The sequence below is a fragment of the Parasteatoda tepidariorum genome, chromosome 9 (genome assembly GCF_043381705.1).
Source record: "Parasteatoda tepidariorum isolate YZ-2023 chromosome 9, CAS_Ptep_4.0, whole genome shotgun sequence".
Classification (NCBI taxonomy): Eukaryota; Metazoa; Arthropoda; class Arachnida; order Araneae; family Theridiidae; genus Parasteatoda; species Parasteatoda tepidariorum.
Window position 1 is genome coordinate 30049635 of NC_092212.1, and position 61184 is coordinate 30110818.

The 61184-nt window shown below is 28.1% G+C and overlaps 2 protein-coding genes across 7 annotated transcripts; one reads left to right on the plus strand and one right to left on the minus strand.

Moving 5' to 3' along the window:
- Positions 1-4214: 4214 nt before the first annotated feature.
- LOC107438250 (RNA-binding protein lark) lies at positions 4215-19746 on the minus strand. 6 transcript variants are annotated; one of them, XR_001583350.3, is made up of 8 exons: positions 19350-19527; positions 19080-19108; positions 17898-18020; positions 15875-15958; positions 13642-14027; positions 13054-13074; positions 6831-6943; positions 4215-4417 (listed from the first exon to the last, which is right to left on the minus strand). XR_001583350.3 is itself a non-coding variant. In XM_071184956.1 (7 exons), exons 2-7 carry the CDS (start codon positions 19086-19088, stop codon positions 4363-4365), a joined length of 672 nt encoding a protein of 223 aa, XP_071041057.1. In that variant the 5' UTR covers positions 19089-19108; positions 19350-19531; the 3' UTR covers positions 4215-4362. The 6 variants fall into 6 exon arrangements, 4 of the variants coding, with proteins under 4 accessions (XP_071041057.1, XP_015905977.1, XP_015905968.1 ...); XR_011637627.1 differs by having other exon boundaries at positions 19086-19108; positions 19350-19501; XM_071184956.1 differs by lacking the exon at positions 6831-6943 and having other exon boundaries at positions 19086-19108; positions 19350-19531.
- On the plus strand, positions 19733-52982 carry LOC107438239 (centrosomal protein of 170 kDa). The gene is made up of 17 exons (XM_071184958.1): positions 19733-19844; positions 24523-24738; positions 26803-26892; positions 29871-29949; positions 30585-30676; positions 31468-31675; positions 32774-33036; positions 35087-35156; positions 36662-36969; positions 37064-37127; positions 39961-40254; positions 42397-42893; positions 44659-44958; positions 49041-49100; positions 50102-50187; positions 51427-51578; positions 52667-52982. The coding sequence occupies exons 2-17, from the start codon at positions 24622-24624 to the stop codon at positions 52759-52761; spliced, it is 2775 nt and encodes a 924-aa protein (XP_071041059.1). The 5' UTR covers positions 19733-19844; positions 24523-24621; the 3' UTR covers positions 52762-52982.
- The last annotated feature ends 8202 nt before the right edge of the window (positions 52983-61184 follow it).

Here is a 61184-nt window from a genome sequence, read left to right on the forward strand (position 1 = left end):
TATTAGTATTAAAAATTTTAAAATCTGATGCAGTTACAAATTTGATCTCGAGACTGAAATTATATTGATAATCTAATGTTGATTTGGGGTAAACCTTTAGATATATGCCAATTTAGATAAAATTCCACTTAGAAATAATTTTTAATAGGTTCTTGCAATTCGAGAAGTGAAGTGATTATGCCTAACCCTGTGATTTAAATCAGATTTAATTGGATATCTGCAAGCAAAGACGTCACACATGTGTGTCGAACGTGATTGGCTTCTGAATCGACAAGTGCCACGATTTACCTACGATGACGTCACTTGCAGGAACCAATTGCAACTAATATATATTACTAATTTACATTTCCACTTTCTAAACGTACAATGATCTACATAATAATAAAACGACTGATATTGTGTTTAAAGAAAAATGAGTAGTGTTTTAAATAATAAAAGCAAATTGTTTGCCTTAAAGCTAATGAAGAGAATTTCTAGAAACTAGATGAAATTATATATTTCATACATAGCGGATGCTCACAGTAGATAGTGGTAGTAACATATGTTCACTTATGTTCGAATGAAAAAATATTATATTGATTTAATTCAATGAGAGATTGTGCAGGCTTGTTAAAATATAAATGCATTTCATTAAAATAAGGAAACTGATAAAAAATATTTTCGAAAACAAAATTGTAAAGATAAGTTTTTATAATTTTTGGAAAGTATGTAAATGAACACAAATACCTTATTTGTGCAACTATAATACTGAATGAATTTATAATTAAAAATTTGTTCTAAATCATTGCAGCAATTCCGAAATAATAAAAAAAATTAATATTTTAAAAATATTTTCTTTCAATAATTACTGAAGTTGCAACTTATCAATAACTTTTTCTTAAATAATCTTTAGTTATGCCCCTCCCCCCTTACAACGAAGTCCCTTTATTCCATAGACACTTGTTTTAACACTTAACATACCGTAACAGGTCAAATGACCGTTTAAGAACTTCGAAAATACGCTTAACATCTTATCGTTTTTGCACATTTGACTTCATGACTTTTTCTAACAATTATATATAGCTAATATTCTAATTTTATTTTATTTTTTTGTATTTTGTTTGTTTCGAATAATACTTGTCGTATACCCAGAGCCGGATTATACCTTTCGTAGGCCCTAGGCACAGAGCCGGATTATACCTTTCGTAGGCCCTAGGCATAGCCGTTTTTGGGCCCTCCCCTCCTTCCCCCACTCTTTTCAAAATATATGCTAAAATTTTCGTGCATATTTTTTTTTTACATTTTTATTAATATGGATTTTAATTTACAAATTTGTTTATCGAACTTTATCTGCAATACCGACATACTGCCGATATTACCATTATGATTAGTTCGATCGATAACTATGTTAAAGATAAACTTGTGAATACTTTTCCTAACGTTCACATTGCATTAAGAATATATTTGTCGATTCTTGGATCAAATGCAGAAGGAGAAAGATCTTTCTCCAGATTAAAATTAATAAAAAATTATTTGCTTTCAACAATGAATCAAGATAGTTTGGCATCGCTCGCACTTATGTCTATTGAATACGACATTTTGCGTAGTTTTGGAATTCGACAGCATAATACAAGATTTCGTTGAATCCAAAAATCGCGAAAAAGTAATATATTAGGTCATAAGATTCTGCAAAATAATTTATTATCGAAGAATATTATATTTTTATATGCATCTTCATAATTTTGTGTAAAATACACTTGTTGTTTTTAAAGCTAAATTATTTTTGTCAAAAAATTTTTTGTCCCAAGTTTTTCGTAGGCCCTAGGCACGTGCCTAGTTTGCCTATAGGTTAATCCGGCCCTGCGTATACCTATTTCTACCACAATCGGTCATTTGACCGCGAGAACAACTTATTGCTTTATAAGGTCGATAACCTTCAAGAAATTATTCATCAGAAATTACGATGTCATGTGCGTCGATTTCTGCAGACTGTTGCGTAGTTGGTTCAATCAGATTAACTGTGAATTCAAATAAGTAGGTACCTAAAATTTTAGATTGGCATTTTTGTGTAAGAAAAAGTGACAAAAACTAAATGTTTTGGTATGTAGCTTATATTTTACTTAGATAGCTCGAAGCAATCAAGACAGCACAAGTTCTTAGCAGAAATAATATTAATTATAATTCCTATAATTATAAAAATAATAAGAATTAGAAGAAATATGTTTGCGGAATCACCCTGAATATGTAAAAAAATGTTGAGCAATGAAAAATTCTTATTGTTTTGTGTTTGTAATACATAAAAATTGGCAATATACAACTTTGTTTCATTATAATAGTTTTTTTTAGCTTATTTCCTTCCTAACATCTATATTTCATACATTCAATAAAGCAGTGTTTCCCAAACTTATGGCTTTTGTGTACCCTTTCTAAATTTTTCGTTACGTTGTGTACCCCTAATAAAAAAATGAATGTATTTTTTACTATAAAAAAATTGCACATAAGTTAAAAATCACAACTGGCAGTTGACACTACTAATTACTAACTGTTAATCTCTGCAAAAAATAGCCAATAGAAAAATACGTAAATTTTCATGGCTAGCTTTATTTTTAAATAAAAAATTTTTTGAAATTTTCGTTTCTTGCAAGATATTTCGCATAAGAACACGTACCCCCCGCTAAACTGTTCCCGTACCCTTGGGGGTACGCGTACCACACTTTGGGAAACACTGCAATAAAGAAACAAAGTTCGGTCATTTGACCGGCTATGGTAGAAATAGGTATAGATTAAGTGTTAGCAGGGGTGATTGTGAGCCCAAGCCAAAATTCCGGAAAATTTCTCGAGTTTAAAAAAAAACAACAGTAGATTGAAAAAAATTTAAACAAGGGTTTTTCCTTTTTCTCAATATTTCTTAGTTAACTTAAAATATATTTAAAATTTTACATATACCTATACCATTTGCACATACCTATGGTGACCTAGAGAAGTAATTAAAATTTACAAATATGTCTTTCTTTCTCGAGTTTATGATTATAATAACTACTTACTGATAAAAAATGAATATTAATCATGCTTATAAGCTTATAAAGTATGTCTCTGGATCTCCCTTAGAAACAAATAAAATAAACTGTCATGATCAATGATTTTTTGAAATGTCTGGACCTTCGATCTCCGGAAACTTCCAGATCACTGTTAGCGAAAAATCCGGATTTTTTCCGGAGCACAATCAGCCCTGGTTTAGTGTTAATACCCATTAGAACGTAGTCCGAACTGAGACGTTCAATCAAACGTGGTGACCTACAGCATAAAAAGTTAGGAAACTTTTTTTTCCCCATTGATTGCGAATCAACGAGTAGCAAAAGTCTCCAGGAATGATTAATTTCTTTAAAAAAATATCAATATTAACAATGTATATTTTTTTCTCTGAGAACCATCATTTCATGATGCTGTAATAGATGGATTATTTTGGTGGTAAAACAAGCGTTTTAATTTTACTTTTACTTACCTTTTTGAGCATGTTATTAGCGAAAATGGATGTTAGTAACCAAACCAATACTTTAAATGGAAGTGGATTGATTGGGGTAGTAAGTTTCTGTCAAGTCCAGTATTTGAGTAAATATTAGATAAAATTTAGAGGACTCACATAACCTTAATTTTTTTTGAGCCACAAATGTTATATCTAGCGTCGATTATGTAAGCAAATGCGTAGAAAACTCTTGAGGGGGGGGGCATCAATTTCCAGGCAAATTCTTTTTCCCCCAATGAAAAAAAACCTTAGGCTTTTTGGGAGGGGGGAATTAAGACAAACCCTGTGTTACATTAACTTCTGAGAAAGAGAAAATGAATGTTTTTTCTTTCTTTTTTTAAAAATTAAATTAGCTTCGCCAATAGTATTGATGAAGAACTTTCAAATACAAACTTGGAAACTAATTTTAATATTTTTTTTTTAACTTTTTAAACTAATTTTTAATAAATTAAATATTTTACATCATATTTGGAATTTTCACAAGACATAATTTCAACAGATGATTGTTTTATTCAGTTTGAACCTTACGTTTCATTCATTACAGAAGAAACTCCAAATTTAAAATCTTCTTGTTTTAATCATGGAGATTTCAATAATTATAAAAAAAAAAGCATACAAGAAAAAATTTTGACTTCACACACAAAAGAAATAAAAACTTGTGGTTTATGAAAGAATTACGTGTTGGAGACGCATCTAAAGAAAAGAAAGACAGTTAAATGACTAATTTTATTTTTAAAAAAAAAATTTCAAATATACAAAATTTCTTCGTGAGGGCAGTTCAGATGTGTAAGAACATTAGCCATCTTTAACATAAAACCAGAATTCAAAGAGCTACAATCACACTTGAGCTTTTCTGACCTTCACACATATCCAGGTTCATTCAGGTATTCATTGTGGTATTCTGAGTCATACCTCCTACAATTAAAAAAAAAATTAAACTTAATGAGGCAAGAAAGTGTTTTTTTTAATAAAATATCCATAACAAAATAGGCAAGGTTGGCTTATTCTGACCAACTTTCTTGAAACAATTTTTGATTGTCCTTAAGAAATTTTAACAATTTGTGTTCACACGGTTACTCTCAGGCACAAATGTCTATCGAGTATCAGCAAATACCATTGCAAGAGTTAAAACTAGAGTGCCTATTTACAATAAATAAAATAAACTATAAACAATATTGCTATAAATGATTTCTGCTTTTTGCTATGAATAGTTTTTCAATTTTTCAGAGCCTCTAAATTTTTTCTTTTCTTTTCATTGAACATTTTTCCAAAACATTTAAACTAACAAAGAAATGCTTTTTTTTTTTGGTTTGTGTTTTGTAATTTAGCTACCACTGAACTGCACAACATTCAGGTTTTTAATGCATACATATTAAAATTTAAATGCTGTGGCGGTTAATATTTCCTCACAAGAAATTACACTAAGATTTAATTAATAATTAAATCTTTCAAAAAATAAAAAATTTAATTTAAATGACATAAGCTTAGGCCTCTGCTATTTAAATTTCATTCAAATTTTTTATGATTGTTTTGGATGAGATTATCACACTAGTTTATAGATCTAAATTTTCAGTTATTAATTTCAACGTTGTGCTTAGCAATTATTAGTGGAGCGGGTAAAAGAGAAAGAAATTAGCAGAATCAAAATTTATTCTGAAACTTTTAAAAATGCACACAATTATTAACATAATCAAGGAAACTGCATTTGCCTTTTTTTTTTAAATTCATTAAATTCAAGTTTATGCTAGAATGTTTGAAGTCTGAAAACTGATGCTAAAAGATCATTTTCAGACTTTTAACACATTTCAAGCAACCAAGAAAAAGGTAAGGCAATTCATTTTCTTTTCCGCAAAACGCTGAAGACAAGTGATATAGACTGCAAATACATTAGCCGCCTTTGACAATCCGATTGGCCACACTCACGCACTTGCTATTTTGTTGCTTCTCTTTGCATCGTCTGGCATTATGGTAATGACATTGCAATAATAAAAATGTGCTTAATTCAAGACAAATTAGAAATACACAACATCTTGTATATCAAATTAAACATTTATATTTAAATTAAACACAATAGCTATAGTTTCTTAGAAAATACTAATGTCAATTTTTCCATTTCATAATGAATGCTAATACAAATAATCTGCTAAGCCATTGATTTTCTCAGTATCATCTTTTACATTTTAAAATAAATAATCAGCTGTAACACTTTTGTAATTTTAAATAAAAGTATATGAGATAATTGGAGTCTTGAGTCTAAAATTTCAGCAGTCAAAGTTTTAATTTTCCTACAGGCTCCACAAGTCAGCAAAGCCAGTTAAAACATTACAAAAGTGTTGGCAATTTATTTTAAAGCTATTTTGGTGCCACGAATGACAAACAAACATTCTTATAATTAGTGATTAGCCCTATAGCACGTACGCAAATTACAGAGACCATCTAGATAAGAGGTCTGTTTTTATTTTCATATATATGTCAATCTAATAGTTACTTATTATGAAGTTAAAGCATAATCTCAAAACATCGAATTAGTGTGTCCTATTGTATAAAAAACAATATTATGCTTATTGGGTTACAAATACACGTGAATAGAATATTCTAGTGTCAATGACGTCCTTAATTTTATGCTACTTTTTATTTCTGTCACCATTTTTTAAAATACACAATAAATTTACATTCAGCTTATTATTTTTAGCATCTTTAAATTTTAAACGCATGTAACACACACGTTCATTTATATAAACATTTGTTTGTGTTTAAAAACAGGTTTGTTCCAATTGCATACAGTAAAAAACTTAGAGCAACCTAGATAGAATTATCCCCACTATTAGGATAATATGCAAAATTATAATTTCTGATAATGGGAAACTAAAACAATTAAAAGGCTATACAGCCTCTTTTAATTCGTAATCAAATTTATTTAAGTACCCAAAATCATAAGGAATATGCAAGCAAAAACACTTTGTCTTTGAATCATTCAACAGGGTTCCCACTCTATGATGAGATTAAAATTCAAGGACTTTCCAGGACTTTTCAAGGACCTCAACAAAAATTTTCAAGGACCTTAATCTAAGACCAATTTNAAGGACCGTGGGAACCCTGTTCAAACCTATTTCTTTTAAGAATAAAATCCTTTTAAATCCTATTGAAAAGCAAATTTATTTATTTATTTTTTTAAACTGACTTTTACCCCATCTCAAAATATTTCCCACACCAATTTTTCATTGAAATGAATCTATATTGACCAAAAAGTCAAATTATTTTAATAAGATAGGCAACTTCATGTTAAACAACTTTGCATTTTTAACACTTCTGTTCAACCTTTACTCACCTTCACTTCATGCAGTCACTGTGAAAAATTCTGCAGGTTACACATAACTCTCTTCATTGAATTAGTAATACAAGATTTAATTTTAACTTGAATATTGCAATCAAAATGGATACCTAGAAATACACACCATAAATTATGACTATTCAGAAATCTATGAAAACAAAGTACAGGTTAAGTAAGCATTTATGTTAAGATTGATAGTTGATTTTTTGTTTTTTAAACTGAATTGCAGTCTAAAAATTTATAGAAATGAATAAACTTTACTTAAAAGTAGTATTAAAGATCTTAAATTATAAAAAAGGAAGTCTAAGGATTTTTTTAATATATTATAAACAAGTTTCAACTTTTCTGCAAAAGAAAAAAAAAAGGGGGATAAAATCTATATTTCGTATCTCAAGTCTTAAATCTGGCATAAGAATATATTATTTCTCTGCAACAATAAGTTAAACATTTCTATTAAGTCACAGCTTCAAAAATCAGACTTAATTTCCCCCCTAAAAAGCAGCTTGAAAATAATGGTAACAAGGCAGTGTATAAACACAGTAGCATATTTGAAAACTTAATTCAAGACACACAAGACCGATGTTTTGAGTATGCAATAACAAAATACCACAAATATAGCTAAAGCTGTATTGTGAACAATGCTTAGCGAACTTGACTTTGTTATAATTGTTTTAAATAGTAAGGATAACAATATCACAATAAAACGTACACGATTTTATTTACATTGAAAAAATTATAATAGCTTAAAAAGAACCTAGCAAAACTTATTTATAGTTAATATTTTTTTCGAAAAAAAAAAAAAAGTTTAAAACTAAATATTCTCTTGAATTTATGTGAAACCGATACAGTTTGCTACTTACTCGGAAGCTTTTTTTCCTTCTTTTTTCGAATATTAGTCATGATAACTTGAAGCTCAATTGTTTAAGTACCCCGAAAATAGGAGTTTAAGAAAAATTAGTTAAGCATCAAAAAGACCTTAACATATAAAACATAACTATATATGCCTTGCATAGCCATTCATCTTAATTGGCATTAATAGCCTTGCATCTTAATCATCAACAACACAAGTTTGCAATTAAGAGAAGAGAATATGAATTCAGATTTAAAGGATGCAATGTTTTTAAAAACCAGCTCACAAGTTTACTTCAGCCAATCAATCAAAGCTACATGTTTAAAGTCATGTGCTACATGTTTAAAAAATCTTATAATATCTCTACTACAAGTTATCAATGGTGAAAAAAATTTTGTAGGTGCTTAGAAAGAATTAATGGTGAAGGTCAGGGATCTAAAAATCCCAGTCACAACACCTAAAATATAGATAAAACCAATATTTTAGAAAAAATTATCATAAAAGCAAACTTTAACACTACTTTCCATTCTATAACATGCAAATTCTCATATGTTGGTCAACTACACTGAAACAACTTAATGACTTCAATATTCCTGTTAAAACTATCAAGCCTCCAATTTATGCAAATTGGGTCTGTAATTTCTATAGAATAATATTTATATTAAGATTCTCCCAAATTACAATTTTCACTTGATTCATATTGTTACCTTCTTTAACGGTTACTTTTATAAGAATTTGAAGCAAATACTTAAGTATAATTTAAGCTGTTTTTACTAATGAATAAAATAAAAATTCAATTCTATACAGCAACAAACCATAATATACAAGGAAATAATCAAAAATTCAAGAAAGATTTTAATCTCCCTGAGACTGAAAGAATGAGGGAATCATGCCCTCAAAATCATTAGACTAAAAAAATTCAGTTTTACTAATTAGACCAAACTGCTAAAACTAAACACAGAATTTAAAGTAATTTTTGTTAATTATGAACTATATAACTCTTTATTTTTACTCTCTAGAATACTATTACTAAAACACAAGGCTATGCTAAACTTACAAGATACCACAATAGTTTGCATTTTCTCTTTCTTAATCAATTTCTAAATTCTAGAAATGCTTAGATAGAAACTAAAGTCTAAATTATGAATTTAATATTTCTTTGAGGTGTTATTAATAAAATAGCTTAAAATATTGGTGTAAAATTTGGAACCAGAAACATAATAGTTATACTTTCTAAATTATTGTAATTTTATCTACAAGACAGCAAAATAAAATTTTGCTGTGCACTTGACAAATGGAAATTACAGGACTGGAAGTTACAAAAAAAATTAAGAACTAATTAGTTTACAAATTTGAGAAGACCAACGGAAGCAAGATGAAAAGGGTGAGAAAAAAAAAACATTTGGGGAAAGGTTAAGATTTCTTTAAGTTCCTCAAAAAATTCTTTATTGAATTAACTGTTGATAAAAAAAAGGGGGTAGGAAATACTCTAGATCAAGAAAATTGTGAATAAGTAGCAAAATTTAAACTTGGGTGTTCATTTTTTATTATACACTGTCATAGAATATATTGAAATTTATAATTTTTCTAAATTTAAAATTTCTTTCAGCTTTTTTTTTTAGAAAAATATTTATTCTTCATTAAATTAAACAAAAATTTCGTAAATCACAACAATTTCAGGAGATTTTATGAAATTTTCAAAAATAAGGAATTTTAAAGAACAATGAACCATGCAATTACTTTATAACTAAGATTAAAATACCATCTACTTTCCATAAGCTTTAATTTTTAATAACTCAAGTTTAAAATAAGCCTTCCAATTTTGCATTTTTAAAAAGTTACCACTTGTACATTAACCCCGTGGCAGAATCGCAGCAACACGGCGACATTGTCGCAGAACGTTAGAGTTCTTGCAGAAATTTTGAAAAGTAAAAAATTTTTGTTTTCTTTTATACAGAAATTTACATGCAATATTTGAATCATACATAATCACACACTTGACTCGCTCAATTTACGCCGATAGTATCGCAAATGGATGTTATGTTTCGCTTGAATTTTCGGCAGTTATTGATATTAATTTTTACGTGGTTTTAAAATATCCCGATAAATTTCAAACAATATGGAAAATTCAAATCGTGCATTCGAGTATTTACTTTTTAAGGCAATGATTCTATCAAATTTTTAGCAGTTATTGCTATTAATTTCTCCATAGATTTTAAATCCGATATTCTTTATAGAGTCTGCTTCGAGTGATTTCGTCGTGGATCTTTTTTCCAGCAACGCATTGCAGGATTTTTAATTATTTTTTCATTGTGATGATTAATTACAAAAATGCGAAGAGGGAAATAGTGTGTGTCCCCCCAAAAAAAAATGAGAGGGTATCTAATATTAGAATAAAATTTTTTACATGTTCAATTAAAAAAAAAAAAGATATTTTTTGTTATTTTAAATTAGCAACATATATGTTTGTTATGATTAAAAGTAGCTTGCAGAAAGATATTAGTGCGTTTTGTCTCAGATAGCTTGAAAAAATTCTGCCATAGGGTACATTAATAAAACCACAACTCAACTGAATATTTAAAAGTAAGATTAATTTTAAGTGTTACAATATTAACCAATAATTGAACCACATGAATTTATATTGAAAAACCTACATATGTTTAGCCAGAAATATACAACATATTTTCCAGTGTATAAGCAAGCTATCAGCATATTCTACAATGCTTATAAGTAAAAAAAAATGATTACAAACATTAATTCCCAAACCTCACAATTCTTTTGGACAAGAATGTGTTAAAATATAATTCTGAGAAAAAAAAATAGACAAAAATTAATGTAGCAAAAATACTTTGCACAACAAGAAACAACTGTGTATCTTTTGTCCAAAAAGAGAATGATTTATTTTCCCAAAGAATAAAATTTTTAAGGTTAAAAATTCAATATCAACTTATACACTAGCAAATACAGTACAAACTTTTCTCTTCAAAAGAAAAAAAAAAAACAAGGATTACTTACGCTTCAAACATTGCACAACCCACTTTCAATTAAAATGAAACAGATCAACAAAATAAGAGCTTGATGCACATCTGATGTTTGAAAGGAAGATTTTTTTTACTTCAACAAACTTACTGTAACTTATTTGTTTTATAGTTACATGTAATACAAGATTACTGAGCAATAAAGATTTAAACTATTACAGGTGTGATAAAACTACACATTTCTACAAAAAATATGCCCTTCTTTACTAATAGTGACTAATGACTTGACTAAACTAAATAAATTTCATAATTTAAAGCACTGAATTTTTTTTCCTTCAAAAAGGAAATTAAATCTGCCATCCAATTAGCCATAAGTTTTAATTCCATTATAAAGGAATTCTCTAACACAGAAATACACTACCACACAACTTTTGGTCATGTTATATTCTATCAATAAACACCACTATGAGAATTTTTTACTCGACTAACAAGGAATTGAGATTCATCTATTTCCATTTTATTATTATTTATTTTTTGTATTCTTTAATGACCTTTTATCTCCAGATTAAAGTCATAAGTGAAATATTTATGCCTCAAAATCTAAGTTTATCACACTATTTCATTAATTAACAGATTTAAAAAAGAAAGGGAAAAGCATTAGCTAACTTAGTTTTTAATTATCAGTTAGATGTCCTCTTTAATTCCTAATCTCAAACATTTTATCACAAATTGATGTTTTCAAAAAATAAATACTTAAATCTACAAATTTAAATTATTAATTTTAAAGCGAACTAAGTAACTAAGTTGTACAATAGTAGAATTAAAGAAAAACCTTTTAGTATGAAATTGTTCACATTCAGTGTCTTTTCTATCTGAATTTCTTATCTTACTTTTCATCTATACTATACCCATAAAAACAAATACCAAGACACTAAATAAAATCCACACTGACTAAATGCAAAATCAAGAAGAATTTTGAATTATTAGCATATAGTATTATTTATAAAACACTAACATTCAGAATTAAGTCTATTGTTAATCAAAGCCTTGTCCCAGAAATTTAGAACCTTATAACACTTACTCAGAAAATATAACAATACATGCTAAAACTTGTTTTTCAAAAATATCATAAAATACTTAAGGATCAAAAAGTGCCAACAATAATTTGATAACATAAACACCTTTACTACAAAAAAATAAGCTATTTTAGGCTTAGAATACCATAATTAAATCTTAATATGCAATGTGATTGCAACAACAAAAAAACATCAACAGCATTTAAGATCAAAGCTGTAAATTAAACTTTTAAGTCATAAAAAATTTAAACCTAAATACAATAAGACTAGAGAAAAAGCTGTTAGCACTGACCATAAAAACTTATGAAATTCTTAAGTTTATTTTGTTACACAAAATTATAAAGGTTTTAAGTTATCAAAATAATACAAAAATACTCATGCATTTAAGCCTTAAAAAAAATAAGTCAAAATTTCATGCCACAAAAGTATACTGCATAAATTCACAAATTTATACATGCAGAAAGCCTAGTACATCAATGAACATTTTTTACTACAACTAAAATCCTACACCTGCTTTATTCTACAATTTAGCAAAAATTGTCCTATCTAACCTCAATATAAAATTAAAATCATGATATTACCACTAATTTAAAACACCAAAATTACTATAGCTATATATTAATTTTTTGACAAAAAAAACAAACTTACAAATAAAACCTAAGTTGAAATGTACAATTAAGTAACCTATTCAAATCATACTAAATCCGAATCTTCATTTTGGCCGAGTTAAATTTAGTAACAAACTTTTCTCTAGCCCCGATAGCCATTGGTATTTTAAGTTATGAAACGAGAAAACCTCTGAATATTTACTCTTCTCAAAAGAAGTTGCAACTTCAATAACAAAAATCAGTTTTACGGACATTTTTATTAATATCTCAAATGATAAACAAATTACACAATGATAGTGAAACAAAATTAAACACGTAGTGCGAACGTCAGACCGTAATGCCAGACGAAGCGAAAAACAGTTCACCATATGAAATTGTAGAGACGTCTGACAGCCATTTAGTTTAAACAATAAAAATGAAGTCTTCATTGCATCCATGTCCTTCGTGCTTCATCAAATCGCGATCCACTGCCAGAGCGACCACGCGACCGGCATGCTTCTCTTAATAGACCGGAGCGCGACGTGTGGTTGGTGTTAGCCGTCCCGAAGCAAATGTGCTTTAAAGAAAAAGTGGAAACACTAGTTTAGGATCACAAACAAAAATAAAATAAAAATCAATCACAAAAAACAACTTATAAATTCGTGTTGATCACATTTACTTTTAAAGCTTATGAAAAAGTACCAAAAAATATAATAGAATTTTACTTACGGGTCTTGTGTAAAGTCGTACCTAGGAAAAAAAAATCATTTTTGTTAATAAAAAGAAATCACTAATATTTGAAAAATATCTTAATTTAACAAAGTTTCATAATTTTGAAACATAAAGAAAACTAAATATTTTTAACAGCAGAAATTTGTTCAAAATGCTTAGCTAGACATAGCTTACTAAAAGTTAGGTTATAACTTGTTTATAGAAATAAATATGAGATTCAGCATTTCTGATCGCTATAGATGGAGAACCAGACAGGGAACTCACTTCAACCAGTAAAATTCGCCCTTCATGTGAGTTTTTGATCCTTCCCTATCAGTATCAGATGAAAGTCGAGGGACCAAAAAGATTTTTGATCACACACTTAGATAATAGGTAACACAATGAAGCCTAGAAATTTTTTTCAATAAAATTACAAATGTGCAAGATATACTTTTTTTTCTGCTTTAAAAAAAGGAAATCTTTAAAACACAGGCAGAAAATCAGCATCACTCCTCATAGTTTAAATTTAAGCATATAAACTTATTTATAAAAACTATTTTCATACAAGATGAACTGCTAGGATTTTAGTAATTATTAACCTCTTACCGACTTGGTACTTGTGGGACATTAGGAGGTGATCGTCTAGAATAACCATAAGAATCATAAGGCCTTCTATAATACATGTAGTTTTCTTGCTGAGGAGAAGGCATGGGAGGTCTTCGTTCATATGGATCAGGGTATGGTCTCATGCGGTCAACAAAACCTCGCTGTTCTCCAAAAGATCTGTCAGCACCATAAGGTCTATCCATTCCAAATCTAGAGAATCTATCACCACCATAACCACCTGTAGGATATCCTATAGGAGGACCATTGTTCATTCTAGTTGCTGGATTGCGGGGACATTCTTTGGACCAATGACCTTGACGGCCGCAACGGTAACACTGTCCTTTACCTCCCATACCAGGTCGCTGGCGAACTTTACTGTGAGATATCTGTTAATAAAATATATGTGTTTACACTTATAAAACAAGCATAACTAAATTGCAGTAAAGGTGCTTTAAAAAATAATAAGCAATGTGAATAGACTTTTGTCACATGTTAAAATAATTATAAAACGTTTTTTTATTTGATTTCTTCTAAAAAAAATCAAATATAATAAAAGTAATTTATTGTAGCAACAAGAAAAACAAAATTTTATCAAAGTAATACAAAGAGTTATTAATTATAACATTTTTACAGTTCATTCAAGGTGACAGATATCAATTTATGTTCATAGAGTTATATGAAATTTAATTTAACCTTTATCAAAGTAATACAAAGAGTTATTAATTATAACATTTTTACAGTTCATTCAAGGTGACAGATATCAATTTATGTTCATAGAGTTATATGAAATTTAATTTAACCTTTCATGGGAGCTCGAAAAGACATTGAGGTCTTCTCAGGAACTTTTTTTCACTGTGGGAGTGAAGAATGAACCACTGATCGTAAAAACAGGGTAGGTGACGGACGTTAAACAATTTTATCATCCCACTGTTTTTCTAAACCACAGATTAATACATATAACCACATATTTATTTTAAATGGAACTTAAATTTTTTTGGAAAATGTAGCTTCTCATTGTTTCACAATAAGTCAAAGCTATTAAAAGAGGGGATTTTAGTCATCACTGATACAAGAAAGGACAAATTATAAGCTCATTGTTCATTATAGAAAATTACAGCGAATTGAAAAAAAATTTCTCTCTTCAGTTTATTTTGTACTTGATGTTTCTTACTAGACACAAAAAATAAAGCACAAAATAAAAATAAAAAATTATGAGGAATACAAAAAATTTTCTTCCGGGCATGAATAATTAATTAAATAAGCGGTTCAATAACGCTCATGCAATACATGTAATAGAGTTAATAAGTATTAAAGTCCGCAAGCTTATAAACCAACAAGACATTAATAAGACTTTATAGAGACTGTAACTAAGAGAAACTACACTATTGCATGAGGAAAAAAAGAAAACACTAAAATAGCCCCAAAAAGCTTTTGTTAAGTATAAAATTAAAATAAATCTCTAACTAAATAAAATAACTTAAATTACAAAAGCCTTGAAAATATATCAGTCTTAAGAATATATATTTTAGAAACTTGTGACAATTCATAAGTTTATATAGCCTTAACTATGTATTATGTTTATAGCTCTAGAATCGCAAAGGTATAGATATAAAATGGTTGCATTTTTTTTAATCAGCAATATATAATGCATTCCTTAAAAATCACATATTTTTATAACAAGAACCGAATACAAATCCTAAAAATAATATTCATTGATTTAGATTATTTAAAAGTTTACTTTGATATTCATATCAATTTAAAATAATTTACTAATGGAAATGCTTTTCAACAAAGATTATTTATTATCTAAATAAAATTGAAAATGCTAAATGTTAAAATAAAACTCAAATAAGCTGAATCTTTAAAAATTGAAAGGCAGACAAAGATTTGGCTATGTGGGAAATGTAAAGAAACTTTTTCTCTTATTCTAAGGAAGGTGAGAGCTCCATAGTGCTGAAAACAATAAAGCATAATAAGCATACATCACTAACTTTATTTTTCTCTTTTAACTGTGAAGAGAGTTTCCTCCTTTATTCTTAGGTTGAAAGTGTCACAAAACCCTCAGAGGACCCAAACTATATGAGAACTATTTATTCATTGATGTTTTTACTAAAAAATTCAGCTAAAAAAATGCTTACACTTTAAAAAAGTATCCTAATGAGAAAGAAAACAAACTTTATAAGTAGATCAGTTTATAGTTAAAAGAGACAACATAACTAATGCTGAAAATTACCTCTACTGATATTTTAGATCCCATGAAATCTATATTGTTTAGTGCTTCTATTGCAGTCTTTGCTTCTTCTTCAGATGACATATGCTGAAATAATAAAAGTCTATTAACAAACTACTATCAATTTATTCTTTTCACACAAAGTACTCAAAATATCATTATAGATCTTAAATGTATCAGGTATAAAAGTTCAATGATCGGAATTAAGAGCATTGATTGCTTGGTCAATTAAAACTTACACTGGTTACTGCTTAAATTTCTAATAATTTTAATTAGGCAATTTTTTAAAAATATTAATGCATCTAGAGTAACTCAATACCTTTGGAAATCATTTTAACATTTCTCAAAAAGTGCTAGTTAAATTATTTTAAACTAAAAAAATTGCTTAATTTAGTTTTCAGTATGAAGGGAAAGTTGTGACCACTCACAAACTGACGTCACTTGCACTCATCTGCAGTTTGTTTACAATTGCTGTGCATTGAAAGCCATTATACTCTTTTTTTGATCAAAATCTTACAAAATCAAACTGTTTGAGATTGCAAATATATAAGTCAAAAATATACATAATAAATTATGCTTTAGATATAAAGCTTAATGTAAATGTGGGTCTAATATGAGGAATTGAGATAATATCATTTAATTTCAATGGAACCCATTGAGCTATTTTTTATAGCCGAAGATGTTCAAGATTACAATTTAGTGTAGAACAATTTAGTGTAGAAAAAAATATGTAAAAATAAATTATTGATATCTGATATTACTGATTCACAGATTAAGATAAAGCGAAAAATTTTCTCAAATCTCATTTAAAAATCATCCCACATTTCATAATTAATTTCAACACTTTTGTCGCTTCTAAATTTTAACATTTTTTTTAAAAAAAATCACCAAAATTTTTAAAAACTTGATTTAATTTTTATAAAAATATATTAAGTATTTTACATACCATACTGGAAAATCAATTACCATAAGAAATCATAATCAAAATACATTAAGTAATCATAAGACAAGTGCGGTTGCAAGAAACAGAAAGAACTCGTATCAATCTCGGTCAGATTGAACTTCTGATAAGGATAAAAGAATCACCTGGATTTACATCTTGTTGATTGAAAATTACATTAATTATGGGCTATTTGCTATCCTTTATTGTACAATAGGGAACCGATTATCCAGAACGATCGGGACCATCGCTATTCCGGATAACTGATTTTCCGGTTTTCTGAATCGCTGCAAAAAGCCGTTTTTTATTGTTAGACCCAACTAATAATATTTGGAAATAATCTTAAAAAGAAGAAAAAACGAATAGTAATAGCCTAATGATTATTTCCAAAATGATGGTAAGGTAAACATCTTTCAATAAAGAAATAAAATCTTATGAGGGGAAAAGAAATTTAAAAATGGCGGGAAAATTCATTGAATTTCGTTCCGGTTTTTCGGATAACTGGTTCTGTACTGTATAAGAATATTTTCATGCTTGTTTTGCCTTAAAGACCTATTATCCGGACTTGCCAGAGTCCCGACAATTCCGGATATGGGACCTACCACAGATTTGTTTATTGTCTTAAAAACTTGATTTTTTTCAATTACAATATGTACTTAGCGATGAGTCCCGACAATTCCGGATATGAGACCTACTATAAATTTGTTTGTCTTAGAAACTTAATTTTTTTCAATTACAATATGTACTTAGCAATGAAGTTATTTGAATATCAAATTAGCTTGCTTTAGATATAGATCTATTTCATCTAAAAACATAAAACACTGTCATTATCTATAAAAATACACCAAACAGACAGTTATAATACAATCAAATTACAGATGCTATATAAGTCAAATTAAATCTTTTTAAAATTTGTTACATGTCAAGACATATTTACTAAATAGCAAACCAAGACGATTTTGATTGCATCCAATATTCAGGAAACTAATTAAGAAGCTATTAAATATTTTGTCAAATAATCTTCACTATCATATTCTCAACCAAGAGTTTAAAACACAACAAGTTAAATATTTATTTCTAACTTACCACAAATGCATAATTCTTCACAATGTCACATTCTTTGACCTCTCCATACTTTTCAAACAATTCCTGAAGTTCTCCATTATGAGCATTTTCAGGCAAGTTACCAACGTATATTTTGGTAGTACGCTATAAATATATTTAACTCTTATAAATTATAAATCATTTTATGAAAGCATTGTTTTTCATATAATAAAGGAACTGACACATCAGAATACAGCTAATCTGAATGAGACATTCAACAACCACCAAAGTACCCAGGGTTGCCACTCAAATCTGGAAAAAAAACTCCTGTGTTTTCCCTGTACATATTAAACACAATATATTAAGAGGAAACAACAATTACTGTGCTCTCGTGTGAGCTATATTGGGCTAACTATATTTATTAGTTTTAATTTCTGGAAAAACAGCTGAACATACTTAAGTAATGCCATAGTAAATTAAATAGTTTAGTATAGCTGAAATATCATGGTTAAATATCCCATAGATTATACTTTGAGTGGTCACCATTTTTTAAAGGACAAAAAGAAGGAACAAAATTCCCTGTATTTTCCCAGTTTGAAAAGAAAAAATCAAAATTCCCTGCATTTTCCAGGTTTTCCCTGTGGAGTGGCAACCCTGGTACCATGATGATTTTAAACTTGATAAAAAAAAAAAAATTAAAATAGAGGTTTCCCTGGTGAAAAAGAATTATCCCCTTTGATTTGGTCTTTTCTTTTTTAGTTTGCTAGATCACCTGGCGATTAGTCTGCAATAGATCACAATGCGAAAATTTTCAGTGCAGTGATATGTTGGCAATTTTTAAAGGAAAAATCTAATGAATTTTGAGTGCAAACAATGTAATTCTACCAGGATTTCAATTGTTGACAGTTGAGGCTGTAATAGCAAGACCAGAAAAAACGCGAAATCTTTGCTACCTCCAGGTAATAGTAAGCCTCAAAACTCTACAAGTTTTCTTTTATTCAAATTAGCTAGTTTTAAAACCTTATGGCTCAACACATAAAGAAATGGAAATATCCCACTTTTTTCATTACTTTTTAACTCCATAGGTAGACTGAGATTTGATTATTTCCCGGAAACAAAAAGAAATTCTGGCCACAAAACAAGTTCGAAGAATAAAACATTTAAATACATTACATTAATATGAAGAAAATACATAATACATCACAATTAAACACGATGACTTACTCGTACCATCTTCACACAATGAATTTACCCTAAAAGGAAAAATTCAATATGAATCAATCTTTTATTTGAAATTTTATAATATAAAATGAGAAGTCAAAAATAAACAAGCTTACAGTCATAAAACTCATGCATACAGATAAGAATTTAAAATACGCATATTGAAATGGCAAAATGGCGCAAAAGTAAATATAATACAAATATGAATTCTATTGGATTAAATTAAAGTGCTTAAAATATCAACAATTAGAAAAAAATACTTGCAGTGCTCACCTCCAAATTCCAATAGATGATAAATAAATTTAGCTATATGTAAGGTTGATTTACAGTTTATAGCAACAAACAATGCAGCAAAGCACCGCCTTCGTAATGGACGCTTGGAATTCTCGTACTGTGACGTAAACGTATGAACCGAAAGTCCAGACAACTTTTTCCTCTTCGAGTCTTGTTTAAGTGATGCCATTTTAGCGAGCAATCACCGCTTTCTGATAAAAAAAATAACAAAGCAAATGCATATTTTGCATAAAATGTGTAGGCGACAAACACCTACTATATGTGAATCATATAATTAATAATACTTCAACAAATAAGACATAAAAAAGTCATAAAAAATTTTTCTTGTTAGCAGAAGAAATTTCACATTTCAGTTCAGTAAAAAAAATTTGACTGTAACTGCGAAATGAATTTTCGTTCTGATTTCTGTAATATGTATGTATGTTTTTATGTCTGCGATAAATTATTTCAGTAATTGATGTTAGTTCTCATAAAGTAAGAATTTAAATTATTTTAAATATCTTATCACACATTTTGGCTGATTATTTTCTTATTTAATAGCTATACTTTCTTTGGATTTTGATATCTTTTTGTATATTTTTTAAGTTTGTATATATGTATCTAATTTGCCATACCCAATTAGTATTAAAGTTTATTTAATGTTTATGTGATTAATTGAATTGGTTATTTACTCTGTTTACTCAACATTTTTCTATATTAATTTTTTGCATTTGTGCTGTATGTTTGCATGGGAACTGTCACTTGAATTGTTTACCTGTGTAACTTAAAAGTTGATAATTTAAGTTTTTTTAAATATCATTTACTTCGTGGAAAAACCTTAATCGATTTCTTGCATTTCATGGTTGCTTAGGTTTGATTGTTTATGAAATAAAATTTCCCCATCGTGCAGGACTACACATCATATACAAGATTGACATATAGTACATAGGAGAAATTTCATTGACAATTGTCCATGACTGAATCGCCTAGTTATAGTTTTTCACAAACTTTTGACAGTATTAAATTTTCAACTTTTTTTAAAATTTAAATCAAGCCTATGTAAAGAATAAAATGATATAATATATTCAACAATTGTCATAATAATATAATATATTGTTATGGCAATTGTTTAATACATTTAACATCCAGTCAAAACATATTATTTTCATCATTTTCTGCCATTGCGCTGTGAACAGATTCTTATAAGCATTCTAATAATTTTTGCCAGTGGTAGCCTGTGTTGTTGTCCTATATTAAGTCAATTTTTTTATTTTGTGGAAATACCAGTTCTTGTAAAATGCCTACTAGTTTATTCAAGTAGGAAGAAATCTATACATTTTAAGTTCTGAATGCTCTTAACTGCTATAACCATAAGACTGTTAGAATCATAATTTTTTCTAGAATCACATTCAAAGCTTTAATAAAAAATAGTAGTTGACAAGGTGCACTAATGTGTAAACATGAGTAGATATTAGGAGGATGTAAATGATTTTAATCAAATGATTAAAATCATTGATTAAAATCATGATTTAAATCAAATGAGTTTTTTAAAAAAATCACTGATTTTAATCAAAAATTCACTGATTTTAATCAAAAATGAGCGTTAACACCAGCTCATTTCCTAGCTTACCTCTTGGATCCTAATTCTGAAGTACAATGTTTAACACTAAATGAAAAAGATCAAGCTGTAAACTTTGTTAAAGAAAAGTATGGAGAAACCTCCTTATTAAGTATTTTGCTAAAATTCATTGTACGCTCTCCTCCGTTTAATGGAACTTTGTTTGATAAAGAATCTCTAGAATCTTTAAACATCTTGGAATGGTGGAAATCAATTGCGCTTCTAAAGAACTGTGTAGGTCAAAAAGAGTTTGATGCAATACAGTTGTTATGTACTGCAAAAGGAACAACTGCAGGGATAGAGAGGATGTTTTCCACTTTTGGACTTGTACATACTAAACTACGGAATCAATTGGGTGTAGAAAAGGCAGCTAAATTAGTCCTTATGTTTAAATCTTTAAATAAAACTAATTAAATGATTGTTTAAATAATTTGATATTGTAGATGTAGAATTAATAATTATCACATATTGTTTGATAAACAATTTCTTTCTTGATTTGTAGTTTGAAATCACTTTGTTATTGTTTATTTCTTATTTCACCTTTTGCTTTTAAATTATTAAGAAATATTTTGTTGATAATGGTTAGTAATGTTTATTTCCAATGTATACCATAAGTAGCAATAGTAATACAATACAACTTTAAATCTATGGTACACAAAATTGATTATATTCCATAGAATTGAAATTATAAAAAAATCATGATTAAAATTAAAAAAATCCGATTTTTTTGATTTTTTTAAAAAAATCATGATTTTTATACACCCTGGATATTAGGGCTAACTCTTTGATTGATTGGGCATGTAATGTCTGAATAGGTCAAAAAAGTTTTAACTGAAAAACATCATTAGAAAAATAAATATATATTTTTCTAACATATATATTAATGTATTATCCATATTGTAATTTTATTTTCAGATATTTGCATATTTATTATCCTGTCAACCATTTCACCAAATCAGAAATAAATTTGGATGTGGTTCAAATTTAAATAGTTTTTCATTTTTTATATGCAATAAGTTATATTTGTGTTTGACCTATTTCTTTGTGATCAATTATGTAAAAATAAATTTTAGAGAGATACTAAAATGACTTAGGTGCAGTTTTGGTGAAAATGGTAGACAGTATAATACGTAAGTGCCCATTTTTCTGTCAATACTAGTGCAAATTATTCTAAAGCAAAACATTAATAATCTTCAACAACATATTCTAAATTTTCTTTTTTTCTGCAAATTTAAAGAATATTTGAATTTTTATAGATGGTCTTTCTCATTAATATTTCGACAGTCAAAAGCTTCCTCGTTAACTTGGTCTGGATTTATGTTTTTCTTCATGAAATCAATATTATAGTTATAGATTTAAAGTTTTGGAGTCGTATACATGTATTTCTATACCACATATTACATATTTCCAGGTCCTCATCAAAAGTTTAATATTAAAAATACTGAAATTAAAGGCTTAAAAATGACTAGTTTGTCACAATTGCAGCTTGCCTACTTTGTTAAGTCAGCAAAATATACAGAAAAAAGCAAGTTTGAGACTTTTATTTATTTCTAGTATTAATACAAGAAAGGAACATCATTTCACCTTTTCTCATTCATACAATCTGCAAATTTTATGTTTCTAATGCAAGTGTTCATAACCAACCAAGTTATTTTTAAAAAAAAAAAATAATAATAACCTTGGCTAAATTAAATATTAATCTTTCATCAAAATTATTTTGCTAATTGGGTTTTGTCTGCTTAAAAGTTTTGAAATTTTTTAAAAACTTTTTAAATATAAATTTAATTGCTCTTCAAAACCTATTTTGTTTGTTCTGTTCACACATAATGTGCGTTAACATCAAAAGAAAATTTGATTTAATAACTTATTTGAAATTTTTGTGATATCACATGATTCATTGTGTATAGAAGGACTTGATATCGAAAGCAAAAGTTTTTGAAACTTACTTCCTCCAAAAACTCAGCAAAGAAATATTAAGTATTATGAATATGTGAATAGAATACAGGGTTATTCATAATTCCCTCCACCTGTAAACACCATTTTTCTTTACTACAACTGGCTTCAGTGGTACATGTTACTGCCATCTACCGGCAACTGCTTAAATTAAAACTCGAATACTTTCGGAATGATTTCATATGTTCTTTATTGCCATATTTGTTATTGTTCTTTTACTATAAAGCTTCGAGGGAATTCTAAATAACCCTGTATATATAATTATATGTTTAATAATATTTTTTTGGTAAAGATAAATTCTTTGCATTTATAGATAATTTAAAACAAATTTTATATGTTACAAAATCAAATGGAATACCAGGGCTCTGTCCAGACATTTTGTGAAAGGTCCATTTTTTGTAAAATTGTGAAAAAATTGCTTGTAATTTGTGAATATAAAATAAACGTTAAGTCACATTCTTTCAACTATTGTCCTGCTTTTGTGAATTTGTGCAAATAGGGTCCTGTTATTGCACAAAACTTTTTCAATGAGTTTTTAAATTGTAAAGACATACAAGATTATGTTCAACACTGTAAAATTATAATAAAAAAAAATTTAAATTTTTGAAAAATAAACAGCAATTGCTATTACTAAATCAGAGATGTAACATAGAAATATTTTGTATTTGGCCTATAATGCAGAATATTACAGCTGAATGCAGAATATTTATTTTGGACAAATAATGTAAGAAGCATCTGCCGAAGGCAAAATTTAGTTCATTAACATCTGTCTTTCTTCCCCCCCCCCCTTCTTGGGAAAGGTTTATTCGATTAACAAAACAATAATGAAGGTAAACAAATTTGTGAATGGTTCGATTAAAAGATAAATTATTTTGTGAAGGGTCAGATTAAAAGATAAATTATTTTGTGAAGAGTCCTTTAACGGACCCAAATTTCTTCTAAACAGACCCCTGATAATGATTTTCAAACATTTAGTATTGTTACAAATTTTTGCCTGACTAACAGAGGGAGTTGTAATCACTCACAATAATTCTGTAATCACTTGTAAGGCAGTCAATGCATTAGAATGTATGACTTTTTGGAAAGTCCTAAAAATATTGTACCATCATATTGTTGTTTACAATATTATTGTTTACTACAGTACAGAACCCGTTATCCGGAAATCGGAAAACCAAACCGGAACGAAATTCGATAAATTTTCCCTCCATTTTTTTTAAAAAATGTTTTTTTCCTCATAATATTTTAGGATTTTTCTTTCTTTTTTGAAAGATGTTCACCTTACCATCATTTTGGAAATAATCATTAGTGTATTACTTCATCGTTTTTCTTCTTTTTAAGATTATTTCCGAATTTTTTTTTTTTGGTTGGGTTTAACAATTAAAAAACGGCTTTTTGTAGCGATTCAGAAAACCGGAAAAATCAGTTATCCGGAATAGCGATGGTCCCGATCGTTCCGGATAATCGGTTCCCTACTGTATTATTAAATTTGTTTGTTATTAAAAATGGCCTCTTTATTCAATGCACACTTTTGTCACTGAATAAATTTGCAACAAATACATTTTCATAGGATTACAGACTTTGAAATTATATTTTCTTTTCTAGGTAAGAATGATATTTTAAATTTAAAAATTCTTTATTCATGATTCAAAGAAAACTACAAATATCAATGCATAAAACTGAAGTTTTTTGACAAGTGGACTCATGAGCACTAAAGGCAGTAGTAATTCATGGGTGCTAGTCGGTAAGGATGGCCGTACTCATGATTTATCTCATGGAATGATATTTATTGGAAGAGAAGAATGTGATATTGTATTACAGGTATGTTATTTTATAAACTTTTTTTTTATAAATAAACAAGCATACTTTTTTATGAAAAAACATGGCAGTTTAAATTTAACCTAACTCTCTTCCAAACTTGAATAGATGTCTAATCTTAAAAAGTTATCAATATTTAAAACAAATATTATCTCACTTTACATGCAAAAGTTTTAAGTATTCTCATTATCTTTACAATTTTATATTTTTACAACTTGATTAGATTCGAGTAAGAATGTCAAGTACTGAAATCATTGTAATAAAATTAATTGTAGATAATGTTTTTATATTCTATCATTCACTGACTTAAAACACTCGCAGAAAAGGGCACTTTGAGTTTTAAAAGGTCACTGACGCTGATAAAATGTATGAAAATGTGTAGTATTATGTAATAACTGAATTCGAACGTCAGTTTTTAAATTACCCTCTTGTACTTTTTTATGTGTATATTTTACAAAGTAATTCTCTCTTATCAAAATAACAGAAATATTTGAAGCTTTTGAAAAATAAAATAATTAAAGGCAAGCTAAAAGACAATCTTAGCATATGAATTTTCTTTTTATAAAATAAAAAAAATTAACTGCAAAAAAGGGATTAATTGATAAACAACTTGAAATTTATTCAGTTTGTATTTTAAACTGTAAATTTTGAAAAAATTAACACTTAAAGATGCATTTTAAAATAAAAGGTGTTTATTTAAGATAATGGTAAAATTTAAAATCACTAAAAAAATCTTTAATATAGGGGCCGATTATCATGTGAATTATAATAATATAACTAGACAGCATAAGAAAAATTTCACTAAAATGAAGGAATGAAATTAATAATTAAAGTTAAGTAATTAATACCTAAATAAATCAGAAGTTTACTTTTCATTAAAACAGATGGTTAAGAAAACAACTTTTTCCTGAAAAAATAAAAAGCCAGTGTTTTTAGGACATAGCAGCTTAATTTTACAAAAAGAACAGAAAGGATGCATTTATAGGGATCAAAGGGCAGGCGGAGCGAGTCACCCTTAAACAGTCATCATTTATTTCCTACACTGTTATTTATTTCCTAAATTTTTTTCTTCATTGTCCTGATATGCATTGTAATAATATGCAACCTGGAGATTTTTAATGCCTTGAATATTATAAAGAAAAATTCTAACCCTTATATTCACTGATAATTGAAATATCAACCCCTAACAATAGACTTGGTGGTAGAGATTGTAGCAGTCTAGTTTATTTGTTTAAATGTAAGGATAATGATTTGGTATGACAGTCTTCTTTAACTGAAGCTTGCTTTTCAGAAATAAGCAAGATAACTTTGAAAGAAAATATATACAAAGCCTCTCACCCTCACTGAGAGCTTATCTAGGCATCGCCAGACAATTGAAATTCCTCAATTTTTAACCTCTGTCTTAAAGGATAAATATCATGTTAAGCTGCACTGTGCTGCCACTGTCGACAAACGATAAAATTTTACTTAGTTGAGAATCTCTCTGGCTGCACCAAAAAGTAAAGTTAACAACTATTTAAGTAGGAGAAGAAAAAAAAAAAGCTATGAAGAAGACACAATAAGTAAAATAAAAATTTTAAAAATAGAGTTATGCTTTATAAGGTTTTTCTACCTAAATATGACTTTTAACACTTTTTTTAAAAAAATTATGTTGTAATTTTCTTAATATTTTGAACCTTTTGAAGAACATTTATCCAGATTGATTTTTCAGTAGTATAAATAAAATCCAAAAATTTTTAAAATAAATTAAGGTGAAAATTGGGTGTATTCTTTTTCAATAACCAGCAATCAGATTGATCAATTATTATGCAGTAATTATTAATAATTATGTTAAACATTAATTGGAAGTTTGTGATTCAATCTAAATTAAGATAGATCAACCATGTATAAGTGTATCAGGATCTGAAAAACTTTGATAAAAGAAATATTTAACAAATTTCATATCTTATATTTGTCTGTCGTAGATCGTTCATTCATAACATAAAATGATCTTTCTGTTGTATTAAATGTTCTTCTCCATTATCTTGTTGCTTAGTACAATGTTAAATGTTTGGTTATCTTTGATAGGCTGCCAGTGCTGACAAGAGACATGCTGTTTTATGTTACAATAATGGTGAACAGAAATTTCATATTAAAGATTTAAATAGCCTAACTGGGGTTAGTGATATTTTTTTTCTCATTAAGATTTTTGTTATTATTCTTATTCATTTTTTTTATTGTTCTTATTTTATTTATTTTTGTTATTGTTTGGCTGTATGATCTTTTAAAACAAGTCGCCTTGCAGTGCATTTTAGGACACTGTCTAGCAGGTAATGAGCTAGCAGACTACTTTACTAAGTAAGGTGTTTCTATCCTACAAACATCAAAGAATGTTACCCTTTTTGACAACATTTAGTTATTTATTACAAAAAAAAAAATAAGAGTTTTTTCTTAAATCGATGTTCGGTGAAGAATTTTAATTAGATCTAGTGGAATATCTTCCAAGATACTCCTAAGTAGCCTAGACGCAAGGCTGCAGGCCTTAAGAAGGCAACTGCCTCCTTAAACACCTTTACCATATTAATATTGTCTATGACCCTTTCTGCAGTCTCTATGATCTTTGAGTGTAGATGGGCACAAACCACTTTCACTTTTGTCTAGCAATAAATGACATCATTTTGTGCAACTCTTACTGTAGCAATATTGACATACTTGGCTCATAAATTTTTCTGACACTACACTTAATTTTTCTTTGATGTTATTTTTATATAATTCTCGAATTTGTGGGGCAGTAGTTTTCTGTAACCTCTGCCATTGGTAATAAAAAATTTTGCTATTCAGATTTGAATCAATTTTATGTTTATTTAATTTTTGCTAATTATGTGCTGCAAGACTTTTTTCTTTTAGAAAAATTTATGATTTTTTTTTTTTAGAAAATTATTGTGATTATTTTGTAATCTTAAAAAAATTGCTAAATTTTTATTTTTAAATCTGAATTTATTTTTAAATGTTGATGAAAAATATTCTATTTTCTTGTATTGATTTGTTCTATTGAGTAGTAAGATCAAAGACTGGTTATCTTTATTAGAAAGCAAATATGTTTCTCTTGGAACTGAAATTTTACTTAGTTAAAAAACAAATGTATTTTAGAATAAGTTTTCAAAAAATTCTTTAAAAATTTCACTAATTTTTTATTATGAAATTTCTTTCATTTTTTGGCATTAAAATGTTCCTTTGAAATTGATCTTCAATTGCCTATTATTTTTTAGCATTTTAAAGTCAGTGTGGTTTTTAAAAAGTATAAGTTTAATGTATCCGTATGAATGAAAATCGGCAGTTTCGATGAAAATTTCAAATTTACTTTTTGTTGTCTATGTCAGAACTTTTGTTCATTAGCTTTCTAAATCTCTTTAAATTTTAGAAATGAAGTTAGTTATTTTTTGTGTGCTGAATGATAATACTGAAGCAAATGACATATTTTAAGTGCATATTCAGAAAATCTCTAAATGCTAAAACACATTAGAAAAAAGTTAATTACAGAATTCTTAGAAATTTTGTATATAGATTTTGTATAATGTTGTTTATGTTTTGAACTTAAAGTAAAGGTCTGAGTGTGATTTTTTTATTTTTTTATCATGCTTTAATTAAGAATGTTTAGAATTTTTCTTTAAGAAAATTGATATTGAATAATATATGTAATTCTATTTCATTGAATATTTGAAATTTTTTAAAATTTTTAGTTTAAAACATAGCCAACCATACTATTGTTGAACTGTTTGCATGACATCCAAAATTTGTAGTTTTAATACTCATATTTGCCTTATTTTGAAATAATATTTTATAAATTTTTAAAGTTAACTTAAGATTTATAATTTTGGGACTCGTACTTACCAAAATATAGTTAAAATTTTAATTAAGGCTGTTTTCTTTAAAGAAAAAAAAAATATGTTGAACCAAGTCTTAACTGAGCAGCCCGTGTTAAGCATTATATTAATTTGTTACACAATCTTTACCTTCCCTATCCTTTTTTTCTTCTGCAGTGCATTTTAATAGAGGGCATTGTTTTCTTTTATTTCAAATGTTTCTTTTACATTGAGTTTGTTTCAAAAAATTGCTGTTTGACCAGTTTACTGTGAGTTTTTGTATTTTCATTTTTGTATTACATTTTCAAGATTTTGTTTGAAATTTCTCCTCTGATTTGATTTTATGTATTTCTTGTATTTTTCCTGGACTTTTGCAAAACCTTCGGGGTACTGAGGGAGCAAATTTTGACATTTGTCTGGTTCTCTCAATAGTAAGGGTTTTGTTCTATGACTTCCGGAGCTGGTACCCCCTGAAGACGTCATTTTTTTATTTCCATTGTTTTTCTTTTTTCCTTCAATTATTCTTTCTTTTGAAAATTTATGCTGCTTTGCACATTTCTTTCAAAGAATGTTCTGTTATTATAGAAATAAACATTTTGATAAATTTTATGTTATATCAATATGTAATTAAAATTTAGCAATAGCTATTCTGAAAATATGGCTAAACTTAAATCACTGTTACTCTGTAGTTAAATAATTAACTACATAGTAGCACTGATTTGAGATTTTTGAAAAATCACTAAAAAATAATGTTCAATGTTTTTGTAGAAGTTCTTATTTTTTATTAATTTGTAAAAATTTACTCCTAATTTTTACTGTCTGAATAATTAATCAGGTTCTTTATAACCTGTTATTGTTTTTGCATGGGGGAAAAAACACAAAAGCCACATCTTTTAAAGAGTTGTAGTTTTCAAATGATGAATTGAAGATGCCTTTGATTGTATTTTTCAAAGGATAATTTTGTGAAATGTGTAGGTACTTTAAAAACAAAAAATATTGTGAGGGGCTCTGTTTTTAAGACTAACTGCTTTGTGGATCTGTTTTATTAATTTATGAAGATAAAATTAGATTTAAATAAATTTGTGAATTGGTAGAAATTAATTTTTTTAATAAATGTGTGAAATTTTTTTGCTATGAAAATAATCAGTGAAGTTTTCATTAATGAACTCAAATTTTTTTTAAAATTAGAAATTTAGTCACCACAAGCTAATTTTAATAATAATTAAAAAAGATTAAATGTTTTTTGTTAAAGTGACTAATTATAATTCTGTTTATTATGTAATTTTCTTTCAGACTTATGTGAATGGAATTAGAATTCCTGAACAGACTTATGTGAAACTAAAACGGTTAGATTGTATTAGATTTGGTTATGATATCCTTTTTATGTTTTTCAACTGAATTATAATTTTTGAATTTTAAAACTGACTTAATATATTTTTAAGTGTGAAATTACATTTTAGTTATTTTATTTTATAACATAAGAAATGGTCTTATAATCTGTTCATTTTTAGACAATGAGTATTTTTTGTATGCTTGTAATAAGGCAATAATTTGTATTTGGATTTAAATAATCATTTTTATATTCCGATTATCGTTATTTAAGGCACAATCATAAAAATTATGATTTCTCAGCAAATAAATAAATAATACTAATATACTATAAATAAAACTGAGCCAATGAAAGTTGTAACGTTAGAAACCATTGTTGCACTTGAATGAATTTGTAAATTAAATACATAAGTTTGTCATGCTTTTCTAAAGAGAATTTTCAAATATAGAATGAGGCTTTTGCTGAAAATTGATACTTTTTATCAATTAATATTTGCTTATTTACCAATTACATAATTGAATCTATTTACTTATGTTACATCGATTGTGACTTAATTTCTCTTTCCAAGAAGGGGTTTAAAAGATTGTTGAAGGGAAATTCTAATTATTATAAAATTTCTACCCTTGCTGCTTTAAATAATAGCTCATAAATACATTGTTTTTCTTAATGATTTTTAAGTCCTGATGTGTTTTACTTAGAAAAAAGTTCTAGCGCTACATCTCCTCGGAAAGAAGAAATTCCTCCTGTTTCAAAAAAAGAAATTGTAAAGGTAATAATTTTGCATAGTTATTTAAATGTAGAAAATTATCTCTCTCTGAGTATTAACAATCTATTTTGAAATTAAAAATAATTTTTTTTATTTCCTAGTTGTAATTTAGAAAATATGTGTTTCAACAACAAAGCCAATAATTTTTTATTATTAAGAAAAAAAAATTTTTAGTTGAAAGAAACATATCTAAACTACTTCCAAGGTTGAATGAAATTTATCAGAATTTTTATTATATGTTTTCATTTCAATTTCATTTTGTTCTGCAGAAAAGAGCATTTTTAAAATAAAATAATAATTTTTTTGAATCACTACTTTTTAAACATATTTATGAAAAATAGTTGCTTTATTGATTATTCTGCAGAAAAGAGCATTTTTTAGAAAAAATAATAATAATAATAATTTTTTTGAAGCACTACTTTTTAAGCATATTTATAAAAAATAAAAAAAATAGTTGCTTTATTGATTCTAAATTTAAAGTTTGTGGACCTAAAAATGATTTCCCACAAAAATTATTTTTAATTGTTTTTTCTCCCATTTAGTGTTTTGATGTTTAACCGTAAAGAAATTAATCAAAGTGTGTGTGCGTTTTTTCTTTAAATTACACCTAAACATTTAAAGTCAACAAATTTAAGTATTCCCGAAGAATCTTGTTTTTATTAAAAATAAAAGTTTCACAAAAGATTTTCACATTTTTTCTCATTTTCTGTTGAATTAGTGTCTTGTCTATTGTTTATTTTTATTTTAGTAAGATTGGTAAATTAAGATCTCTTTATTTCCACTTATCATTGCAGGCAGTTTCTAAAGAAGAATTACCAAATGATAAAACAGTTGTCTCATTAGCTGAAACTACTACTAGTAAAAATTCCAATAATGTAGATTTACCTTCTTTGACTCGAGAAGATAACCCACCTGATACGCTGCCTTTAAATTTTACCAATTCAAGGCAAGAGAAAGACTGGGACTGGGTTGGCCAAGATGGTGCTCTGTCAGATAGTCCTGGTAAAATTTTGTTATATGTTTAATAATGTTTTTAAATTATATTTTTTTATCAATAAGTTAAAATTATTTCAGGTCCAAATCAAATACACTGTCTTGTCCCCTAACATTTGTATTGTCGTAAAAAAAAATTTCCTGCTTTAGTGGACTGTGGTAAAATTGTTTAAAACTAATTGATAGATGAAAGATAATGAGAAAAGAAGTTAAATTCAAATACAATAGAAATGAAAATTTGTTTATGTGTATTAGACTTAGTTTATAACAATGTTTTATGATTCTTAGTATATGATATTATGTTATGCTATTTGAAGAGTCCCGCTGTGGACTGATCGTTAAGACACAGTTTCCAGCAGATCATGAAAGTCAGGCATCACTGGCTGCAGTCAGTGTGCGGGTGGGTGACCACTTGGATCAGTCTGCATAGGGACAGAGAGTGTGCGGTATTGGTCCTCATTAAACGGTTCTACCGCAAAGGGCTCGACTTCACTTGCAGGTTGTTGCTCTACCGAAGTGGGTGTGCCATCCCCTAGGCAAAGGATCAAAATTGTAATGGCTTGTCTTTGGCTCATCCTCAGGGATGTTTCTTACACCGTCGCCAGTAGCACATTGTGCAGCTGTAGTGCGACGTAGATTAACTACAGCAACAGCAATTGAAGAATGGTATAACAACCTGAGACAAACATACCATTATTATGTCTGTCTCTATTTTGAATCAATAATGAATTAAATGACCAAACGTTTCAGACCAGGGAAAAGAATATTTATAAAATTAAGTCAATTAATTTTAAAAGAATAATAATTTGTCTAAGCTAAAAATGTATGTTTGTATCTGCTAAGCAAATTTTATTTAACAATATTTTAATTTTTATTTAACTCAATTACTTTTCAAAACAATATTCTGTTTTATAAAATTAACATCCCAAGAATTTTATTAATTTTACTTCAGACTTATAATAATAGGATTTAAAGCAGTGTCAGCTATATAACCATTTTATATATAAAGACAAATATTGTTTTTATAAAATCTTGTTAAGAAAAACTAATATAATAAAATTTTTTTCCTTCAATTCCAATTTATAATTCTTGAATCATATGCTCAAGATTTTAGTCAAAGAAGTGAAACTTCTTCCTGTTCTGCTCCTCCCAATTATGGCACAGCTACAGCTGATGATAGAGATACGGGTTCAGCTCATTCTTCTCCTGCTGCTACAGCTTTTACCATAGCCTTTGAAACCGAAGCAAGCACACCTAGAAAAAAGCTTGGAATTAGGGATAGTATTAGTAAATTTGCTCCTAGTAAATTAGATTCAGAAAACAGAGTATCATTTCAAAAGAATAGTAAGACGGAACCAAGTCCTAAAAAAGTAAGATTTTTATACTTAAAACAAAATTTTTAGTTAAAAAGTTAATATAATATGTAATTTGACTTGTGTACTTTTTTTTAAAATTATATTTTTATGATATTTCTGTAAAACAGTGTTTCCCAAAGTGTGGTACGAGTACCCCCTGGGGGTACATGTGATTATGCGAAATATATTATGTTCTTATGCAACAAACGAAAATTTAAAAAACCTTTATTTAAAAACAAAGCTAGCCATGAAACTTTACGATTATGTATTTTCTATTGGCTATTTTTTGCAAAGTTAACAGTTAATAATTAGTGATGTCAACAGCCAGTTGTGATTTTTAGCTTTTGTGAAATTTTTTATTTATAGTAAGAAATATATTCAATTTTCTATTAGTGGTACACAGCGTTAAGAAAAATTTAGAAAGGGTACGCAAAAGTCAAAAGTTTGGAAAACACTGCTCTGAAATTTGAAAATAATTTGAAATTAACTAATCGAGCTATTTATTTTCAAAGATCTTAAGTTTTATTTTTTTATTTGAGATTATGTTACTATATAAGATGTACAATAATAAAAAAAATGTTACGCATGTTGAAATTTTTGAGCTCCCTTTTTTTAAAAAATTTTTTTTAAATAGACCGTTGAAGTTTTCTGAAAATTGTCAGAAGAGAGAAGTAGGTTTTTTTGGGAAGGAATGTGTTAGAATCACATTTTGCTGAAAGCAAAGTTATGTATAACTGCATTTGCCAGTTATATAAATAAATTTAACTTTTTTCATCAAAATGAATTATTTTAATTCAGATTTGCATTTTTTTTTTCTTTCAAAATAATTTTCAAAATTATTTTCTAGTTTTTGCTTTATATCTTAGGATGTCGAAAAATTACCAGTCTGCCAAAAAAAAAAAATTTCTTTTATTTTCAAATTCTATGAAAACTAGTCAAATTTAAATCCAATGATTAAGATTGAGGATGGTTTCCAGGAATTTGATTTTAAGAGCTGGCTTATAAGAGGTCATTAACTAATTGAATTTTAGAAGTTATTAAATTTTAATTTAATAACTTACACTAATTAAATTTTTGAAGTTATATATTGTATCAATTGTACTGAATTTTCTATTGCCAGTTTTATTATCTGAGATATATTGATATTTTTATTACTAATTTCATTTTAAACAGTAATTTAAGTTATTTATTTAGTTAAAATTTCATTGTTCCAAAATAATTTTTAAAAAATTAATAGTCATTCTAACTATTAGTAGTTAATAAAAATTCCTTTTATATATTTGCTGTCAGCTATTATTATATCACATTTCACAAAAGCATGAGTAGTTAATAAATTTTTCTGCCTGCAAAATATTCTTTTTATTCCTCTTTTAAACATATTCTTTTATTTTAATTTAATTTTCATTTCAATTCACATTTTTTTTTTTTTTTTTTTTTTTTTNCTTATTCCTCTTTTAAACATATTCTTTTATTTTAATTTAATTTTCATTTCAATTTACGTTTTTTTTTTTTTTTCATGCCTACATAAATGAGAAACACACTCTTTAACAAGCAGTGTAACAATTTTCTAGTTTCTTACTTTAATATTTTTAATTTATTTTTGATTTTATATTGGTTTCATTTTTGCTCTTACATTTATCATCTGTTATATTTTGTTGAAAATGTAATTTATCTGAATAAAACATTTTAGTGATTTAAAAATTAATGTATAAATTTTTTTAAATTATTTATTCAAATTTTAATTTTTATATTTATATTTGTTATGTAAATCAATAATGTTTTAATATGATGCAATAATTCAATACTTATGCTCTATTTCTCTTCCATTCTTCCTGTTTATGCATCCTCTTTTCTGTTTCCTTTTTCCTTTGTCTCTACTTTTTCATGAGACTTTTCTGCTCCATTGATGACAATTTCATTAATATATTATCATAATGCCTTTTTTTACTAGATCTCAAAGAGTAAATATATTTCATTAGTTTTTTATTTCATTTAAGGCTAGCCTTAAATATTTACTCATCATTATATTTTGTAAATTAATTATAATTTTATTCTGTATTTACAGCTTCCCTTGTCAGATTCAAAACCTCCATTGCCAAAAGCTAGGACCCAGTTTGGATCTGCTGATTTGAAAGGTTTGTGTTAAATATCTTCAATAGCTGGTGGATCAGATGATTTTTACTTTCCATTGCATTTTATATAAATACAAGTTAATACTTTCTTTTTAGCTCATTTGAATGTGAACAATATTTTATATTGTTCATAACTACTTAATTTTTATAAAATATTTGTGTGCAGAAACAACTCTGATTATAATACCACTGTCAGTATTTTCTTTGTTGAACTTATCATAATTATCGTAACTCTTTTGAACTCAGAGCACTTTTACTAAAGTACTAAATTATTTAAAATGCAAAATACAATTTTTTTTTCATGTTATGACTAACAGTCCTAAAATAATATAGTTACTTAATACTAAGATATAAAAATTATAATTTTCAGTCTGGTAACTTTTGATGTCCCATCAGAGGGGATATAGAATGGCAAAGGGTCTGTTGTCTCCTAAAGTATAGGAAAACTCTACATTCATATTTTCTATAAGAGATAAAGCTAAAATAAACTTTATTTTCTTCCTTAATCATAAAATAGCCATAATTAATGTGTTAAGGTTTTTATCTCCTGAAACAGTTTCTCAATTGCAGAAATTCTTAAGAGTTAGCTTTATCAGACTTCTTTATATAAACGTTAAAAAAACAGTACTCTTCAAATAGATACATCCTAGAATAGTTTCCTAATTACTCATGAGCCCATATGATTGCCTAATTTAAAAATATCACATATAAGCCACTTATAGTTTTAAGATATGGACTTGTTGCATTTAGTATAGTGTTTTTATTGTATTTATCCTATGTATTTCGTTACATATATCTTCTGCGGGTGAGTTTTATGCAATTGAAACATAAGTCCACAAGTATCAAATATTTTTTTAAAGCAAGATTCTAAAAATTTTAAAGCAAAAGCTTTTTTTTTTATACTTTAGCTTTTAGAGTTGACAGCTTTGAGTTTGTTTTAATTAAATTTGTAAGCATTTTAATTTTGCTGTGGTTCTTAATTATATGTTTAACCTTTAGATATTAATGAAGAAATTGGGAAAATCACAGATTCAACCTCTTTTCTAATCAAAAAGATGCTTAATGGTGAGGTTTCACCAAGTGATGTCCCTAACGAATTATCATTAAAAGAAAAGCAACAAAACTCTCAAAAAGATGGGGATGACAGAAGCGAAGCTGGAACATACACGGTAGAGACTGAACAAGCTGACTGTGATGTGGAAGAAGCTAGGAGGAAAATNGTTTAGATATGGTTTAATATATGGTTTAAGATATGGTTTTAAGATAGTGTTTTTATTGTATTTATCCTATGTATTTCGTTACATACATCTTCTGCGGGTGAGTTTTATGCAATTGAAACATAAGTCCACTAGTATCAAATATTTTTTTAAAGCAAGATTCTAAAAATTTTAAAGCAAAAGTTTTTTTTATACTTTAGCTTTTAGAGTTGACAGCTTTGAGTATGTTTTAATTAAATTTGTATGCATTTTAATTTTGCTGTGGTTCTTAATTATATGTTTAACCTTTAGATATTAATGAAGAAATTGGGAAAATCACAGATTCAACCTCTTTTCTAATCAAAAAGATGCTTAATGGTGAGGTTTCACCAAGTGATGTCCCTAACGAATTATCATTAAAAGAAAAGCAACAAAACTCTCAAAAAGATGGGGATGACAGAAGCGAAGCTGGAACATACACGGTAGAGACTGAACAAGCTGACTGTGATGTGGAAGAAGCTAGGAGGAAAATTGATGAAGTGTTTGGAGTGATACAATTATCTAATTCTGTTCAATCCTCGTCTTATTCTTCAAGCACAACATCATCTTCAAACAAGCAGGTAAATTAAATTTTACTAATTTAGTGGATATTTTTTTTGCGCATTAGCTTATTGTTGAATTAAATTATTAATTTAAATCTTTTTTTCATTCTAGATACCACGTTTAAATGGACGTTTAAAACAACCTATACTAAAAACTCCTATTAATCCCAAAAGAGGTTTGTTTCCTATATTTGTTTAATGTATATTTTTATCCTTTACCATTACTTTTATAAATAATTTTAATTTTACCTATGCCGTCATTTTTACTTTACATAAAAGCTAGAATTAAAAATTAAACTAACAAGTCTTTTATTAAATAGATTTTACCTGTGTCATTTGTTGGTTTTATGTTTTTTAGAAACATTAAGGTATTATTTTCGCTACTTAGTTCTTTACTAAGGTTATTTTGTGTAATTTTTTTTTACTAATATGTTATTTAATATCAGTGTCAATTAATGCTAAATGACTTAGACACAAAAAAAAGAAAGAAATTATACTTTCTCTAAGTTTATTTTTATAATTATATTTGGTTTGTGTAAACTTTATTTTCTTTCTGATTCTATAGGCGAAACATTTTTTTCAAAATCAAGAGCAGTAAAAATATTTCTAAAACATTAATCTATTATACATATACCGTAATTTCAGGCATATTATCCACAGTGGCGTATCATAGGCAGATGGAAGTATAAGCCTATAAAGGAAAATTCCAGGGTGTAATCTGCAGATTGTACGACAGTTAATTCAGCTCTGCAAAAAACAAAAAATCTCTAAAGCGTATCTCACCCGCAGAAGAGCTCAGCATATCGGAAGAGCTCAGCATATCGACCATAGGTCTATTGTACCCAAACCCTAAATCAGGACTAGCGGAAAAGCTTATAACTGAAACGAAGTTCAGCAAGCAACTGACAGGAATATCTTGTAATTTCCTAGCCTTAATGCAATGTTGCTCCAAGTGCTCAAATCTTTGAGCAGAATAGACTATGTGTCATGAAGGCTCCTCCTTAAGATGACAACCTCAAATGAGAAAATCAGATTCAATACCCATAATGTATAGGTGTTTCCTGAGGGTGTAGTGTCCAATGAGAAGACCAATGTTCTTCCTCAAGATGTTCCTGTTAAGGTTAAGAAGCTCTTCATGCATACTAGGACAGTCACGATTTAACTCTTTATCTTATCTCTTATCATTCGAATTGCGCCATTGCTCATGGGCAATCTTGACATAGAGCTTGAAAATAGGTGCCCTGTAAGATGTGGGAGAAATTCCCAAAGCTAGTTCAGGACCCCAGAATCTTGTGCTGGAGTCAGCACGTGCTACTCTATCAGCCAGCTTATTACCAGGAATACCCATGTGCCATGTGTCTTGTCACCTGATGTAAGTATACCTTGTTACGACTAGAAAAGTCACAGAGGACCGAGAAGCACTCCAGGTGAATTAACACCTTGATAGTGATAGAAGAGAAGCCTGACTGTCAGATGTGAAAGGGTATATGTGGAGGAATACTTTTTGTGAGAAATAAGTAGACTCGCTTCTTGTTATAAAATATAATATATTAACAGTTTTGAATAATAACAATAACGTACATATAAAAACAGGAGAAATATTAAGCAGCAGAAAGAAAACATTAGTTTTCTTTTTTTATGTGTTCCTCGTTGCTATGGGATACGAGACTGTCAGCGTTGAGTTGTAGTAGGCAGGTCACCACATATATTTAGATAACCCTTGTCTGAGCATATCCAGCAGCACAAAATGATAGCATACACCTCAGCCTGAAAAACAGTGCCATAACTACCAAGAGGAAAGTGAAGTTTGATACCATCATTGGAGCAGTAGATTCATGTCCCATGATGTAAGATCCTTGATCCACCGGTGTACCATACCAGATAATTGCCCTTAAGCCACTGAGGAGATTTAAGCCATTCAACTCTAGAAGGAAAATGGATCTTGAAAGGCTTATGAAAAGCATATTTTAGTGACATAATCACTAGACATGATAAGCGAAGGAATATCTGACACCTGCAAAATGAGGTGACCCCGTGACAAGAATATTCCTTCCACAAACCAAGGTACATAAGACGTCATATACTTGTCTGAGCTTCAGCTTCAACGCAGAACCTTATTTATTAGCCAATATGCACATGTACGTAAATGGGCGAGCAGGCATTTGATCCTGTTTTAAGGGCATTCATGCTGGATTTGAAAAAGCTTAGTATTCGAGTTCGGAGATGAGAATGAGAGCCTGTTTTGACGCTTTATCACCAGTTAATATATTTCACTGAGAAGATTCATGTTTGCATTTACGAATTTCTTTCATCCCGTGTGAATGGTCCCTTAGACTTTTATGACTGACATAAGTTTTCAGCAAATTCAAAATGATTGACGTCAAGAAAATAATTTCGACAAATTAACCGCAATGACAATTTTCATGTTTTTAACAGGTAATCCGAAAATTACATGCAGGAAACTATGGTGTATATATATAAATAACTTCAGACTTTGAAAAATTAAATTTTTGTTCAACTTAAGCTTATTTACATAATTTCTAGTAAGGCAATTGATGATATCGGTAATAATTTGTCTTAGATTAATTAAACACTGATAAATTTTTCTGCGGATTCAAAAGATTGTGATAAAACAAAAGTTTTTGATAAATTTGAAAAATATTCCAGTAAGTTAAAACAAATTTTAAGTTCTATTAGAGTATGCGCTGTGCAACATGTTTTTTGGTTAAAATATGTATATTAATTTCGAAATATATATATCAATTTATTTGTGTTCAAGTCATTACCAAATTTTTTTAATATTTTATTACTAATTAAATGTATAATATTTTTGCATTTATTTCATTTTATGATGCATAAAAATGTTATTCAAAAAAATCATAATTTTAAAAAATAAATTATTTTAAAAGTTCTTAAGTTATTGATTAAAAATTTATTTTAGCAAATTTTATGCATATTGACAATTATTTAAAGGTTAAATTTTAAAATATTGTTCACGTTTTATTTTAGATTCTAGTATGCAATGGAATACAGCAAACAAAACTTATGGTAGAACCAGAGGACCAACGCCGGCAGCTTCCACAGAAAGTCTCAATCATAGTGACTCATTGCCCCGCTCTCTTCAGCGCACTAGAAAAGTGGCTGATCCCCCTCCGACTCCTGATAGAACAAGAAGAGCGTCCAAGCTTGCCACCTCTCCTAAGTCTCCAGGAAAAGCAAGAACTCCTTCCACTTTGAAATCGCCTGGTTCTTTATCTAACAATCTATCTGCAGCTCCATCCAATAGAGACTCTCTTCATAAAAGTAAACTTTTTTTTTAATTAAACAATATCATTGTCATATTATAGTAAATATAATTATTTTGACAAATTGTTGGTTCAAAATGCTGTGAAAGTGAATTTATTTCTATTTTTTTACTTATGTAAAGATGAATGTGGGGTAATTCCGGGTAGCTAAAATTCAGTGGCCTGTTGGAACTACACTATTCGATCTAGAAACTGTAGGATTTGATCAAGATATTTTTTCATTTCATTGTTTAGTTGCGTTTGATATATCATTCCTGAAAATCATTAGTCTACTATTTTTTTTATAAATGATTTTTTTTTTCTTCTTGAAAAAGTCAAAACACCCGGTTATGCCCCACCGTTGGGGGTAAAACTGGATATTTATGTTAGTCTAAGGGAAATTTAGAAATACAAGAATTTCAAATGAAAAAGTATTAGAAATTTCTATTTTATATAACAATTTAAGAAAATTCTGCATATAGTTTACATGCGACATAGTTAAGGCCGATCTCAAGAAAGAGGGAAACAGAAACAAATTCCTAGGACCCAGGACTGCTGAAGATCTGACCAAAAATATTGTGCTTATTAATTAGTTTTTTTAAAGAACTTGGCAGAGAATTTCTTTATATTTATATGAAAACTACTACAGTGTAACGTCCCATATCCGGACGTCCCTTTTCCGGAAGGGTCAATTTGCCGGACACTTTTTAACAATCAAAATAAACAAACATTTCTTCATCTTCCCCACTCTCTTAAAAAAAAAAAAAAGTATTTTTACATGTTTTTTCCTTTCTTAGCTTCTAGTGATCTATGCATTAACCCCATAAATCAACAGAAAAGAGAACAGAAGATCTACTAAGACCGTACCGTTAGTAACGCTCCTCCTCTGGAATGCAGGAAAGGGCGGGGGAGATTTGTTTTCAAAAGAGCACAATTGAGTCCCCTCCCCCCTTCTTTTCTGTGCAGCTGGCTAGTAAAAGAGGCATTTCCTGGAACTTTTTTGATAAAGTGTTAGGGAAAGAAGTACTGTGAAAAAGGGTAAACACAGCAAACGTTAAAGTGGAGGGGGATCCCCTTTAGTCACACAAGAAAAAATAAAGAGAACCCAATCAGCATGCCACGCCTTTATGCTTGATTGATAGCCAATGACAGGAGAGAAAATAAGAACTTTTCACTTCCCCCCCTTCAACTTGAATGACAAGTAAGAGGGAAATGAATTTTGCTTCTTCACCTACCCACCTTAATGAATGAATGACGGGAATTTCCCCTTTTTGCTTGAAACGTTCTAGTTCAAAATGGCGGAGAGAGCAATTAATATTTTCATAACTGTAAATTTTTTTAGTTTCCTATATTTATTTTTATAACAGCAATAATTATTTTTTTTTAAATATTTTGTTTTTGATTGATTAGATATCATTCTAATACTAAAACATTATTGCCCGAAAAATAATGTTATTTAATTTCTGCTTTTTAGATTCAGATGATTTTAATCTCTGTTTACCTTGGGGGGTCTATTATACGGAAAAATCGATTATCCGGACTTCGGAAAGTCCCGCCGATTCCGGATACGCGACTTTCCACTGTATTTTATACCTGTTTTGAAGAAGGGGCCCGCAAACATTTTGTCCTGAGATCTGTAAAACCTTTGGTCAGCCTTAGGTGACATTACCTTCTTCTTACCTTCTTCCCTCGCTGCACTGCAACTTTTATAGGCCTAATATAGACACACATCAAAGGGGTATCCGGTCTTACCCCAAGAGCTAAGGTTGCCAAAGTAGAACAGAGCTACAGTTGCGCAAAATCCTTATTGTTTGTTAGGTTATGAATCTTCAGTAAGCGAATAATAAGCTGGACTATACATAATTTTTATAACTCTAATAACCAATAAATAAAAATAACTTAAAAATAAAAGAATATTAGATAGTTGTCCATAGTAAAACAAACTTATCTACACAGACGGCGTGAATTAATTAACTACAACATGCCAATATTGTAGATTCTTCTTAGCTAGTAAAGTGTAATTCAGAGTTTTATCCCTGGAAAATGGAATTGATATCTCCACTATTGAGGTAATTGGTCATACTCCATTCTTCCCTATATGCAAATGTCACACAAAACACTGTTATTATATCAATAATAACACGAAACGTTCTTCTTATAGCTGACGAAATCTCCAGGAGGCACTCTACTGACAGCCGCTCAGAAGGATCGAAGTCTCCTCATACCAATGCTCAATGGCAGAAAGTCCCTTGGAATCTCTCAGGCTCAGATCTAGACCTGGATCGCAGCAAATCTGAAAACAATAGTATTCTTTCCGACACTAGCACAGAACCTAGTTCGCACAGTTCTCATTCTGGTCAGAGTCGCCCGGATCAAGGGCCTCAAATGAGGCTCAACAGGGCATTCGCTTTAAGAAGGGCTAGACTTGAGTCTGATAGTGGGAAACGAGGGAAGGAGAATCGAACATCTACAGCCAGCACGCAGCCAAAACCCATTAAAAAATCAGGAAAATTATCTTCGAGTACTTCTACTCTTCGTGATGAAAGTAGTAGTGGACTTAGTAGTAGTAGTAGAATGAGTATGAGGCTGACTCCAAATGCTGCAAAACCATTTGTTGCTAGACAAATGGCTCAGTGTTCTGATCCTCTGAAAAGAAAGGTTGGTCAATTTTTACGAATTTTTAACAACAACAACAAAAATTTCTTAGATTTAGATATTTTTATTGAAGGGCACAGGCAATATTTATAAGTAGAGCTTGGATTTTGATTTCCTGAAAAATGCTCTTAATAATGACATGTTTAATGAAATACTTGCACTGGGTTCAGTGAAATTCTTGCACTCTCGTGTGCAACACTGCTGCTGCATTTGGAAGACATTCTCAATTTCAGGCTTTACTTTCTACCCTCAGAAATCGAACTGAAAAATCTCTTGATCTTTTTATGGTGGCTAATATAATCAAGAAAAGAGTTCTTTATCAGAAACTAGTTATTTTATCATGATCATGTAAAGTCTTTGAAAATTATTTTGCATTTTGTTAATGTATGTAGTACTTAAAAGGTGCTTATTTTTTGTTGAAGGATTTGGCTGCGCGCCCTGTGTAATTAATAATATTGTTATAAAAATTATTATATATTATAATTTAAATCTTTGTGAGTACTGGTTCAGTAAAACTGAATTAGAACTGATAAAAATTTTGAAAAATATGAAAAGAATTCTTTAAAAAATCTTTAAAAGAGCAAAAAACTGCAGAAATTAAAAAAAAATGCAAATGTCATCAAAATCCAAGTTTTGGTGACACACCATGCTTTTTCCAAAAGCAAAATTTTTTATATGGAAATGTACACAAAATCGTTATAATGTTATTATAGAAATTGTGTTTTTAACCAAAAGTTGCCTTTAAAGATAATTCGAAAATGTGGTTAATGAATTATACCCTTCAATTATTTTGATGTGTCTGATAAATTTCCACAGGAGTCAGTCATGGTAAATTCCAATTTCTTTATTGAATTGGATTTTTAGCTGTTTCTACTGACTACAGTAGCTAAGAAGAAAAAGTTAATTACCTCTTATAGCTTGTTCTGAAGAGAGAGAAAAAACATTAGTTTGTAATAGCCATTTTTCTTTGCTACTCAATTGTGTTCTTTCTTAACTTTTTCCAAACTCTGCTTGTATACAAAGTAAATGTACTTTCCTTCCCAGAGTTTTCTGTTTTAATATTTTTCTTTTTCAGTCATCTGGCTTTCTTGATTATGTTCCCCGTGCTGTAATTTTCTGCTTTAATATTTTAAACATTTTTATGTAACATATATATTTCAAATTATAGGAAATAAAATTTTGTTTTAATTCAGTAAGACTATATCAGTGATTATCTGTAGTTAAATCATTTTAGTTCTCTTATAAAATTAATTGCTAGGAAGGAAATGGAGAGAGAAAAAATTATACTATCTCATACAAATCAATGGTTTTAAGTTACCTTGAATAAATATGGAGATTTCTGTATTGTATCATATAAATTTATGCATATGCTCGCGTGTATTTCATATAATTGTTGATATTCATATAATAGTTTACTTTTTTTGTGCTAAATTATTTTAAGAGATTAATTTTTTTTTCTTATGTCATGCTCAGTCTTTTATTACATTTAAAATTATATTTACAAAAAAAATTATAAAATGCAGATAATAAAAAAAAATTTCTTACTAATTACAAGATTTATAAATTTTTAAAATTGAAATTTCCATGTTTCAATGTGCATTTTATTTATTCCACTCATTACATTTATTTAATTATGTGTTACATACTAACTTTTTACTTCTCTAACTTTTAAATATTCTTTCCTAATAACATGGACTGCTTCTTAATTCCTCCCCTGCTCTATTAACCCATCTTCTCTTCTTCTTGTTCATGCTAACATACTATGCAGAATGAGTTGAAAAGCGGACATAGGCGAATCGAAAGCGATCCAGGCAAAGGCATCCCCATATGGAAATCTGAACCTCGTCCTGTAACTTCCGACCATGATGATAAAGGTATTGTTAAACCCAAGCCTCTGGATTTGTCCCTTGATGAAACCAGGCTTCAAAAGTTTCATCGATCAGTGTCCTGTAGTATTGTGAATGAAACTGATGTGCCAAAATCTAAAGCATTCCAACGTGGTAATGCTCATCGAGATTTCCCTGCATCCCTTATAAAACACTTAGATTCCCTTATGTCTGGCTCACAGGTATTCATAACTCTTGCATTCTTCTTGCTCTTATTACCTTTGCTCTTTTTAAAAATTCTGATTTTATGCATGTTGTAAAAAAATTTAATCTGCCAAATACAGATAACTTTATGGCTACATAATATAAATAAAACTACATAATACGTCTGCTACATAAGATAAATGAAACAACAAGAAAAAAGCACAAATAATGTTCCATAAGCATTTTGGGTTCCCACACCAGGGTTGCAAAATATGTCCGATCGTTCGAAGAAGGATCAAAGAAAATTAAGCCCTGGGGAAAAAAATTTTTAATATAATAAATAAAAAAATGCTTCAATTTTTTGTATTGCTTCAATATTTTTTATTGCTACAAATTTTGTAGCAATTTTTTTTTCATATTTAGACTACATGACTTCCTGACTATTATTAAATCTTGTTGCTAAATTAATTATGTAGTATGTAAACAAATATGGAAAAGAAAATCATTATTTAGATATTAAAATATTAGGGTTGCCGCTCCACAGGGGAAACCTAGAAAATCCAGGGAATTTAAGAATTACCTAAAATAACAGGGAAATTTGAGTTTTTCCTTACAAACTTAAAAAATACAATAAATTAAATTTCCTATTTTCGTCTTTTAAAAGTGGTGACCATTCTATGGGATATTTAAGGATGATATTTCAGCTATACTAAACGTTTTTATTTACTATAGCCATTATTTGTTTTAAGTATGTTAAGCTGTTCCTCCTTTATTTTAGTTTTTCCAGCAATTAAAACTAGTATAACTAGACTAATATTGTCACACAGTGATTGTATGTTTCCTCTAAATATATTAAGTATAATATGTACAGGGAAAACTCAGGGAATTTTTTTTCCGGATTTGAGTGGCAACGCTGAATATGCATTTTAAAGTTTATTTTAACATATTTTTTATTTCCTCATGTCTTATCAAGTTACTGTCTAAAAAGGGAAAGCTAATTCAGTGCCCGCCGCTAATAAATTCACCGGATAATAAAATCAGCCGCTTCATAAAATCAAATCGGCAAGAACCGAATCGTTACAATATTAATGCGTTAAAAACATCCTTTAATAAAATCAATGCCGCTGCTTTTTAAAATCAAAATTTTGACTACATAATAAATCAAAGGTGCAATATTTCAGCTTTTTTTGTTCTTATTTATAAAATTTTATTTTTTCGAAGTTTAAAGATTTTTTTAGTAGTAGCAACAGTTACTCACAAGCCTGTGAAACAGGTGTAGTTAGCACTTTTCTGTGATATACATAGTGTAAGAGTTAAGGGAAAATGTGGGTGGTAAGCGGCGAGTTCATAGAAATCAATTTATCAATGTTAATTCCTTGACTTGAATGAAGTTTGGAGAAACCTATCTCACTCAACAGGGGGTCGAATTCTTATCTTACTTTTTATTGAATGAACCATAGAAGGGAGAGAAGTTTCTTTTGTTATCTATCTTAACAGAGAACATGAATAGATTTCCATAAACTGTCTGTGCGCATGTTCCATATTATTTAAGTTGTTTGAGTAAATTATAGTTAGAGCGCATATCATTTTTAAATTCGTTTGGTGTTAAATTTTATCAGCATGCCAAAAAGGATGGATTTGATTCTTAAGGATACATTCGAAGTGTTGCAAAACTATGATAAGCTTCCTAAATGTAGTCAACGTGAAGCTTCAATGGAGATGGGGCTCATATTGACGATAACCTACAAACATCAGGAGAAAAATCTTATTCTGAAATTGTTACAGACATCAAAAATTGCAAAGTTATTTCCCATCAAGAAATGACTCATCAGTGCCATCTTCAATGGAAGTCAAAAAAGCACTTAATGTATTGCGGAAACCTTTAGAACAAAGAGGAGGAATATCGAAAACTATAAAACTTCTATAAACTCTCAAATGATGTTGAAAAGTTAATTTTAAATACTGCAACTCTAGCAACCATTGATCGGTTGTTTGCAAACCTTTTGTAAATTTAATCTTATGTAGGGTTTTACTTTATTAAAATAATTAAATTTGTTAAAATAAAGCATTAATGTGGTCATTATTTCAACTTTTAAAGTGTGTGCATTTAGAATGTATCGTAAAAAAGTTTTCTTTTTTCAAATGTTGAATCGCCTCTTAATAAAATCAGCCGCTTAATAAAATCAAAAGAGCATAAAACGAAAGGGATTGTAATAAACGGCGGGCACTGTAGTTGTGTTGCATATAACATAAATAACTTAATGTGTTACTTTATTTATTGGTTTAAATTTCGTAAACTTATGAGTGGAATTTTAAATTCAGTCATTATAATATATTTTTATTTCTATTATTTTTAACACATATGCTAGTTTGTTCAAGAATTGCGTAAAATAAAAAAAAAATATTTTTCTTTTTTTAAGAAAATATTCAAAACACTTTACTTTCTAAAAATATTGTTAAAAATTTATTGTAACTAAAAAAAGGTGCTATGCTTTTAGAAAAAATTTTAAACCAAAGGGAAAAAAACTGTGCCTGAAAAAATTTAAGCTTTGAGAATTTTCTGCATCCCCATCTCACTGTGTCCTTAACCATAACATTTCCTTTCTCTCATTTCCTGATTTTTTTTTACTACCTTATTTAATTTTATCCACTACTTTGTAAGTCAATGTCTGTTTATGTGACTTTATTTGTACTTTTTTCATTATATTTATTTTATCATCAGTTTTGATCTTATATTTTTCTATGTCTATAGGTTTAAAAAATTCTGTTCTTGTTATTTAAAAAAACAGCTTTATAATTCAAACTTAAGGGAATCTGTAAAAATAATTGAATAATTTTAAATTGGAATGAACAAGAATATAATTTTTTTCATTTGTTTTAATATAAGTTAAAAATACTTAGCAATATTTTATATTCTTTATTATATAATTATGTTCATGTTTTGATATTTTGAAAATACAGATTTAGAAGCAAATTTTATCACTAAATTTATGATTTTGTAAACTGAAAAAAACTTGTAAAATCATACTGATTGATCTCTTGCAATAATTAAATCTCTTCAGGCATGACACCAGCCATAAGCCAATATGTGCAATGGCTTTTAGCCAACATTGTTCTGATAAGTTAATTGAGCCACCAAGTCTATTTACAGGGGTCTGTCTAGGTTTTTCTGACAGGTACCCATTTTGTGAAAATTTAGACGCAATTTGTGAAAAATTAAAAATTATATTAAAAAATCAACACAAAAATATGGATTTATCGTTTCTTAAGGGATACAAAAGTGAAATTTTAAGAAAAAGTATTTTGTGAAACTACCGTTTTTCCTAAAATTGAATTTGTGAAACTGCCGTTTTTCCTAAAGTTGAATTTGTGAAGGTACCGCTAAACGGTAGTAAATTCGGCCTGGACAGACCCCTGATTTAGCTTTCAACTAGTCTCATGTTGAATAAAAAGTAATAAAATGTAAAATAAATAATTAAAATAAAAATAAATCAGGTTGTTTATGATTGAGCAAGGATTTTAGGGTGTTTATGGTGGTTGAAAAGATTTAATATTTAGTTAATTTTAATTTTAAAAAAAAAACTATAATTACTTCAAAACTAGTACTAAAAAATGATCACATCTTAAACCTAAAAATCAAGAGGGGATGAAACAGCATGTACAAGATTGATTTGAAATCTTTCCATATAATTGGTGCTGTTTAAATGCAACCATTTCAAAATATTTCTCATTTTTCATTTGGTTGAAATTTGAAATCTTCATAATTAATAGGAGACATCTTACAATCTCTTAAGAAATATCTAAAAATTATTTATCTATTGACAATTTGTTATTATGTAATTATTTATTTTATACTATTTATGACTAATCACTTTTGAAATATAATTTTTTCTGTTATGTGTGTAAATAATAATTTTGAACAGAAAGACTTATTTTAACTAATTTAAAACAGAATTTCTAATATTGTATTTATTAACCTTTATAATAATTTTACTTTGATTTTAAGTTATTTATATTGTAACATTATGGATTTATTTTTCTTCTTATCTTGTTTGTTTTCTGTGTATTACTTTTTGAAAATTATTTTATTTGTGGTAAAAGTGTTCATATTTTTTTCTAGATTGTGTCTAGTCATAACATGGATGATTATCATTGTAGGGGCTCCGGCAAAGAAATCACGGTACAGAGTATTTTTAATTTTGCTTCAAAACTCTTATCTAAAAACTTTTAACTTTATTTTAAATACAATATGCTAATAAATTAAACTTTCACTTTTTATTATTTAAACATTTCATTAATAAAAATTTGATGTTAATATGAATATCAGTTAAAAATTATTTTTGACACTAAAAAAATTGTTTTTGCTCCTGTATTATTCTTTGGATGAAAATTATTTTTTTGTCATGTTTATATTTTTTGCTTGAAATAAATATCAAGTAATTCTAAGGCAAAACTAACTATTGCTGAAATCCTTAATGAGAAAACATATCACTAAAAAACAATTATATATTAAAATACAATTAACATGACACAATTAAAATTTCCATGCTTTGGTTTTCTGTTTTAAAATTTTGTTATCGTTTAAAAGTACTACACATTGTTTTAAAAATAAAATTCAACTATCTCATTTACTTGATAAATAACTAATATCTGGCTTTAAAAAAATATTTGAATTTTGTTTGTGGAACAGGTATTTCCTTGACTATGTAACACAATTTTGGGAAAAATTTAATCAAAAATATCCATATACTTATTATAAAAGTTATTTATAAACTCCTTTGTGACATTTTTTCGAAAAATGTTTAGAAAGCTAATAAGTATCTTCGAAAAATATACTATTTACTATTCTATATATCTTTGCAATACAATTAAATTGTAATTACGACTCTTGTCAATTTATGAAAGCCTTGTATGAATAGTAAATTTTAAAAAATTAAGTTACTCTCCCTTTCATGTTCATATAAATTCTTCCTATCTTGTTGTAAAGCTAAACATCTCCTACTTATTTCTGGTGACAAGCAAAACTTACCACAAATCTAACAAAATAAGAAAAACGAATCACTCAGATTTCAAGGCTCTGTGTCTCAAAATTAATCAAAGTGGTGTTTTCCCCGCAATTTAAATAAAACTCTGCTATTTCTTCACAAATGTATTCTAATAACTTTTTTTTTATTATTGCAGGCATTAGATTCTCTAGTCATTTCAGCTATTCATCAGTTAGCATCAAAGTTATGGTCTAATTCTAAAGAATTATTAGAAAGAGAGAGGTTTGTATCTACCCTTTAAAGTAATCTAATTTTGTAATTCGTGGTAGTATATTTTACTCTTATTTCATTCACAATAGTTTTTATACATATTTTGCTTTATTTCTGAAAATATTAACCTCTTCCTTTCTTTCTATTTTTTTTTTTCTTGTTATCCCCCTTTTTTTTCCTGTTCTCCTCCACTTTGGCTCACCCAAATGGCCACAAAACATTGAAAAATAAGGAAATTTTATCAATCTGGAAAAATTAGGGAAATGTCAATAAATTTAATTCAAATACCCAAAATGCAGCAAAATTGAATTAATTTGAATTCGAGGTACCAAAAAGTCCAATATTTTGCTGTACAAAAAAAATTGGTCATTCAATATTTTTTTTTAAATTATTTTCTACTCTAATAACATGTGTAATTGTTTTGTAATCTATTTTGTATCTAAATCTTATATGTTGTGTAATCTATTTTCTATGACTATTGGGCATAACTGAAATATTAACAATAAAATGCATTAAACCATTTACTAAAATCTGGGAAATTCTATAAAATTAGTCTGGAAAAATTAGGGAATTTTTTTTTTTTTTGAATATTTATGGCCACTGTGCCTACTCAATTTCTATGGATGACAAAAGAATTTTCAGTATGTGCTGCCTTTTTGCTATCTGTCAGCAGTGCATTTTGCAATAAATATATATGTGTGTGTTACAGTCAAGTCAAAATGATAAATTGCTTATTTATTAGTAATTTATTTCTAACATTTATTCTAACTGAAAAAAAGTAATTCTCATAGTGGCTAAAAGTTTTTCCTTTCTTTGATCTGTTGTCTAGCAGCAGCATAAATGAAATGTGTGTTTTTCTATTGCTACCTACAGAAATTCTTTCTAATAATATGGTTTAATTAGTTCTTGTAACGTATTTAAGCTTTTGTTAAAATATTTATAATACAATTATTACACAGTTGCAAAAATCAGGGAATAACTACTAACTTGCTAACTACTTGTGGTAAGTAGCTACTAGTTACTGAACCCTCCTTTATTTTGTTCAATATTTGTTAAAGTTTTTTTTTTCTTCCCAATTTTGATAATTTATAACGTATTTTCTACTCATTTCTATTTGGGGTCTTTCATGTAGTTTAGTGCTAGTCGAAAAGGAAAAAAGTGTTCCATGTAGTGATATACATTATTTCGTTGCTAAATTTAACATGGAGTAGATCTAATTTTCAAATTTATAATGTATAATTTTTTCTGTAGGAAAAAATGCCCTAAAGGGAGTGATACTTGGCTGATGATTGATGAGGTTTTGCCCCAAGGCCCTGTAAGTGGTACTCCAGAAGATGGAGATTTCACTAAAGATCTGTCGAGCATTTTGAAGAATTTAAAGCGAGTAGAACAAGGTATAGATGGTATGTATCGTTACCCTGTTATGCTCATAAACTTTATTTATTGTTACAGGGTAAAATCTATAAAAGCTATGGTACATTTACGCATGATATATAACTGTTAAAGAAAGTTTATTTTTAAAATGAGTTATAAAGTGTACTTTTTATTCGAAACTAGATAAAAATGCTTGTTTTTATATTTTATTTTAAGAAACATTTAAACATAAGTTTTTGTTATAATATCAGTGATTCCACCAGACTTTTTACAGGTCAAATTTCCAGAACCTTATTTAAAATAACATATATCTCACATTAAATGTGTGATGTCTGAAGTAATTAGTGATTCCGCCAGACTCTGGAAACTGTGGGTCAAATTTCCGAGTTCTCGTTTAAAATAATATATATCTCACATTAAATGTGTGAAGTAATTAGTGATTCCGCCAGACTCTGGAAGCTGTGGGTCAAATTTCTGGGTCTTTATTTAAAATAACATATATCTCACATTAAATGTGTGAAGTAATTAGTGATTCAGCCAGACTCTGGAAGCTTTGTGTCAAGTTTCCAGGTTCTCATTTAAAATAATATAAATCTCCCATTAAAAGATATGGTACATAAAAAGTGATTAGTTATGATAAATTAAAAAATAGGCTTAGTTATTGATTCAGTAATTATTCAACAAAGAATTGAAACCAAAATTGTCCATTGAATGTACTTAAAAGATCTAAGTCAAGTGATCATTTTAAAAGATAAGATGTGCTATATATTTTTTGATATATACTAATTGATAATGCTCATTAAATGATTTAAAATAATACTTTGCTGAAAGTAAGATAAAATAAGCAACACTGAAAACTGAATATCATGTAAAAGAATTTCAAATAAAACATGAGGTTTAGCCTAACTTTGAAATAATAAGAAAGTATAGCATCCCATAAAGAAATCTAATCGAATAAAGGGTTATTTTCAGTAAGTATTACCATTTATTTCTCATTAAAAGTACTTTTACTCAGCTTGCAAAAATATTTTTGCAAGATGAAATCTCAGAATATATTAAATAGTACTATATTTTACTACTTTTCTGAAAATGATGGATGTTACTCTTTGAATTTTAGTGCTAGCCTCAATTCTTGAAAATGGGCGAGATCCTGAGCCTGGTGTTGAGCCAAAAACAGCCCTGCCACAAAACTTTTTTGTTGTTAATATGTAATAATTATTTGCATCTGGTCTATGTAAAATCCAATTTTATTTTTATGAAAGAACAAAACACACTGAACTAACAGAGGTGTAATTTATCGAATTGTTATGCTATATTGTTTCTCTTCCTGCCATTTACAATTTTCTTAAGTTCAGGTGAGACGCATTGTACTAATATTCATTGCCTTTATACGGGGTGGCCACAGAACAAGAGAAATAAAGAAGAACAAAGAATTTTATCATTCTAGCGAAACCAAGGAAATGTTAGGGACTAAACTAAACTAAAATTCATTACACATCAGAGAAAATAGATAAATTTATGTTTTTAGACACCTAAACTCCGATATTTTTTCCAAAAAAATTCGTCTTGTAATTTAAGTTAAAGAATAAAACATCTCTTAAAAATTAATAATAAAATTTATGTCACTAGTTACAGAAATCACGAAAATTCGAAAAAATCTGAGAGTATTTGTGGTCACCCTGTTTATAGTACAGTAGAGAACCAATTATCCTGAATTTTTTTGACCAATCTCTTTCCAGCTGATTGATTTTCTGGATTGTTAAAACATAGCAGTTAAACAGTTGATTGATTTTCTAGATTGTTAAAACATAGCAGTTAAACAGTTTTTCATAATTAGTAGTAATAAAATATATCATAAGATTAAATTAATTATTTATTAATCTACAATTATCCATTTGTCTGCTAGTTAATCTACTTAACTACAGGCAGGTGAAAGCATGTTAAAGCTTAATTTAATCCTGTTAAAAACTAGTTTAGAGATTGGGCAATCTTAAACCATCTCCATCTGTTTGCCACTTATAAATATGTAAGTCTTGCGGCTTTGATGTATGAGTGTTGATGTATTGTGAAGTATGATTTTATCTTATGATTCTGCCAAAACTAAATACTCCTCAATAATAAATTATTGCATGCGTTTCTACATCTGAAAACAGCATTTTGTAAAACATGTATTACATCTTTCAGTTTTACAATTCTGTTTAACTAACTGAAGTTATGTAAACAAAACAAAAAATAATTTAAGATGTTTTCTACAAAATAGTAGATTTTGTCTTAAAACCGATTTCAACAATCTAATTGTAAAAACTTTGGATTGTGAAATTTCCCAATTATAGAAAACTTCAGATTGTGCCATTTTCTACTCCACAACTGTTCCAAAAATCTTTCCAATTTTCTGGTTTATGGATAAAAAGTTCTGTTCTGTACTATTCATTAATAACATAAAATTCATTTTTTTATTTCGTGTTGCATTTATGTCAAGTTCACAATAGCTAGAAATTATTTTAGATATGGTTTTGTTTAAATCAACTTACGTTTACAACTATTCTAATAAGTTTTACATCTTTATTGTAATTTTTCACTCATTGCACTCTATTTTATTTTAATTTTTTTATGTATCATTAAAAAAATGCATTTAATTTATATTCATTTCTTCACGGTATTTTTTTTAATATTTCTCTATTAATTTAAGACAAGTGTTAGACTTTGATAGGGATTTTCTCTTTTGCATGTGCCTTCTTACTGTCGAGCTTTTAAAATTTTTTTAATGTGCCAAATGTTTGTACTTTACATATTGTCGTGTGTTATGAGCTTCAATGTAATTGTGCATTATTTATAATATGAATGCTTTTTCACTTTTAAGTTTTAAGAAGAAAAAAAATCTGAGCACTCTTTTTGTATCATAACGTTAGAATGTTAATTTCAAAATTTAAGTTATTCAAAGTAAAGCTATGTTTTTTATGTAGTATACTCTAAATTATGAATAGTATAAAGTTTGCTACATCTTTTTTTACAATGGCTTATATCTTATTGTAGCAGCAAAACCAATTTAGCAAACATATAAAAATCGTGAACAATAGCTGTATTTGCATCTTTGCCCAAATTTTTATAAACTTATTACCATTTTGAATTGCACCAGTTTAAGATATTATAATGATATTTTTCCTATTATGTGATTATTTTTTTCTCTTGCTTATATTTTGCATATAACAAATGTTATTTAAATTGCTCTTAACTAAAAGTTGAATAGATTTTACGATTTTCTCTGTGCTAAGTTCTTGACATAAATATTCTTTTTTTAAAGTAAAATTGATTTCGTAAAAATAAATTTGATAACCGAACAACAGATTATTTTTTTTAATCAAATTCTTATTCTAGCACCTCAAGGTATCCAGTGAACATTGCTCATTTTTTTTCTCTCTTCCCTGTCAGTATTAAATGATTTTGTACAATAAAAATTTTTTTTTTGTTTTAAGATAATATGACCAACTCAAGCTCATGTAGCATTAAATTTTGTTCTTTAATTCATATGCTCATTTAAAATGTGATTACAGTTTTCAAATAATTAAAATTTTCAGAGCATTCAATTTAGGATAATTAAATGTTCTTAATTTTGTATATTAATGTGGGCTTAGGATTATAAATTGTTCTTCTAATTTTATTAATTGTATTGAGTTTAGGCATTTATAAGACTTGTAAAACCATTAGACTGCTTTTTGAGTCGTCAGATCACTTATTATTTATAACATTTAATGCCCTGAAAATTTCTTCAAATTTAAGATTGAATGAAAATGGAACACTAAAAGTTATTGAAGATGTTAGTTAAGTGAAAAAGTATGCACAACTATTTCTTTATATTTATTATTTCTTTATGTTAATTTAATTGCTGTATCAAAAAATAATTTCTAGCTTTTGTCTACTGTTCGAAAAATTTATCAAATTTAAAAATTTTATATAATAAATTATTTAAAATTGAGAATTCTTTAATACCTGTTTTGTTTACAGTATTAATGTTTAGTATAGTGTACAAGTCTCACTTACTTTAATAATTTAAGTCCTTAAATATCTTTGAAATTTAATTTATAGTTGTATTACATTTATTGTCAGTGTCTACCTCTGTTAAAATACTGTGATATTTTTTGTTCTTTTGGATTGTTCAGTGTGTATTGCAATAATTTTGAAGTATTTCATTTCTGGGAAGTTATAAATAAATTAAGAAATTTTATAGTCTGCAATTGTTCTGTATTATGATTTATGTACTTTCATCATTTCCCAGTTGTTTGTTAAAATTAATTAATTTAATTTATTTTTATGTGAGTGTGTGGTACAATTAAAACTTGAATTTATGTCAGAAAATTTATGAAGAAAAAAATAATCTTGTTTTGATGATTTGAACTAAGATTTCAGCCTATTTGAATAATTTTTATTAAATAAATATACTTAATAAGATACATTAATTATGAAATTTTATCGTATTAATTATTAATTTTATCGTTCCAATGTCATTTTATCCAGTTCCATTTCCCAAAATTATTTTTCTTTTCTAATTTAAATTTTCAGTTATGAATTGAATATTTGTGAGAGCTGTATATGTTACCGTCACATATTTTTTTTATTATATTGCGTTATTATATCTTTACAAAATAATTTTTTTAAACTTACCTAATATTCTTTTTATATTATATAGAGTTTAATATTTATAATTAATTCTTATCAATAAAACACATGGCATGTCTGTTCTTAAGATTGATTTTTAATGATGTAATTAAATCAACTGTAATTAATTACAATCATCAACATTAGAATAATGTTTTGTGTATTTGTAAATTTTAACAAGCTCGATCTATGGTTTTATGTATAAAAAAAAATTTATACCAGGCAGTTCAAAAATGACAACTTGAAAAATCAAAGGAAAACGAAAATAGATGGTAATATTAAGTTTTCTACATTTTACTAAGGAAACCAATAATTTTATAACAACCAATTTTTAAAATTATTTACAAAATTGGTCAACAGATAGTGCTGTTGAGTACAATGAAACAATGTTTCTAAAATAACCTCCATTTGCAACAACATTGTGACACTGTCTTGGAACAAAATTACCGGTATGTATTAAAAGCAAAAATACTGTTTTTGTTTTTTATCTAAGATGGTTATATCACAGATAATCTGCATATTTTTACATAAAAGTATGCGAAAATAAAGCCTATGTAACTATTTCAGTTTGAATAGTCTGACATGCATTAGAAAATTCTGTTTTATAGTTTTTACTGTTAACAATGCTGTCTGTCGACAAACTTAGTAATTAATTTTGAAACTCCAAACCTAAGCACAATACAGTCAATAATATATTACATTTGGATTATAATATATTTCGATTTCCTTCCGTTTTTCTTTCAAATAATCAGTCGTTTTCCTGAAACTGGTATATAAATTTCAGAAAAACTTAAAATTAAACGACTTAATAGTTTTATGAATTACTGTAAAAGGACTTGATTTAGCATAATATAATCATTATCTCTTTGTTAGTATTATTAATAAAAATTAAATATAAATTAGGATATAAATATTTGATCTCAAATAAAATGTAGAGTTGTGTACAATTAACTTTTCAAAAACTTATAGCCATTTCAATTACTATAAATTGACAACTAATTTTGAGTTTAGGCTTATAACATATGTGACGATAAAAAAAAAATTTACATTTAACTTGCAAGTATATTTCTATAAATGAGCCAATAAATTTTGCTTAGGTAAATTATTTTTAATATTTGCCATTATACTAATATAGAAGTCTATTTTATATATTTTAAGTATTGCTTCTTGGTATATTTATGTATATTGTATAAAAGAAACTTAGGCACATTATAAATTACTACTGCTGTTGTTTCTGGATCTTATGATTCAAACTAAAGCATTTTTATCTTGTATTGTTGCCTTAAATTTGCTAAAGATGCACAAATTTAATTGTAAGTGTTCTGCATTTGTGTAGGATGAGGAGAACACCAAGGTATGCTTTTTAAATAAAGACTGTGAGTATTTCTGTATCATACTTGCTATTTTATCTATGTTTTGTTTGAACATATGTGATTGTTTTATGCTCTTCATTACAGATGTTTAAAATATGTTGCATGCTTGTAGATGTAATATTTTGCACAGTATTTAGTTAGCTGTTTCATATGCTTTTGTGTATAATAGTTATACAATTCCATGTTATTGTAAAAATAACTTCTATTGTTCTGTTATGTATTACTTATTAATGAATTTTGAATTGTATCTGTATATATGGCAATAAATTAACAATTTTTATAACTTATCTGTTTAATTCATTTTCATACTTCAGTCTGCTTATAAAATTATGAAACAGTACATTTATATTCTGCCTGTTTAGACCAATTTTAAATTATTTTGGGTCAATTTATTTTTTGATTGACTGACTATTTATCTGGTAAATTCATGCACCTCTATGTCATTGTCGACCCTATATATATATATACAGTAAAATCTCCGTTAAGCGGACATTTTAGGGACCAAAAAAATTTTCCGTTTAGAAGAGTTGTCCGCTTACGGGAAGGGTACCCAAATAATGAAGTTTAATACAGTTAATTGTTTTTAGAATATTTTCAAAGATGTAGATATAATTAAATAATTATCTACAAGGATATTTATTTAAACTTTAAGAAAGATAAAAAAGAATATATAAAGAAGTTAGGTATAAATACATAATTCTAGATGTAGCTATTGATGAATTAATATAATTTTCCTATTAGCATAGATACTCAAGTCAGACATATGATACTGAATAGGAGCTTTCAGTCCTCAGTCAGTTTCAATTATTAGGTTTACATCCCCTTACACCTACCTATCATTTGATAAGGAACATGATTAATACTTTCTTGAAAGTTATCCTCCCATGACTCACTGTTCAGTCATGAGGACCTATGGAGTTGATTATTCACAATTGATCAGCTATCAAGTGTCTGAATAAGTGTTTCATTTATATGAACACATCAAAGATTATATTTCTGTTCTCTTTTTTACTCCAGCTGTGTTAAATACAGTCTTCAAATTGATAAGAAAATAAAAGAAATTTTCAATGGGGAAGAAGCATTGAGAGCATTTAAGATGTCATTTCAACTCCAGGGGTCTCATAACCTGTGTGGTCCAGATCAAAAGATGCCACTGTGCCAATTATTTCAGGAGAGCAGTATCATTTTCTCTCTCTCTCTCTCTCTCTCTCTCTTTTTTTTTTAAGGATATAGGAAAGTGTCAAGAGAAAGATTGATTATTTAGTTGTGAAATAGCTAAACAATATTTTTAATTATGGATAAGGCAAAAAATAAACCTGTTTCAAAAATGGCGAAAAGTTGTATTTTTTTTTCCTTGCAATTTATGGCAGAAATAGTTTTTTTCTTTAATTTAGAAAAAGTAGTGTCCAATTTGAAGAGATAGAAAATAACGTTTCAGGGCCAAAATGACTGTCCGCCTCCAGTTACGGGAGTTAAAGGTTTCCGTTTTGCAGGAGGTTTCACTGTATATACATATATATATGATTCGTTTTTTTTTCCTACTACAGTACGGAACCCGTTATCCGGAAATCAAAAAACCGGAACAAATTTCGATAAATTTTCCCGCCATTTTTAATTTTTTTTTTCCTCATAAGATTTTAGGATTTTTCATTCTTTTTTGAAATATGTTTACCTAACCATCATTTTGAAAATAATCATTAGTGTATCTTCATCGTTTTTTCTTCTTTTTAAGATTATTTCCAAATATTATTTTTTTTAGTTGGGTTTAACAATAAAAAAAAACGGCTTTTTGTAGCGATTCAGAAAACCGAAAAAATCAGTTAACTGGAATAGCGATGGTCCCGATCGTTCCGGATAATCGGTTCCCTAGAGTATTTACTTTTATACAAAAACATAAGCTTGAAAACTCGTGTAAATTTATGAACAAACACCACCAGGTTATTAATATAATAAATTATTAACACTATAGTTTTGCAGAGTGACAATGGAACATAGAAATCAGGGAAAACAGAAAAGTTAGGGAATTTTATCATTCTGGGAAAATCATCTAAATATCAGAGATTTTAACTAAAATACTTAATAAGTCGGGAAATTAATAAGTTTATGTTAGAAGTATCTAAAATGGGATACCCAGATGTCTTTTTTTCATAAAAATTGGTTTTGCAATAAAAAAAAAAATTATAATTATTTTCTACTCTAGCGGCACAAAATAATAAGGTCTAACTAAAAATTTATTATTGAAATTTATGTCTCCAAATTCAAAAAATTTGGAGAACTTAGGCCATGTTTGCTATCAAATTACAGTGCAGAACCTCTTATCCGGAAATCAGATAACCGGAATGAAATTCGGAACCGGAAATTAATTTTCGTCCATTAAAAAATTTTTTTTTCCCTGCAAGATTTTGAGCCCTTTTTGTTATTTAGAGCGTACGGCGTATCGAGTTAACGAAAGAACTAATTTAGAGGACGGATCAAAAGCCGTTTGTAGACGAATCTCACATAAGCACAAATAGCTTATATATGCTATTAATGTTAATAATAACATCAATAACATATATAAGCCTGTATATAATTTTTATTTCATGATTTCTTTCCTTATTTAAACTTAAGTGTATTATTATTTATCATTTTTAATTATTTCTAAAACTATTTCAAAATAATTATTTAGTTTTGTTTTTTAAACATTAAAAAAACGGCATTTTGTAGCGATTCAGAAAACCGGAAAAATCAGTTATCCGGAATCGCGATGGTCCCGATCGTTCCGGATAATCGGTTCTCTACTGTATTTTCTCTTTGAAGTTGGGTGGGCTTCAAGCTGTCACGTAGGTTAGAACCCCCATTCTTCACAATGACAGCTCAGTGCCTTAAAAACTAAGCCATTACAGAGTTAAACTATATATTTTATAATAGGGGTGCACAACCTGCGACCCGCTGCAGCAATCTGAACAAAATTTTTAAAAAATAATTACACTTTTTTTTGGAACAAAGAAAATACGCAAATTTGAAATGTACGCATTTAAGTTTTTGACGCACCCAATCTCCATCAATGTAGTTTTTTATCGCAATTTTTCGATGGTTCGAATTTACTTATCACTTTTGACGCTTTTCGTGTGTGCCGATTTCATCATTATTTCAATGACTTTTCGGTGGTTATTGCTACCCACTTTTAAGTAGTTTCTGAAATCGCGATTTTTGAAAGTTATGGAACTTTTTATTTGCGCAAACTTCATTTCAAATCAAAATGACTTTTGATCCCTTTTTCAGCAGTTATTACTACGCATTTCCTCTTGGTTTTTAAAATTTCGATTTCCCCCCCCCCTTATCCTTGACTGATTGGGCCTTTCCAAGGTGGACTTAAACGCTACTCCACTTCTTGTCATCGACTTTTTGAAGGTCAACAACCTACTGGATGATACTCCGTCAGACAATTGAAGGATAAGGAACAACAACAAAATTTCGATATTTTAGCACGATATTATTACGAATCACTCATTTATAGAAAACCATTTTTTGACGTGGTTTATTTGTGCCGATTTTATCGCAAAACAAATTATTTTTTAATCGTTATTTTATTGCTACACATTTTTATAAGGTTTTGAAAGTCCCTAT

What these genes read in the sequence shown, in the direction of transcription:
- LOC107438250 (XM_016050491.3), bottom strand. An exon ending in TGAAGAATTATGCATTTGTG is followed by an intron (nt 15,959 to 17,897) that starts GTAAGTTAGAAA and finishes TTATTATTTCAG; the next exon opens with CATATGTCATCTGAAGAAGA. An exon ending in TACGACTTTACACAAGACCC is followed by an intron (nt 4,418 to 13,053) that starts GTAAGTAAAATT and finishes TTTTAATTGTAG; the next exon opens with GAGGTATGACTCAGAATACC.
- LOC107438239 (XM_071184958.1), top strand. Translation starts at nt 24,622, where the DNA reads ATGAGCACTAAAGGCAGTAGTAATTCATGGGTGCTAGTCGGTAAGGAT. An exon ending in TAGAGACTCTCTTCATAAAA is followed by an intron (nt 40,255 to 42,396) that starts GTAAACTTTTTT and finishes TTCTTCTTATAG; the next exon opens with CTGACGAAATCTCCAGGAGG. An exon ending in CCCTTATGTCTGGCTCACAG is followed by an intron (nt 44,959 to 49,040) that starts GTATTCATAACT and finishes ATTTTTTTCTAG; the next exon opens with ATTGTGTCTAGTCATAACAT.